We start from the raw sequence: 72,089 nt of genomic DNA on the forward strand, positions 1-72,089 counted from the left end.
TTGAAATGATTTACATTTAGGTTTAAATCAAAGAACCCTTCCAAAAGCCCTTACTTTGACTGCAGTTTTGGCTCTGGAGTCCGGATGTTTCTCCGCTTGTACCTTCATGATCACAATAATAAAGTCAAAATCTGAATAAATTAGTCAAGGGGTTACAAATGTTTGGACGCTTATTTAAATGATGTGATACTGCACTATTGCAGATTTTAGAGTAGTTTTAGTGCCCTCCGCCACCATCATCATCAAAACTGTACAGGGAGCTTGTGGTGACTCCGTACCTTACTAAAACACTTTACATTGGTTTCTTTTAATAAGTCACCCTGTGTGCATCTCTCCTGATGAATGAAGAGATCACAAAGGCAAAGGGAGTCTGACATTGACACAATGACAGCCGTTGTTTGTGTTGTCTTTTTCACGCCCCTTTCAAAGACACGCACCCTCACCAACACATTGACCTCACATCCATTATTGAAGGAGGTGGTTAGTGCAACTAAGGCCCGGTGGATAGGGTGTCGCTGCACAATCATCTTTATGTAATCAGAGGTGATTTCCTGAATACGCTGGGATGAGGTCATGGCCAGTAAACACACATTAATCAGTCACTGTAAAAGGAACCGTTTACAGTGAAGGCTGTGACCCCCACATTACAGTCCACATGTTTGGAGACTATTTGTTGTTGACAAGACATTCATTCTTCAACTATACAACTTTATGTGCATATTTGCATATTTCTACTCCTCGCTTTACTGAACAGGTAAAGGAAGGAGATAAGGTTGGGGTAATCTTGATGAAAAACTGGATTCAAAATGCATTTATGTGCATGTATCCTGTACGTGTGTTTGTGTGTGTATTGTCTGAGAACCCCCGCATGTGTCCATGAAAGTGTATGTGTGCTGTGTATAGCTCCCCCGGTGAGCCAAATGCTCCACTGCTTGACAAAGCAAATCGCAGCTAATCAAATAAGAGCCCTCAGCAGCGCGCAGACGTAGGGAGAAGAATGGAAGAACTGTCAGTCTGTGTGTGTGTGTGTGTGTGTGTGTGTGTGTGTGTGTGTGTGTGTGTGTGTGTGTGTGTGTGTGTGTGTGTTTGTGTGTGTGTGTGTGTGTGTGTGTGTGTGTGTGTGTGTGTGTGTGTGTGTGTGTCTGGAGGAGGGGGTGGTGGAGGCAGTCTAGTGGCTTGAAGAGGTCCTGGATAGTAGGCGGGGGTGGAAGGACACACACCTGCACAACCTTGTACTGCTGTCAAAGACACACAAAACACAGATGGATGCACATACTCATGTATTACACACAGACAGACAGCAGATATATAAATGAAGCATTCAAGTGCAAATACATATCTGGCATATTTTTCTGTTACGCCAGTTCTGTTTCTTTGCTTTTCAGTGAATATCCTTGACTTTCTCCGTCTGTTGTAAGCAGCCTTGTGGGAGAAAAATGAAATGCTAAGGTTGAAATAGTAAAAGACTTTTCAGCGAATCCAAGGTCTAACTGATGGCTGACTGCAGATAGCATTTCAATCTTGTAAAATATATGAAATTTATGTTTTAGAAAAGACAATTCATTTAGATCAGTGAATCCCAACCATGGGGTATTTCTGCAGTCGCCAGGGGTTGCATGGGAAAGATTGTGAGTCGCTCAATTAATTAAACAAACAAAAAGATCGATTGACTGAGTTTTGATTAAACAATACAGATCCATATTTGTTTGTGCGTGGGAAGACAAAAGACAATAAACATCTTCTTCTGATCACAATAACCCCTATAGGTCAACAGCATAGGCCAACTGCAGCTACACACCTATTCAATTCAATTCAATTCAATTTCAATTCAATTCCATTTTATTTATAGTGCCAAATCATAACAAAAGTTAGCTCAGGACACTTTACCGAGTAGGTAAAGACCACACTCTATGACCTATTTAAGATTTACAGAGATACAACAATTCCCCTGTAGAGTACGGTGGAAACGAAAACCTTCCCTATAACAGGCAGGAACGGCCATCTGTCTTGACCGGTTGGGGAGGAAGAAAAGGAGGGAGAAAGAGAGAAAGAAAAAGTACAAGTTTTATAATTTAAGACTAGTGACAGTATATATGACTAATAGTTATAGTAGTAGCAGGAAGCGTCATGCAGGACCACGGCAGCAGGAACCACCACGATCAGCAGAGACCTGCGAGACGACAAAGCACAAACAACTCCGGGGAAGAAGAACCCACCAACCTGAGTCAGTTGTGACACCTTCAAGTCACATGTTGCCAAAAATATTGCATTCAAAAACTAGTAAGCAAGAGAGAAAAAAATTAAAAACTGAGTTAAAAGTAATGTATCAACATTTGAAATAAGCTAACTGTAATAGCTAGCTATGAATAAACTAATGACATAGTTAAAGTTATGGACATAGGATTTAACAAGTAAGCGAAAAGTAATGAAATAATTATTTATGTGTTTGTTATTTAAGAAGAGACAATGCACATACATTAACATGAGCACTTGAGCCAGACATGTAGACTAAATGTGCCAGATTTAGCAGCACAGACTAATTTTCATCTGCAGTCACTGGCAGTATGATAGCAGGTTGAAATAGTTAGCTAAAAGTAATGGATAAATGGGTGAAATAGTTAGCTAAAAGTAATGGATAAATGGGTGAAATAGTTAGCTAAAACTAATGGATAAATGGGTGAAATAGTTAGCTAAAGGTAATGGATAAATGGGTGAAATAGTTAGCTAAAAGTAATGGATAAATGGCTGAAATAGTTAGCTAAAGGTAATGGATAAATGGGTGAAATAGTTAGCTAAAACTAATGGATAAATGGCTGAAATAGTTAGCTAAAGGTAATGGATAAATGGGTGAAATAGTTAGCTAAAGGTAATGGATAAATGGGTGAAATAGTAAGCTAAAAGTAATGGATAAATGGGTGAAATAGTAAGCTAAAAGTAATGGATAAATGGGTGAAATAGTTAGCTAAAAGTAATGGATAAATGGGTGAAATAGTTAGCTAAAAGTAATGGATAAATGGGTGAAATAGTTAGCTAAAACTAATGGATAAATGGGTGAAATAGTTAACTAAAAGTAGTGAATAAATGGGTGAAATAGCTAAAAGTAACACATTTTTTTAAACTGACCAATGAACACTGACAATATAATTGTATAAAAATAAATTGGTATCCATTGATCTAGATCAAGGATAACTGCTGTAGTGCAGTGACTCTGAGAACCCCCCCTGTTGAAGATCTCTGATCTAGATGAACAACTAGTATATGGTAAATGGACTTATACTTATATAGCGGCTTTCTAGTCTTCTGACTACTCAAGGCCCTATCACACTACTTGTCACATTCACCCATTCACACAGATGACAGTGGACATCTACATACCATCTAACCTAATCATTCACACCACATTTACACAACCATGCGCAGCACAAGGAGCAATTTCAGGGTTTAGTATCTTGCGGCATGCGTACCGGGGATGCTGGGGATCGAACAGCCGATCTCTCAAATGGAGGTCGACCTACTCAACTACTGAGCCACAGCCGCCTGCCTTGTCAGACAGGACAGCGCTGATGTTCAGCAGCCTCTGGACAAAAAGTTGTGCATCCTAACTCGAACCTTGCGAGATGCTTTGTGACCATGAATTCTGGAGTTCAACAGAGATCTAACCAGAAGTTTTCTGGCTGGGAATCAGGCAGAGCAGCAGGCCAGATTGAGGACGTTGGTCCAGACTTGTTTTCTGCTCTGCTCCTTGGCACAGAGCTTGACGCTGTGTGAGTGGCAGGGCTCCAGCACTATCCTGGCTTGCGTTCTACACTCTTGCTCATGCTCACCCTCCTGACATGCTGCCCTCTGGCTAGCCCTCTATGTGCGGGCATGAGTGTGTGCAAGCGTTTGACAGTGTGAGGGGTTTGTGCAGTTGTATCTGTGTGCCTGAGTAATCTTTGACTGGCTTGGGTCTGCTTGCGTATTGTCTCTAAACTATGTGTGTTTATGTGTGATTTGTGTATGTGTAGCAGCTGTGTGCCCTCCTCCTGTCTGCCAGTGGGACAATCAGCCACTCCTTGCGACCACAGAGACCGAAGGCACAGGGCAAGAATGTCTTTCAATGACCAAGTGGTGGAAGCCAAGATGCACACATACATGCACAAACAAGCCAAAAGAACACACATGCTGATGCACACAGGTTTCTTTCTTATTTATTCATACAGACTTATTAGGAATATTATTTAATTTTTCAATACACACTACACATACTTATGCGTGTTCTTCATTTGAAAAGCTTAATTTTTCCAAGCAAATGTTAAAGGGCATGCATATTCTTAAAGGAGCTTTACTCAACATACAGAACATTAATATAACAGCAAACTATTTGCCCATATATGTATGCGACCATGAGAAAAATATTGGTATTTCAGGTGGAGGCAATTCAAGACCAGTATTTCGAGTACAGCTCCATTGAGGCCCAAAAGTAAGCTCTTAACAGTTCTTACCTGGAAAAGTAGTGATGCACACTGCTCTACAAACATGATAAGTTGCAGACAGTTGAGACAGGAGTCAATTTAGCTAACTAACAGTTAGCTAGCTAGCTGGTCCTAGCCTTTCCCCACTCTTCAGTAGGCCTAAGGCTGCATTCACACCAGATGTGATTTAATTGCAAGAAACGCCAGTTGATCATATTGGATCATTGCTTCAATCCCTCTGCCCACTGAGCTGCAGCTAGCTAGCTGCAGCTAGCTAGCTGCCGGTTGCGCGTTGGTGGATGGCGCTGTGATAAAACAACTAGGGCCCTGAAATGGAGGTCTCTGGCACTGCAGCTATACCCTACTCTGCTGTTGTTAATTACGCTTAATTATGCTAATTATGCTAGTAATTAGCATAGTAATATTTTCAATGCAATGGATTGGACACATTTTGCATCGAAAACGCAAGATTTGCAGCACTTGACTTGAGATTGCATCTAATCCCTTCCGTACATTGACTTTGTATGAAATCCCTTTGTGTACATCGCGGCCATCACATCCATTCTGAAAGCACTTTAACTTTTTATTGTATAAAATGATACAATGTTGACAATAAAATGCAAGGGGGGCGATTAAACACTCCCATTATCCAGCTGTTAAGACGTAATGTAACGCCCTTTCAAAATATGACTTCCAGGTCCAAGCCGGTCCAAGCCTCGTATTTCTACAATGCCACAGTGACATGTTCCCTGTTGTTTGGACAGATCTGAGTTTATGAAAAACAACGTAATAGTCATTTTACCTCTTCCTTATCGATGACAAAGGTGTCTAAATGACAAAAGAGGTGATCCTAATTGTTCACATTTTCGGCCGTTGTGTCTGTTTTGTTTCAACGGAGCGTTTGGACCCGGAAATCATATTTTGAAAGGGTGTTCCGTCAGACTTAACAGCCGGATAGGCCTGATAAGTCCCGCCCCTGTAATACGGCTTCCGGTTGACCCCATGGGACCTCAGCCTCCGCAAAATTTACATTGGAACCTTTCTGGTCCCAGTAATTATCTGTCCTGGATTTTACACTCAATGTAGTGACTTATTTCAGCCTCTCAGCCAACCACGCCTTATTCCTGGTTTGCCAGGTCCCGTAGTCATTATTTCAACCAGCCTCTTCCACATTCAAACTTCAGACTTTTTCAATTTCTGGTGTAACTTAAACGCTGCCTTAAAGAACTTGCCTTTTGTGCACCATTGCCAACTCTATCATATGCTTGGTATGCTGAGAGGCCAACTATCTTTCTCCTATACAATGAGCAGTTATCACCTCATAGCAAACGTATAGGCTTTGTGTGATACAAAAAAGGCTCTTACTTCTACACTAGAAAGGCGACACTGTGGTGTGCAGGCTATAAGTTGGAAGTGAACTTGAATGAGTATGCATATTTCATAATTTTGAGAGAGAGACAACATCAGTATTAGACTGCATGATGTATATTCAACCATTATTAAACTCAGTTGGAATTGATACGACGCATGCGGTGCAATATGAAGACATATGCCATATTGTACAACACAAAACAGCATAAAACCATGTATTACAATGAAATTAAAAGTAGAAGTACATGTGATGTGATTCCATACGATACAAAACACTCTAGAGCAATATAAAAATAGAAAATACCATATAATAAGAACTAATGGGAAACAATAGGACACATGACACCAATCATCTTCCCAGTGGAAATTCAGTTCATGACGCACACCAGCAGCAGTACACAGGAGTGGCCAACATTCACAGTCAAATGATCCCCATGATTGACTGAGTGATGCCATCGGAGAAGATGCGCGGTGTGCTCTGCAGTGGCACTGAGTGGGTTTTCCACGAGGTTGACCTCACTGGAGCTCCTTATCTTAACCAGCTGCAGCAGCAGCAGCAGCACTGTCACTGAGAGGCAGTTAGTGAAAGTCTATTCTGTGGGGTACAAGAAAAATGTAAAGGTCAAGGTCCTCATGGGAAAGGCACTCTGGGTACTTAGGAACGTAACAGATGTAATGGAAATGGTTTCTGATGTTTTTGCACCCTGCAGCAAATGGCTTATCCTGAGTGTATGTTACCACATGTTCCAGCTACATCTCTGGGAAGAATCATTTCAGAAACAAGGCAAGAAGAAAACCAGCACAAAAAGAGAATATGCACTCCTCACACTCCTATATGTTGAAAGCCCTCAACACTCCTATAAATGTGAATAGAGCATCAATAACCCCATACGTATTCCTAATTGCCATCTCTGTGTATGCAGTGTATTGCACTCGTTTGCACACCTGCATTTGGCCGCACTACACGCACCGCATAAATAAAATTAGCACATCAAAACAAAATCTAGAGGGTTCCTGTGTGGGTTCATGTGGCGTTGGCAAATTGGCAATCCAGTCTTCGTTAGTCGTCACCACATTCAGAAGAATAAAGGCTCTTTTGTACAGAAAACTCCACCGATTAGGCTTTTGGGGATGGATAATGCTAGTAAAAAGATTCAGTTCTTAGAGTAATGATCCTTTTCTTATTGTATGTAAACATGGCCATGTGCACACTTTAACCAATTATGCAAGTAGGTAAAACCCCTATATCTGCAAATGAAAGGAAACCCCCCTCACCACACTACATCTCCTTCTCCGTCCTTTTATTTTAATTTACCATCCGCAATTCCTTTCAAAATGGAACAGGCAATCTAAATGGAAACCTCATTAGCATTTCATACATAAACAACAGGGTTTTGAAAAGACTATTTGGGTGTATTTCCTGCCTAAGTCCCTCCTCTTGTGTCGTGCCAGTCTGGAGAGGCATTAATGGACAGTCAGACTGCTGAATATCATCCCAGTCTTTTTTCCTTCATCAATATGTGATGAGGGGCAAGGAAACCAGAGATGGACGACAATTTCCCGCCAGTTCAGAGAGGTGAAGGTTTCCCCTTGCTGAAAGTCCTTTCCTGATTCATGAGGAAATTGCATGTATCAGTGTGATCGAACACTTATTTGTTCATGTAATCGCTCACTCTCAGGGGTTGCTCTGGGGCTATAAAACAAGTTAAGGGCGTTTTTTCCCACCGCCACTTTATGCTTTGTGCCACAATGAAGGATCTAATTAGTGAGGAACCCCCATCATGTGTCTTCTATTAGCTGTTCCCCTTAAAGAATATCTCTGTGGCTATCCCCAATAAATGCAGAATTGAACCCTGTGTCTATGTCACGCGGGGAGGGGTGCTTCTTTAGCAAAGCTGGTTGACCCTGCTTTTGCTTGACTCTAATCAGGAGCTGTCCAGAGGGTGCCATGATGGCAATAAAACACAAAATACACCCTCTTCTTGTCTCTTGCCCTCCTAAGTGTAACCCTCCCAAGCTCACATACAAACATGATGCAGAGCCCCCCAGAGGGGCACTGAGGAGGAGGTTATAAACCATTATAAGCCAGGTTAGCTCACAGTGACAGCCCAGCTTGTTCCTCCTTCTTTGAGCAGGTCCGCGTGCTGGGCAGTCCCAGCCTCTCATCTGCCGCGCTGAAAAGAACCACAGGGCTCTGGCTCCACAGAGATAGTGTTATCTGGGCCACCACGGGGCTCCGATCGCAGCCGTGTACACACACGCTCAGCGGGCAGCGCACACATCAGGGTGAGCGCAGACAAAGAAGCCTGTGGACCAACACAAACATTATAATGTAACCGCACACAAGCACATGTGCACACGGTCACAGACAAACAGAGACAAATGTGAAAGTTCGCACACATGTGTTTGGGTACAGAGGCTGCTTCTTTAACCTTCAACTTGAGCGCGGTAGTGGCGCTGGTGTCGCTTCCTCAACTTTCCTCACATTTTCGAGTCACCTCTTAGCCTTCAACTGGTATATAATGACCTGCAGCTGACACAGGATCAGCCATTCTGTCAGCTGGACTGATTTTCTCCATGCACGGTGGCCAGTGGTCACACGCCTCAAGCTTCGAATCAGGCTATTAGTCCCTGCTGTTTTAAGGAATCTGAGTTATTCCAGCCGTTCCTGGAGATCTTCACACATGACCCGTCGCCGCTGGGAGCCGCGAGCCGCCAGCCAGAGGGACAGGGATAAGCCGCATTTCTACCCTTTTTTTCCTCCAACAATTTCAATTAAAAAGAGATTTGAGGTGGAAAAGCACATTTTCATACAGGGGCATGCAACTCAAATCCTGGAAAAGGGTAAGATGAGGTTTGGGGGGTGAGTTTTGAGAGCATTTTCAAACAGCTATTAGACATGTCTTTGATACCCCTTTTTGACCAACCCAGACCTAGTTCTAGTGCTGGGATGGTGCTGGTGCTGGTTCACTTTTTGGTCAACTTGGGAACCTTCTCAGAACCTGTTTGGTTTTCCACAGGCTAGAGAGCCCAGAGAACCACGTCATTATGTCACTGTATACGTTTGAGGTTTCATCAGAAATGATAACGCCCAGTTCAAGCACAACAACAACAACAACAACAACAACAATGGACTACAAAACATTTGTACTGCTCGTCTTGAATACAATGGATGATTTTGTTTGAGAAGAAAGGTTATTATCTAACACATTTTGATTCTCATTAACACTGAATGTAGATGTAATGTTAGCTTTGTTTGACGCTAATGTTAGCCCGCTAGCGCTAACATTAGCTAGCCTAAATTAGCACAGACTACCTGCAATTGATCACACTGCATTTAAAATAAATGATCCATTTATGTATTTACGATTCATGTCTTTACAGACATCAGAATCAAGTGACTGCAGCTGTGTTCATTGAAAACTGCCATTACACCAGACACGTACATGGTTATGTTTGCTTTCTGAGTTGTTAATTGTTCTTTGATTTCTGAGAGGAACTGTGTTTATTTATTGTGCATAACTGTGAATAAACATTTTTTAAAAACTTAACTTAAACTGTGTTTCTCTGTTGATAAGCACACTAAAGAAGAAATGTATCTTTAGAAAAGTTGTTAATTTTGACAAAAAACAACAACAACAATGAAATACACAAATTCTAAAATCCCAACATTTTTTAAAGCATGCAAGAAGTGGTGCAGGTTCCAGACCAGCAAAGAGCTGGTGCCGCTCTGAAACCAGTTTTCCTGGCCGAGAGCCGGTTCTTTAGCTGTCGATACAGGAAGAACTGGTTCAAGATTGGGCACCCGCTCGGAACAGGCCCTCAAAATGTCTTAGTCGAAAAGGGGTATGATAGATGCAGGGTCAACGTTGCGGAGCGAGAAAAAGACAGCATTACGTTTTCACTGCACTCACTGGAGTTGACAGAAGTGTTGATGAGAGAGCTGTTTGTCCTCCCATTAAACTGATCCCGAAGCACTCGATCAAAACTTTTAATCTGGTTAAATGGATTGCCATAAAATTTACAGTACATACATTATTTGTTCGTAGGTGCAACGGATAGCGCTCGTACCCAATTGGGGCTAATTAATAAGGGCCACACACTTGGCCTGACTGATCCGTGCCGTGCTTAAGCACAATTGTCCCCCCCTCCCTCTTCCGACTCTTCCTTAATACGACACACGTATTTATTGACGTTTTGAAAAGGAGTCCAGCAGACCTCTGCATCTTTTTGCGTTTTGTCCCACTGCTTTTGAATATTTTCACCTGGCCAAATCAGAAGTAAACATACAACCTCTGCTTCTAACCCTTCGGCGCCATTTTGTCCGTCCAAAAAGTCGCATTTAAATTGACGTCAGGACCGCCTTCTATGCTCGTGCTCATACATGTGCAATTGTGCAGTGGCGAAGCCCACCTCTCAACCGGGCAAGGGTCGGGAAGCGTGTACGGTTGCGTTCACACTGGTCAACTGAATAAGACTTTACTGTAAATCCTGCCTGGATACGGTACCAGTGCAATGAGTGCGCCCTAAATGAGATTGGCAAGAAGCTGTCGTTTAGCTGCCTAGAGCACTATTGTCTTATATTTTGTACATCTGTTGTTCTGCGATCAGTACCATCCCAGATTCCAAGCTGTCCTGCAATCACCTGCCACAAACCGTCTTTAGACTTCGCAACTATGTATCCTTTACTGTGTTTGGGGCACCAAGTGAATCAGATGCCATTTTGGATGATGTAAGCTACTGTGGCTCTGCGTGGTCAAACAACTCTAAAGGCTTGACGGTTGTGAAAAAAACGCAGCAAAATGAAACCAGTCAGAAAACTTAAATGACTGGCCTAAGTTTCGTTGTTGATGTGTAAATGTAATTGATACATGAGATCGTTTTTTATTTTTTAAATATGCAACAATTTCAATTGAAAAATATGAAATGCCGTTGACTTTTTTTATTCTCATACTGAAATGTTTAGTGCTTTAGTGCAACTGTTAGCATGCTAATACGCTAAACTAAAATGGTGAACACGGTAAACATTATACCCACTTGGCACCAGCATGTTGAAATTGTCATTATGAGCATGTTAGCATTGCTGTTAGCAGTTAGCCTCACAGAGCTGCTAGCGTTGTTGTAGCTCTTTGTCATGTTTTTGGTCTTGTTGAAGTGAAGCCCTTTGCGACAAGTTATTGAAAAGTAAGAATTGCTTGTGATGGATTTTCAATAATCAATGCGGTGTGATGCCCTCACATGCTCCACACTGATAGGGGGTCCAAAGAGAGAAGGGGAACGACGTAATAAGCGTCAATAACTGTGCGGCGCTTTTGATTTTAGCGCGGGAATGTCACCACAGACACTTAGATGGTATTTCTCTGCAAAGCAGCGAATACAAGCGCCTCATTAGTGGGTCGTCATATTATCAGTCACCATTGTTTTAACTCACTCTTTGATTGATAGTGACTTAAAAGACAATTAAGAGGAAAATCTTGCGGAGTACAACTTTTTCGTAGATTTTTTAGATTGAATTTTTTTTAATATTATTTGTTATACATATACACATAAATAAATAAATAAAATATATTACATTTATAGTGTATGTGTGTTTGTATTGAAATGAATGTGCCGTCTCATGTATCAGATTGCATTGTGTTGTAGAGGTGTTTACGCTGTTGTATCCATCCCCTATATGTTTCAAACACCAGGCGGGTCCAGACCTGTCTGTGCTCATTAATGATCAACTCTGATGGACCTTTTGTATCTTCATTGCACACACAGCTTTAACTCATTCATCCTGACTGCAGCTCTATACTGCACTCCATCATGTGTGGGTGTTCTGATCTCTGATCTCTCACAATGACCACCAGACAACACATGTTTTTGTTATTGTTCTTTCTTTAATTGACACCATTTATTGCATCAAGGCATGATTGCATTTTTAAACAGCTTAAAAAAGTACAAATGAAAAATAAGATGGTAGGATTAAAGCGCTCGTATCAAACTTGATCAATATGAAAATCTGGCCTTTTTAAGAGTTCAGTTTATGTATCCGCTCACCATTCGTCCCCTCCAACCAACAGAATTATTATATACTCAAACACATTTGGAAATTCATATGTGAAAACAAACCATATATACTGTATATATAAAAACACCAAAGTAATCATAAGGACAAATCCATCACCCAGTGACAGAAAACAGAACTCATTTTTTCTTATTAATCAACACAGAATCACCAATGAACTGCATATTTCGTATCAACAAATTTGGCGAAATATAATCAACAAATGCCCGGTTTTTGTATATATATCGAAAGAAAAACAGCTTATTTAAGCACAAAAAAACATGCCCGGTCGACTTATTGCAGAGTTGAGTTTACTGTTCAAAAACAAACTAGTTACAGCATATCCATCACTTTCATTATGGTCAGTAAACTTTTAGAGAACATCATTTTAATACGATTAAAAAAAAAGAATCAAACTAAACATCCTGGAATTAAAAGCTGTCTTGCTTTGCTAAAAACTGCTGCCTATCAAAGTGCATAATGTTCGATTTTCATCACTCGATTTTCAGGTCTGCTCCTCTCATAACTGTAGACAAATGGCAAATATTCCTGCCCGGCTTCATGCTATATACTTTAGTGAATATATATTAGACTGACTATATAACAAAGTCATAAATGACTGATTTCTAATCTCAGACTATGAATTTAAAGTCTCCATCCTGCTCTGAAAACTTGATGATGAATGTCTGATTTTGCTGCATGTTAGTAAAAAAAAACAAAAAAACAGTTTAATGCTAATGTAGCAAAAATAGAATCATGCACGTCTTCTCAGTCCTTTATAGTGACACTGCTTCTTTGTGGAGGGTTTAGAAGGAGGGTGGTTGGGTTTTTTCTGAACTTTTGTCTTAATTTCATCAAAACTAGCTGCAGTTCAGTTAACTTCAGCACTCGTTTGAACTCATTCTCTTATCGCCGGCTGCCTGGCGTGACATTTTAGCTGTTACGGTTCCAGAAAATCCAACTTAAAAGCAGAAGTTTGTCCTGTTGTCTGCACGCGGCCTCCTCAAGAAAACATTTGCTGCCGTTCGTTCTACGGAGTGCGATAATCCTCGGCGGCCCGCGTGAAACTCTCATTTGTTCTTTTAAAGTTTCTCTGTCCTGTTGTCATTTCATTGTGCGGGAAATATCAGTGTCGTGTCATGTTACCGATGGTGCCGATTGCCTGCGGGAAAAATAATCCCTAATCGCGTTTCCCCGACAAACGTTATAGTCGCATTGATTTCTTTTGTTAAGGGAATATTTGTTAACTGCGTTCACAGTTTAAGTTAAGATTTGACATTATCATGTTTGTATTGTAAAAGAAGGAAAAGTTGCCAAAAATAAATTACAGATTGCAGAATGACTGAATGCGGAAGTATCCGGGATGTAGTTGTAACCAGTGTTGTTCTTTTGGGGGAGTGATATTGGACCAGTAATCAGACATGTTCAGGTCATTGAGTGCTCATTGGGAGTCAATGAGGTTTTTTTGTGGATGGGGGGTCAAAGGTCACAGATAGGCCTCCACTCGTTCCCATGGCTGCATCTCTGTGAAGAAGCCCTCGCACAGGCCGAAGCCCTGATCCAGAGTCAGAGGAATCGCCTGCGCCTCTTCTTTGATCTCCTCCCACGGCTGCAGCACCGCCTCCTCGGGCTGCTCCGGGAACAGCGCGGAGGCCTCGTCAAACTGCTGCAGGTGGTGGTGGTGGTGGTGGTGGCTTTGGAGCAGCTGATCCAGTTGCTGCTGCTGCTGCTGCTGCGGCACGTGGAGCTCTCCCATACTGGCCGAGCAATCCATGTAACCGTAGGATAGCTGCTGGTGGTTCAGGTGCTGGCTCTGACCCATGACATCCCCTGCGCCGCTGCCGCACCACCTCCCCAGCCCCGCCGAGTGCTGCCTCCCCTGCAAGGAAACCTCCAACTCGCAGCCCAGGGAGCTCAGTGCTGTGTTGATGTCCAAATCCTCAAAGGTGCTACAGTTCCCACCGAGAACGTCGTCAAACACGGACGCCAGGTCAAAGTCCCCCCTCAGGATGTCTGCTTTGTGGGCCTCCGTCGCTAAAAGAGGGGACTCGGTGGCCCTCGCCGCCTTGCCGTTGCTCTTAGAGGGCGGGTGCTTCCGTTTTTCGCCCACCCCTTGGTAAGGGCAGCCATTTTGGGTGCTGTGATAACTCTGAAGCAGTTTGCTCTGTCTATTGTTGTTGTTGATGTTGTTGTAGCTGTTAGCGGACATTCTCCTGCGTTTGAAGATGCCATTGACAAACATGTCTGCGTACTGTGGATCGATCTGCCAGAAGCCTCCCTTCCCCGGCTCGTCTTTCTGTCTGGGGACCTTCTTGAAACACTTGTTGAGGGACAGGTTGTGACGAATCGAGTTCTGTGACAAAGGGAAAAATATATATATATATTTAGCATAATCTCATTGGCACTGAGCAAGTTTGAGTTAGTCATGCAAAAACTGAATGTGTCAGTTTGCCTTTATAAGGGAGATGAAAAGGGAGGGGGGGGGGTATTGTTGTTGTTTGTATAGGAAAGCAAATGTACCTAATGAGGCTTTCTAGTAACAGGCAGCTCTGTGCATTTCAAACATGATCAGCTGTGCTTAGCTGCCATCTCTCACAGGAACCCTCATTAACACACACACACACACACACAAACACACACACACACAGACACACACACACACACACACACACACACACACACACACACACACACACACACACACACACACACACATTTAGAGTGCTTTTCTCCACCCCATCATCATTCCCCTCAGACAAAAACCCTGTATGAGTACTCTCTTGGAAGATGGAAATTTCTGAGTCGTACATTAGGGAAACACTTGTCATGGAAATCATCAAAGGGTGAAATTATCAGACTCTTATTCTTCGGAATATTTAAAAGAAAAGCAGTGGATGACAAGCTGGATAATTAAAAATGTTCACTACATCTGACGTTTTTTGGGGTTTCTTTGGCCTTGTCTCAGGTCCTGTAGCATAAAGATGTGGTGTCAGATGGTGACACTGGGATCAATTGCTCACCCTTCTCTCCCTCACCTGCCATTTATCTTACTCATCAATAATAGAGGGGGGAGTTAGCCGGTCTCGGTTACCTGCCAGCTGGGCTCCGCGTGTCTGTAGTAGCAGAAATTCTCCGTTATCCAGTTATAGATAGTGGACAGAGTCACTTTGGGCTGTTTGCTGGCCTGCATGGCCATGCAGATGAGAGAAGCGTAGGAATAGGGCGGTTTGACTTTGGGGTTGGTTTTGTAGTCGACCTCCGCAGGCGGGCTGGCCTGGATGGGGATTTGTGGGTAGCTGTTAACTGGATGTCCACAATTGGAGAACCGGGGAGCCGCTGTGGAGTCGCTGCCGGAGGTAACGGGGCTCCCGAGGTACAGAGGCATCCCGGTGGAGGCGGTGTCCCCGGCAGGCGGGCTAGACGGGGATTCGGTGCCACCTCTGGGGAAGCCAAGCCGCTTGAGATACAGGTGCTGCTGGGAGAAGGGACAGCCCGGTCCGGCTCCGTTGGGCCGCTCCGGGTCCGCGTTGAGGATGGAGAAATTCTGGAGCCAGTGGAGGCTGGTGAGGCTGTCATCTAGGGGGGCAGAGTCGGACCCGGTGACCTGATCCTCCGGGTAAACCGCCAGCCATTTCTCCTTAAACTTGTTGGCAATGTCGGGGCTCGTCAGAACCGGCATCCTGGTTTTTGCGCGCGCGGTTAGGGCTGAAGATGGGCAACAAGAACAAAAAAGGAAAGAAAAGAAATCTTCAAATCGACATGTAAAGTTTTGTTTTTATCTTGAAGTCAAAAAAAGTGAAACACTGTTCACTAAATGAATCTATATTACACTCACACTTACATATATTCCCAAGGATGAAACATTGTTTAAATATATTAATCCCACAAATGATGAGTAGGCTAATTTCCCTACCTCAGACGCAGCCTTTATGGGGAAGATTCTCTGCGTGCACCTGTTACAGTCCGTCCCTGCCTCTCCTCTCCAAGCACTCAGCGGCGCATCTAGTCTCTGCGCAACAAGTGCGGCGAGGGGAGGGCGAGGAGCATCCAGCAGCAGATCATAGGGTGGAAAGGGCAAACAAAAGCCACTCAGGACAGATCCATGCCGAGTCAGGCGAACCGGGCTGTTGCTCATCCAAACGCTCGGTTCTGTTTGAATGTATGTGGGAGGTCAAGACGTGAGAATATGTGGAGGTTGTAAAGAACTAAGTCGCTCATAAAGCCCAAGAGACTGCCCACCATCCCTTTAAACGCCTGAGGGGATTCCTGATTGGCTGGGTATCGTTGCCTTTCTCTCTCTCGCTCTCTCGCACGCATGCACGCACACAAGGGGAAAGGGGGGGTGGCACTCACATGAATGTCGAATGAGTGCACTACAGGTTCGCTGCAGTAAGAACAGTCAGTTTCGCTGACTTTAATCTTTGTCTTCATCCCGGAAACAGGCTGAAACGTGACCTCCGTGGCGCGCGTCACGGCTCTCCCGCTGGCGCTGCGAAAGACGCGCCACGGGTCCCGCTCGGAGCGCACTTTCCTTTACCGTGCCTTTCACTGTGGGTGATAATTGTTTCTTTTCAAACGTGAAAAGGCAAATGTTGATTGAATATTTGCTCGTGACTTTTGCACAATTACATGACAATAATCCAGTTAATGTCATATCATTTGCCCATCGGTGGATTTCAACCCAGACATTTTAGTCCAGATACCTATGGTAAAGTACAATTGTTAGAAAGTTAAGTGGGTCATGATACACTTTATTGGATGCAGTAGCCTATTTTCTTAAGAAGGAATTCATAATTCAGTGGCACTGTTTAAAAAAACGTGTCAGATCAGCAGAGCAAATAATAAAAATGATTAAATAATGCAAATTTCAACAGAACAGATTAATAGTTGCTAGTGCAGCAAAAGCAGCATAAATCAATTTTTAAACAAAGACATTAAAGTAGAATGAGGATTTCATTTATAATCAGAAAATCAAACACTAGTGTGACCTTCTTGGTCGCTCTCTGTAAGACTGACTGTTGGCCAACATTATTCTGTGTAGAAGTGAACGACAGAGGCGTCGTTAATTATGACGAAACACTTCCACCCAGTGGATCAATACTGTGCTGCAGCTACAGCAGAGTGCACAACCACACATGAAGAGAAGATAGAAATTTAGTTATCCAGAAGGAAATCATTGTGCCACAGGTTGCTCATAAATTACAAAGAAACAAAACAATCTGGTATAATGAGTAAGGCTAACACCAGTCCCTAAAGAATCAATAACACAAAGATACATTTTGTAAAAGAAGTAGAAACATATGACAACATTAAATTAAACCAATAAAGTTAATGAAATTGAAATTTAGGGTAAAATTCCGGTTTAATATCATCCCAGGGTATTTTTCGGCAAATTCGGTCATCGAATAAGCCAACCAGATTATTTCTTTCTTGTATTAACTTTTAATTTTTGCCAGATTTTCCGGAGAGACGCTAACAGCCTGCCGTGGCTGAACGTTGAACGCATCAAAACGTCTTTTTTAACCACTGCTCCAAATAACTCCAAAATTCTGCAGTAGCATGATAAAGAGTGTTTTAAAGATTTACCTACTGGCCCCTGTACCAGCTCCTCTCATAGTAAAGTCCATTCAAGTCAATTACTAAATGCAATCCAAAAGGAAGGAGCCCATTGATGATTCAATCCAGCAAAACCCGTAAATGTTGTGGTTTGTGGCAGTTTGGTAAATATCTTTACCTCCAGTCTTTCCGTAGCTAGTTGCTGCACTCCTGAAAGGCACGCCGTTCTTTGGGTCAGAAGCTCTTCTACGAATAATGAAGTCGCCCTTTTCCAAATGCTTGCTGCAGACATGGTAATCCCTCTGCCTAAGACAATCGGTGTCTCAATCTCCAGATTCAAAACAATAAGCCACTGGTTTATCAGAGCAGGGTCATCGTACGCAATGGCAGCCTATGAAAAGTTTTTCTGTTGTAAGCTTTTTAATTTTTGTGCACTCACATATGCTGTGCGTCTTCTGGCAAACACAGGCCCCCTGACCCCTGAGATCTGCGTGATGTTTCGGTGCTGTAGGAAAAGCTGTGTGGGACTTTTCCAAATCTTTTACCATCTATTATTAACTTATTTTTCATCATACTGCCACAAACCACAACGTTTACGTGTTTTGCTGGAATAAATCATCAATGGGCTCTTTCCTTTTGGATTGACTTTGGTAATCCACTTGAATGGACTTTACTACGAGAGGAGCTGGTACCGGGGCCAGTAGATAAGTCTTTAAAACACTCTTTTAATAAACTCTGGGTTATATACTACATTGTTGGTGCTTCGGTTAATGTGTAGGGACTCTTACAGTGCTACTGCAGAGGTTTGCTGTTATTTGGAGCAGTTAAGCTGTTTTAATGCGTTCAACTTGCCGCCCCGAGCTAATCTGCGTCAGCCGCGGCAGGCTGTTAGCGTCTCTCTGTTATCCGTAATCTCCGTTAATAGTTCATACACGAAAAAAATTGTCTCTATGGCTTATTTGATGACCGAATTGGCCAAAAAAGACCCTTGGATGATTTTAAGCCGGAATTTCAATTTAAGTTTAGAAGGAGGAGTAGGGAGTAATGCTATCACCCCTGTGCCAAAAAAGACAAAAAAAGTCAGATAATTTAGTAAAATGAGTAAAAGATATATTGCACCTGATATTGGAAAGTAATATTGCACATGCTATATGGCATTCAAGGGTCCCTGCTGTCTAATATACACGTGGGATACACAAAGCCAACATGGTATTAGTCAAAAATCGTATACTGACACAATGACCACTTAACAACTTATATAGAGGGAGAAAGCCTTTAAAGAAGAAGAGCCGTGGTTCACATGAATTAATGACGCATCTTCCTCCTGAAGGCTGAGGATATTTCCTACAGAATGCAGGGCCAGCAGTCTCTCTCCCTCCCCAAACAGATTTTGTCGACACATCTCCTGAGGTTAAAGATTTGGAGAGTGGAGGCTGACAAGGGCTGGCATTCAGTTTAGGGCACTGAGGATGGATGAGTGGCAAAATCCATGCTGCAACACTTGAAGAACCTGGATATGTCGAGCCAGCTGTTGCATCCCGTCAAGGAGGCGTGGTTTTTAAAATGTCTCCAGGTTTGTTCGGGTTCTTGACAAAGGGCTTACTGGTGGCAAATGTTTGACCAGCTGTTCTTATTGTTGCCAGGCTTTCCACTGTCCTTCAGCTGCAACTAAGCACACATAGCCTACTGTACAGTATGGCTACAGTACATCTAATGGGTTGACAGAGGGTGCTGAGGAGAACTGTTACACCAGTGTGTATTTCTTGTTAATAGCACTGTTAACCTTTGGAGGGGTTTTAATTCTGAAAAATCCAAATAAATAACGACGTCCCTTGAATTTAACCCCTTTGGCTACAATTTACAACTACAGCTTTGGAGAAAGGTACAAAATCAACTGATGAACACAGATTCTACTAGACATTTGTCCCAATTGTAACAATTGCAGAGATTAGAAGTCCTGAATACTCTCCTTGTAAATTAAAGATATTTTTCTTGACACATTTAGTTTGATCTTGGCTTTACCTTACAGCTAAAACGTAGCAGTTGAAATGATGAAGGTAAAGATTAATCCAATACACCCAAATGAAGAGTTCCACACTTTTGTGCTGAGAGTCAGATGAGACAATTAATGCCACTCTCTAAAGAAGAGTAGTATCAATCTTCTCTAACTCGGCAAGAAAGTGAAAAAGCATATTCTCTAAAACGTCAAAAGGCTTTCAGGATTGTGGAGAACCTGCACAGACTACTTTTGGTACACAGTACCTTGTATAAGTTTCAGGATTATACTGCCCACTTGAGCCTCAGTTGTATCAAAATTGGTTTATTTTTGTAACTATGAACAAACCTGTTGGTTAACAGTGGAAATATGAAAAATACAGTTTGTCTCATGGAACTGTAATCTTCAAATGCTTAATATGTGTCTTTCCTCTTTTGGATTCAGTGTTAAAGTGTAATTTCAGTGAAAAATTAAAAAATTATCCCATGGTCTTTTTTTGGCACTTACATGCATCAAATAAGCCATTGAGACAGTTTTTTTTTTATCATGTTTGAACTATTAACGGCGAAATCCAAGTAACAGCTGGACGTGGCTAACACTGATTAGCTCGGGGCAGTATGGTGAAGGCATTAAAACGGGTTTTTTAACCACTAATTCTGCTCAAAATAACACCAAACCTCTGCAGTAGCACGAAAAGAGTCCCTACACATAAAATGAAGCACCAGTTTATTAAAACAGTGTTTTGAAAGACTTACCAACTGGCCCTGGTACCAGCTCCTCTCGTAGTAAAGTCCATTCAAGTGGATTACCAAATGCAACCCAAAAGGAAGGAGCCCATTGCTGCTTTGTTTTATGTGTAGGGATACTTATTGTGCTACTGCAGAGGTTTGGTGTTATTTTGAGCAGAATTAGTGGTTAAAAAAAGCTGTTTTTATGACTTCACCACACTGCCCCAAGCTAATTAGTGTTAGCCACGTCCAGCTGATGTCTCAATGGCTTATTTGATATATGTAAGTGCCAAAAAGACCACGGGATGATTTTTTCACCAGAATCACACTTTAACGGTCTTCCAATGTGCTCCTGGTTTAAGTGAAGTAATGGCAAGTGTGGCAAGTCTGTGGTAGCCAGTGTCCTGTTCTACGCTGTCATGTGCTGGACAGACTGAGGAGATCCTGCCTCCCAAGGGCAATCAGGCTTTACAACACCGCACTGGGAGGAATGTGGAGAACCAACCAGTAATGCACCTTTGGAATCGTTCTGGTGTTAGATCTTGTTTGGTCACTTTATTGCACGTGGCTAAAGTTTTTGGTTTTAGTACACTTTCATGTATAAAAATAATAATAATAATAATAATAATAGTAACAATAATAATAATAATGATGATATACTTGCACTTTTTTATATATAGTTTTATATATTTGGTTTGTAAAATTCCACTTGCCTCACAATTGTATAGTCTCATCACATTTTTCCTCTATATTGTAATTCTGTTATATTTCTTTATTTTATATTATTGTAAATTTCCTGCGTGCCACTTGAGTATAATATTTACAACAGCCGAAATTTCTTTCGGGATTAATAAAGTTGTTAATCGGTCTAATTATCTATCTGCCCATCCATGACACCAAAAAGAGCCATAAGTAACACAGAACTTTAGATTGTTAACCAGAGTTGGCATATCATAGGTCACGCTGGAATATAAATGTGTATTGTGAAACCTCCAAGTAAAAACATGACTTTATTACCATATGTCAATGACCCCAGTAGTACAGTAAATACTGTTTATCCACTTACCTCCTCTCACTAGCAGAGGTCGCTATTTCCAATCTTTTCTCCATCCTCACTCACAGTATAGCAGCTGCAAACATGCCATTGATAAAACAATGTTTACAGTTTACAGTTACCCACAATTCTGAGCGGCTTGTGTTGATATCGGAGGGCTCATTTTACACGGCCTGCACTAAAACGGCTGCTGCTTTAGAAGCCTATACATCTATTCAACTGAACCTAATCCAAACATGAGGCTACTTGTAAATGTTTATTAAATTATTTATTGATGTCTTGCAATATTGTCAAATACAATAAACCAAAGAGGGGGGATTAGAATTAAGAATTACATAAATTCAATGTAGCTCTATTGTATTATATTTTTCATTCCTTATCTTACTTTTGTTAAGTTGCCACATTCACACTTTAATCACATATGCTAGTGACTGCCATTAAAATACAATAAATGGCCCTATTTCGTTTAACGATTCATTATTATATGCTCAGTAATTTCTACTAATAGGGTGATTAAGTCGTTAATATGCGTCCTCATGGCCATCTGGATGAAGATGGGTGATTCAAGGTACCATCCTCTTCATGTTAAGCTATACCCCTGTTTCCAACCCTGTGTTGCCATCCATCACCGACCTGCTGTAGTGTCCTTGAGCAAGCACAGAGCGAAGAAAAATAAAACCATGCTCTCTGCCTCTGTTATTACAACAAAGGAGAAATGGGGGATGCTAGAAAGGTTGTAATACCGCCGCAGTCCGCACTGATGATGTGTGCAGATAAGCTGCGGCACTGATGGGATACACACACACACACACACACACACACACACACACACACACACACACACACACACACACACACACACACACACACACACACACACACACACACACACACACACACACACACACACACACACACACGCACACACACACACACGCACACACACACAAAGTGGGTCCTGAGAAGGAGTGCGCAGAGCAGACTCGACGCTTCTGAATATGCACCCATGACTGTCGGCTGTCCCTAATTTAACTCGGAGCGATGTAATTGGCGATGGTGGATTTGTTTACCATATTTGGCAAGAGAGTGACACAGCGCGCATGGGAATTGGACGAGAGCGGCCGTCATTCACAAAAAGTCTGCCTTCTGGAGCTTTACAAACAAAGCGAGTGCTCACGGGAGCTGTAGTCCAAAACAAACCACGTCTGCGATTACTCGAGTGGGAATTTCCCTCCTCGGCGGCGATTTAAACGCCACGCATGTTCCAAAATATAAAACGCGCTTACTGTGATGACCTGTTGTCCTTTAACGTATCTTTAAGTATGAAAAATAAAGCCGCCACGGACGGTTAAAGGCACGCACGAGCCGAGACTCTCCGTTTACAGCATACAAATCCCACCGGCGACGCTCTCGTTTGATTGGCTGCGCCCTTCTGTCAATCAACGCGAACGCTCCTTCCACTACCGCTCCTACAGTAAATATTTGTGTTTGCTCGACCGGCTGTAATGGTGGACGACTGAGGCAAGAGAAACGGAATACAACTAGAGTGAAGGAAGAGAGTGAAAAAAAGGGTTGAAAGTCTGTTTTCAGAGAACAGCCGCCGAGTTAGGACACCGGGCTTTCGTCGAAAAATGGATGAACTCAAACACCAAGTCATGATAAACCAGTTCGTCCTGACGGCGGGTTGTGCGGCAGACCAGGCGAAGCAGCTTTTGCAGGCGGCACATTGGCAGTTCGAGGTAAAAGGAAAACAGTCAAATGAGAACGACTTCAAACAGCACGGTCGGCCAGGGTATCGTTAGCCACACGGCTAATGTTTATGTCTGACCGACCGTCGGTTCCCACTGAAGCTCGCCTGTCCGCCTCTCGATACTTTTTGGACTCTTGATATTCAAACACAAAACAAAGCGTTAGTGTTTAGCTATGTGTCTGTTTATGTGACCAGAAGTCGACCCACTTTTTTACCAGAACTTTCGCCGTAGCCGGTTTAAAGTAGACATATGTGCGCGTTAGCCGGACTAAACCAGTGGGGAATAGCGTACAGCTAGCATATCCAATTAGACTTTACTCTAGATTAAATACTATAATCCGACACATGACAGCAGTGTACAGGCGAGGCCATGAGTAGTGTTACGCAATAAAGATGACCGCCGTGTGGTATCGACTAGCCTACAAAAGAGTATAATTGTTTAGTCTGCGGTGAACTAGATTTAGCTAGTACATTATTTTGCCTTTGGGTTTTATTTACATCGACGCAGAAATAAAAGGTGTCGATGAATGCTGTTTGTAATGCACACACCTGAAACATTGTCACCAAAATGTCACTCATTTCCTGTGTTTTTATTCTAGACTGCCCTCAGTGCCTTTTTTCAAGAAACAAATATTCCATATGGCCATCATCATCAAATGGTGAGTGTGGTGAAAATCTACTTTTTTTATGATATTTATTGGTTGTGTTAATTTAAATATAACAAGCCGAGTAGTACATCTTAAATGCTACTGTGTTTTGGGTGGGGTGGGGGAGGATAAACAGCCCTTATAGGCCAAGAGGGATGATGTTGTACTAACAATAACAAAGCACATGTCGGCCATGTTGTGAGCTTCCAGAAATAAACACACAGGCAGGCATGCAGCAGCAGCAGCAGCCACACTGAGGGAGGGAGAGAGAGAGAGACAGGCTGTGTATGTCAGAAAGAGAGAGGCAGGAAGGAAGAAAGACAGATATGAAATCCCTCAATTTTCATTGTATCAACTGAGGTGCATAAAGGAAGGACGGCCCCTCTGTTTCTGTGTAAGACAGGGGGAAAAAAAAGTCTTCTTCCAGGAAGAGGACAGCTGCCTCTCACAAATAGAGCAGTTGCATTTGCCTGAGGGTATTCGACTGTTTTCCACGATTGGGTTGTTGCTGCCCCCTGAACACGACACATATTTGGGAACTTTTAGTGGCAGACAAAACGGGGAGAAGTAAAGTGCAAGGTGATAGGCTTGTAGGAGGCACATACACACACACACACACACACACACACACACACACACACACACACACACACACACACACACACACACACACACACACACACACACACACACACACACACACACACACACACACACACACAAAACATTATGAAACACTAGCAGTATTTGGGCTTTTAGCAGCAGTCCACTTTGACTGCATACAAGCCTTTGTTTGCAGCTGCATGCATGGCAGCCTCCAGCAACAGCTGCCCTCTGGAAGAGCCTGACATAGATTGTGATTTTGGATAAAACTCGATTTTTAAGCTGTGGGTGTGTGTGCGTGTGTGTAATTTAGGGGGAGATTGGGATAAAGGAAGATTTTTATTGCATTGTGTGAGTACTTTAATAGCCTCAGAGTAGTGAAATGTCGCCAGTCACACTGAGCTGGATCTTTTTTTTTTATAGCAGCTTTAGAAAGAAAGCCAGTCCTTCTTCTTTATCATCTGATCAGTAAATAAAAGCATCCCAGTCCACTCTATTTAGCTCATGAAATGTCTCACTTTAATTTAGAGAGTAAACAATCTGCCAAGAGCTGTACTGTTATGTGTGCCAAATAGAGCTGAGCTTGATTGCTGCAGACACTGGATAATGAAAGTCAGAAGCACCTACGTGTAATTGCGGTGTTATTGTTATAGACACGTTCTTGCATAATCAAAAGTTCACGTTTCCTTTCTTTGTATATATACCAGCATGTGCATGCGTCTGCGTACTTACCGTGCATGCACAGAGTGGGTGTTTTTGTGTATGTGTGTGAGTCAGAACAGTACTATAGTAGAGCAGCGTGTCCAACCTTTCTGCAGCTTAACAGGCCACAGTGTTCGTTGGTATACAGATCTAATCCACTTTGCTCTTTCTCTCTGTCTCTCTCTTCGGTTTAGAGTGAACATGAACAACTTTAAGTTACATTTGTGTTGCACATGCTGTTGCGTCAATGTTTTGTGTTACAGCACATACTGAACTCATCCTTGAGATTGCTATTTTGGCTAGAAGCCTCCCTCAAACCCCGATGGCCCCAACAGATACCCTGTAGACATGCAGTTCTTGGCAGCATGGCAGGTTAGGAGGTCATGTAGGTCGGTTAGTATATGGTTACTGTTCAGTGAGCTGGTTTATGCTATTGTTTTTTTGGACCCAAAAATGCATGAAGCTGAATGTACTGTACCAAATCACTTTATCATCTAGCTGAATAAACCTGTATTCACTCTCTGTCTGAAATGCTCCGTTTTTGGTATCTGTGTCTTTAAGACCTCCTCCTGAGTCTGCTCTGATTGGTCAGTGTTTCCAGGTCTCTTGCATCTGAGCTTCCTGCATCTCTGCACGGTCACTGCAGTCTGGGAATGACTGTAACGGCACTTATACCTTTTTTTTAATATTGTACTGTTGTGACATCACAACTGTACAGAAGTCCCGACAGCTTGTTTCAAGGCACAGTTTCTGAATACTACTTTATAAACAAAACACAGTATTGGAGCTTTAAGAAATACAGTTATTTCTATACAAAGCTTGTCTGGTGGGGATTAATAGCAGTCAGTAAGATAGCATTCAAATCAAGCCATGTCCAGTCTAATTGTGTTTACCTGTGTTTTGCTAATGAATCATTTGTGTGTTGTACGTCAGAGCTTTATACCCTGTATCAAATATCAAATGGTGAGATGAGCCAGCCTACTCATCAGTAAAGTCTTGTATAACGCTGTGGAGGGTGGAGGATTTAGATAAATCTTTTGTCATTATTTCCCTTCTGTAGCGATCCCAGACCCAGGGGAGTGCCGGGTCTTTGGCACATGATCTAAAAGAGCTGTAATGTCTGCACAGGCACGCATTTAAGACTCTGTCTATGCGTGTATGTAAAGTATGGCTGTTTCAGTGCGAGCAATACAGCCACAAAATGGACCTTTAACAGATTGTCTATTTATCTCTTTGTTTGTACCACGTGGGGTGTAAATCACAAGTTCTGTCACAATAAGATATATAGCTTCTTCAGTAAATGATACAATATAAGTTGATCTCACAACCTTTTTCATAAAAACAATGCATATGAGGTGAGAATTTTTAAATATATAGAGGCATCTTGAAGATGATGTTAAGTATCGATATTGTCACTTTGGAACAATGATATGGATCATTGATCAGTGCGGCATTAATTTAGATGTTTCATTACACCCCCCCAAAGGAAAATTTCATGTTGCTATTATCCTGGCCCAAAATAATTGAGATTTACAACATTATCCTGATGATCATCAAAATGTACTTAAAACTCTTAAGATGGCATTAAAATACACTGGAATCTCTTAACCTTACATTTAGTTTAGAAACAATTATTTTTATTTCATCACAGATAGGACCAGACCATCTTAAATAAGATAATTACAAATCATACCTGATTAAATAAGTCATAGTATTGAATACATTTTTTTTTTGTAAAAGCTCAGTGAACTTGCAGCAATCATGGAGAGCCTATGAAATTATCAAACTTCCTTTTGTTGTGGTTGATAAATATACAGCAATGTTAATTAACAAAAAAGTAACAATCACTTTGTACTTCTTCTGTCAGTGGGCTACATCAAACTAATAGATTTGAACTGTAACATGTGGGCTGTGGCCAAATTAATGTTACTTTTAGAGGAAAAACTAGTAAACTGCCAATTGCCTGTCAGTTCACTATCAAGTCACCGCGATCAACTTCAGCGATTAAAAGAGATTGTTTTCCCATCCCTAGTTCCGCGATGGACCTTCAAACACCTAAGCTGCTCTGGGTTTTGTGCAACCCTTCCCAGTCTACTCCCTGTTTTCTCCTCTACACACACCCTGCCTTTACTAACAACCGCAACGCATTCCTACAGGATGCAATGCTCACACCGACCCCAAAATGGACCCTTTCACAGCAGAGGGTACCGCTGTAACTAAAAAACACAGCACCTTCTTAAATGTATACACTGACACACTATTCTTGCCTCTCTCCCTCGCAGACTCTGTCTTCATCTGATTACAGACGCAAAACATAAAGCACTAGAATTCAATTAGCTGTTTATGTTCGCTGGGAATTTTGTAATCTTGCCTGACCTCACCATCTTGTTTTAGCATAACTCTCAAAGCAGTTGCCAACCAGCAGAGCCATGTTCGTGCGCACAATTGCAGTGCTTGAGTTGTATTTGTGTTGCTTCTGGCTGTTTGATGCTAGTCCCTTTTAGCAAATGTCCTGCACATATTCTTTGACCGCTGCCTTTTTAGTTTTCATACATATTCTAGGAATGTGCCAAGCTCATTTTAAGGCTTTGCAAAATGAACTGTCCATATAAAGCCTGAGCTATTTCTGATTCTTGTTACACAGTCAGAAGACCAGTTGTCAAAAATGCTCGTCCACATTGTCACCTGGATGCATAAAAATAATAATAGACGGAGAATACGTGGTCATTTCTAAGCAAAACCACGTAGAAATGGTTTCCTGGAACTAGATGCACATGAGCAATAATCTTGTAGTCATCATAGTTTTTGGATGATCAGGTCTGGACAAAGAACTAATTGTTTGTGAGATGTTCACTATGTATCTCTATGAATGAATGGAAGGGAAAAACACGGACACTACAATATCAGTGTTTCCATGATTAATATCTCTCCATATGGGGCACATACAGCCACAAAGTGAATGAATCCTCATGTGACCACAGAGCAGGAAGTAGCCTTGCTAGATGACTTCCTCTGCTGTCTGGAAACATGTGACCCCATCATGTGACTAAGCAGGGAAACGACCTTACTAAACCACAAAGCCTGCTTCACATGTGTGTAATTTCTGCCAGAGTTATGGCTATTACAAACTCAGTGAGGTCCTCATGTGGCAGCCCTGCAGTAAAGTCAGGACTGTGGTGTTATGTTAAAGTATTTAAGTAGGTTAGGGTAATAAAAAATAATCTTCTAAGGAAATATTTCACATTCTCCTTTTCTTGTTGAATCATAGATGCTCTTGTACAATACATGTACCGCATGTTCTCACTCTGATATGCTTTAACATCACCCCCAGCACTTGGGGTTTACGCTGGCTGAAGTACAGTTGCTAGCTAGGGTGTGCTAGCTAGCGGATTCTTGTCTCATTTGTGGTCTGATAAACAATAAATTATTCTCATTCAGTGCCCCATATCGCTATTTACCGAGCTACTGTAGCTGCCATACTTTGCAGGACCCGTGTGAGAGCAGTTTACATGGAAATGCAGCAGTCAAGGTTCTTGCCCTGTTTGTCACTCACAAAACCCTGCAATTGCGCTGTTGTATTTTAGGGTGTCATGACTTTGCGAGTGATGGCCTCCTGTCACTGTTCCAGTTGCTCATCCTCAAAATGGAGAGAGAGGACGACTGTTCATTTTTGTTGTTCTTTAACTGGACTGCATTGAATTGAATTAGCGGGCCACAGGTGAAAGGTATATTGATGTAAAAGGAAAGAAAAGACACACTTCTATTTCTTGTTCCCTTTTATTTTTCCTTTCTTAACCATCTCTTGAAGTCCTACTACACTGTAAAATATTGCCTGGGTTCTGTGAATCTGGCCTTCTTTTTTAATTACTTAAATGAGCATATTAGAAATATAAGCAGTAAGTCATCTTCAACTGTATACATTTGAAGAACCTATACTGTTTCTTCCTGTTGCTGATCACAACCAAGCCTGGCCTACATACTGCAAGTCTGTAGCCCACAGAGTCATGAAAAATAAACAGCTCCATGCTGTGAATAATCACCTTTTTTATTGTGCTGTATTTGTCACTGGCATCATGCACAAGTTGAATGAAACTAGGACTTTATGGAGGGCAATGTTCAGTACTAAGTCACTGGGTGCAGTGACATCACAGAATTGTATTTGGCACTGCAGGGTATTGATAAAAGTGGGCGTGAGGTTGTTTAAAGGCTGTTTCCTGGCAATATAAACTCACAGCAGGGGAAAGGAAGAGGGTGTGTGTTTTGAGGGGGTGTTTTTGGTAACTACAAACATTAGGTTTTGGTGTCCGGGTGTGGCCTTTAAAGAAGGATTTCTAGAAATCCTAACTTTTCTCATTAATGTAAGGTCTCACTGAGATTTGATGCGTGTGGTGTACCCTTGCCCATAAATCATGACGTGACAACATGGATGATTGTCCGTCTCGGCCTCAACTATTCATCATCACACTGCAAGAGATGGAGAAAGGCTAACTAAAGTATATAAAAGGATTCTTGGATTGTTTTTAAATAGCAGCAAGAATCAATAGAAACAAGTGAGGAAGGGTGCTTGGCCTGTACTTAAGATGAAATAGGTTAATAGCAAGGCAATGCCAGGTATTTTGGTAGAAATTGCAGTAACACAGTGCTGTTTTGTGTCTCTGCCACAGAAGGAACTCTGTGTGCTTGCAGCAATGTGTCTCAAATGTAATCATGTCTGGATCTGTTAATATTAATCGGCATGCATGAATCTGTGCGTGTGTGTGTCTGTCTGTGTGTCTGGAGGAGGGGGTGTAGGAGGCAGTCTAGTGGCTTGAAGAGGTCCTGGATAGTAGGCGGGGGTGGAAGGACACACCTGCACAACCTTGTACTGCTGTCAAAGACACACAAAACACAGATGGATGCACATACTCATGTATTACACACAGACAGACAGCAAATACAGTGTGTATGTGTGTGTGTCTTTACCCGAGTGTCTTACAGCTACGCCAAGCCTTTAGCCACAACTGAAAAGGCTTGGCCTGTGCACTGCGTGTTCCAACATGTTGCCCTGCATGTTTCCAGGAGCATGGCTTCCCAGAACCCAAACACACACACACACACACACACACACACACACACACACACACACACACACACAGGAACTTTGGCTCAAGGGACTCGGGGAATGGGGATCCATGTGGGATGACTGCGAGGACCAGATGTGTTTATGAGCACTGGAGTTAGATTGAGTTTCACACTGATTCTTGGAGTCACTGAGGACACACACACACACACACACACACACACACACACACACACACACACACACACACACACACACACACACACACACACACGGGTGTGTTAGGCCGACGGAGGAATGACAGCACATGGTCATCTTACTGCTCCTACCTAGTGCTGGTACAGTGCAGTATTTCTTGATGAAGCGATATACCAGTTTTGATTTACTTTATGATATGAATTGTTCATATACTGCAAACAATTGCTGTAACTCTTCAATAGGCAAAAAATCCAATATTGTTTGGTGTGAAGAGCTGTGATTGTAATAGGGAACAACTATTAACTACATACCCTTCTTACTAACAGTAATTAATGCACAACTAATAAATGTTTGGTCCTGCCTTCCTGACTCCACTTCATGATCTGTGACTCATCACCAGTCCCTGTTTGATCCTTCCTCCTCATAGCTCTGCTCTTCAACGCCTATGTTTAAATCTCTAAAGTTTAATCAAAGTTTTCAAATATGAAAGTGAAAGTGTTAAACGGATCTGACACTGATATAGCTATAGAAAGAAAAACACTTTTTGACACTGTATGCGTAGCCTTAAGAAATATCTTTTGGCAAGCTGAACTTGGGATGTTTGCACTGTACTCGTGTTTTGTTTTCCCTCACAGTGACCTTTGGCCTAGTAGTTTCTGTGGCCAGACTGTTGCACCAGTTGACAGGCCAAACTCCCCTTTCTAGACATGAGGCCACTGAACACCTATTGTTAGCGTGTTAGCCTTTGTTGTGAGCAGTGCAGTGTGTGCAGTTGGTTGAACAGAAAAGACGCTCCACTCCCAGTTCTCCTATTTTCTGTCAAGTACTGCTTTCTTTCTGTCTTTTTCTGTCATCGCTCCTATCTTTTTCTTCATTCTCCTTCCTATAATACAGTGTGAAAATACACGAAAACAGAGCACAACCTGGCTAATGATCAACTGAGTCCCTCGTGAGCACAAACCCAACCGTGTCCCTGTTTGTATAAAATATTAACTCACACATAGACATACACCGACTCGGGGCTCAGCTGTTGGAAGCCGGGCTAGGTCGAAGGGGTGAGGGGTCATGGGTGAAGGAGGGGGACAGTCGCATGAAAAAATAAGCAGCACCTGTCAACCTCCTTTATTTAGTTTGGTAAAGAAACGTATAGTTTGGACACCCAGCCACTCCCATAAAAACCTGTTGGTGAGCCATGTCATGGGACAATAAAAACAGAGACACACGGTTGCATGTCTGGTTTAGATATGATGTGATTGTGTTGATGTGGTGACACTAACTAGCTTCCACTATCTACTGATGTGTAAAGGAATGGCAGTTTCCCAAGCACAGCTCGGAGAGGATGAAGGTCCTCTTGGTGTTTTGCTTTTCTCACAATCAGTACTCAAAGTTCGGCACGGGGTATCTCTTAAATATTTAGTTTAATTTAATATTGTTTAAATTTTTGTGGCATTTGAAGTATTATCAATTTGTTTACATATTAAGATAGCAGTTCTTTTGTTTCTCGTTTTGTATCAGCAGTTGTTGTCGTAAGAACAGCTGATGCTGACTTTATTCCAGATGGTCAAATCATTTGTTGTGGCTACAATCTTTTTGATAAGTGTATTAAATAGCCATGTGAAAATAATATGACCATGTGAAAGGGGTTGCAGCGATGGTCCTGTGGAGAATTTTCATGATTCTGCTGCTCCCCTTGGCTTTACAGAGCTTTTCACTCTTTTCAGCTCATTGTTTAATGTTTTTTTTCCCTTGTTGGTACAGACTAATGCAAAGCAGGCATATTCTGCCTTTTTTATTTAATTGTTTGATTTAAATAGGTCTCAAATTAAATTTTAAGTATCATTAAAAACATCAGTTATGTATATCTAATTACTCATTTTCCTTATTATGGTTAGCATTGTTGGCATACTTGGTAGTTGGTCATGGTTGCATTGGGATGCAGAGCTGCATCTCCAAAACAAAAACAGCAGTGCTAGGCTACACACACACCCTATTGAAACATTTAGCAGGCAGGCAGATTCATGTACAGTTAATCCAGTAATAGTTTATTCAGCCTGCCTTCTAACTTTTATTCCATCTTTTTCTTTCTGCGCTCTGTTTTGCCAATAGCACCCCCCATTCTCCCATTGGGCTTCCTGCTGGTTTCACCTATTACTTAATTCACCTATTAACTTTAATCTGTTGTGCCCTTCCATTTAGTCCTCATTCCCACAGTCCTCACAGGGCATCAGTCAGAATCAGCCATACCATTACATTAATGACTGTACAGCCGCAGTAGCATTAGACTGCAGCCACATCTACAGTAGGCCTTTTTGTATAATCCGTAAACGGAAAAGTTTTACTGTTGCCTCCTTGATTGTGGTTTATTGAGATTTTCACTGTCAGGTTATGACTAAATCAGGCCTCGAATGCCACACAGACTCATAAGTTGCTTGTTTATTGGGTTAAGTCTTGATAAACTGTCATCTGTTGAGATTACATGTTTGGGGAGCAAGACATCTAATTCCAGTTCCCATGAATCTTAGCTAAACATGATGGACTTTTCTGTGCTCTTTGCCAGTTATTAGATATATTGAGGAGGCCTTTTTATATCATCAGAGGACAAGTTTGAGTCAGTCCAACTCATTTATCTTGTTAATCTTGGTTTGGTAAACAGTCAACCTATTTTTTTATTCTTAGGGTTTATGTCAGTTGTCCTGCATCGTCAGTGCTGCCACATTTTTGGCATTGTTCCTCTATGCCCAAACAAAAGGAGTGAATATTTGCTTATTAATTGCATGACGTAACTGCACGCAACACTTCCTCCCACTTAACCAGCACTTACCACCAGTTAAAAGATCTCCTGCCGTAATGGATTTAGATTGGCCTTCTAAACTAAAAACGAATTAATAATAATTATAGATCAGTATAATATAGCGCTTTTCTCAGTACTCAAAGACACTTTACAGAAAATACACATTACAGAGGGCTGGAAATCAGCAAACAAGGTCACATGTTCCCTGACATTAGCATGTAGCTACACATAACGGTGTATGTAATGTAAACATTGCAATAGCGGGTCTGGAGCAGATAACCACATAAAGAAATCTGCCACGAGTTGACGTAAGCTTGATCGGAGAGTAGAACATTTGTTGGAAGTGGAGATCTGATATCTGAGGTTTTGTGTCACAAAATAAGAAAAAAACTAAATAGATCCCCTTTAATAGTCAATGTGGAGCTTTGACTCCAGGTTATCATACACATTTCTCTCTAATAATAATTCAAAACTATTGCCTCGTGATCAGCATAGGTTAATATTAAACAACAAACAAAATACAAAATTCCTCAAACCATACATTATTTTGAGGTTTACCAGATGACCAAATGAAGATTTTGAAGTCTGCATGCCTGGTGGCTCAGCCACAGCAGCCAGGCTAATGCAAACACCTCGTCTTGTTTTTGCGGTTGTACATAATGTATTATTTTCCACCATCAGCACGTGTTATTTTCAGTAATACCTAATCTTAAAAAGTGTTTGAACTGGCTCAAACTGATATGCACATTTGTTTTTGGTGTAAGATGAGTTTCATGTAGTCAGACTTATGGAGAAGAGTGTTCTTATGGCCAAAATAAGTATATCCTGCTCACTCTCATTTTTTCCAGATGCTATATATTATAATGAACAGCAAATTAAGGACTGCATGGTTCGCTTCACCATGATTCTCGTGTCTCACATATCTCTCGGCACAGTTTGCTGCAAGTGCTGACTTACAGCTTGTGAAGCCACAGACTGGAGGGAGACAAGGAGTGGGTAGTGAGAGAAAGATAGAGAAGGGGGAGAAAAGAGACATGTTATTGGTTCATACTAATGTAAAATGCAGGCAGGATGACGGCGTAAAAGATGTTTGAATTCCATCATAAGTATTGTTTTGAAAATATTGATGAATAGAAGTAATAATCTTGAATATGTACAGGCAAAAACAAGCTAAGCAAAGAGACAAATAAACTATTGATCTAGGTTTGACCTGGACCAGATTTGGCTTTGGGCATTGTGAAAAATGAAGACAACAATAACATAAAAATGTCCAACATTGGCTGCAACTTCACAACAATAACTTGCTCAGTAGTACTTGAATTTGGCATTTTTGTCATAATGGAAAGTTAATGGAATCAAGCGGATCACATTTTGTTTAGAATTCCTGTGACAGCTGGACTAAAACATCCAGAGTGACTGAAGAGAGACGAATAAGAGTGTGAGTGTTTGGTGTCTGTGGGGTAGAAGCACTGAAGTAAATGTTACATGGAGGAGGTCAGTTGGGATCACGAGACGTAACTAGACCCTCTGCGCAAGTATGCAGGAGGACAGAGAGCTTCTCTTTTCTGCCTGGCACATGCACACACTTGATATTTCTGTGGAATGTGGTCGGTAAGACTGGAAATAACTCCAGCTCATCCGTGTTTGTGGACAAACACACAAACGGAGGAGTGTTTAAGGTTTTTGGAGCCTCACCGCAGGCCCGGGCCAGGCATGTTTAGAGTGGTCGCCGCCTGTCAGCCTTGCCTTCTTTATGCTGGGCTCAGCAAACAGACTTAAAGAGAGGGTGGACAGGGCCGGGCCGCTGCGACCACAGAGCCAGTCCCGCCTCAGCCCCATCCCGCCAACAGGAGATCTGTACTGCTTCCTCATAACAACAGTCTCCATGGCAACCCCTCTCTGTCGGCTCTGTTTTGAACACAAACTCTCCTCTCACTGTCTGTTATTCCCCCGATCTCTCCATCTGTACATCTTGAATAAATGGCTAGACCTCCCTAGCTACATGCAGCACATACACAGGCACGCACGCACGCACGCACACACACAATCTGTCGTATTGAAGGACCTCAACAACAACAGTTTTTAACATCTGCATGCATTTCTGAACGTGCAGGTTTGGAACAACATGGCAGTAAATTTCTGTGCTGCTCTGAATGGAGTTGATGCGTTCATTTGTTTTTGTTTTAACTTTTGATTACTTTCTAAATGATCCAGCTGGATTGTTGTTAACTAACTAACATATCCTACAGTCAGCCATGTGTTTGGGTGAACTGAGATGACGCCTCAAATTACAACTCATTTGGAGACCATTAACTGTGTCACAATAAGCTCAATTTGCACACAAGTTTACCTCACCAGTCCTCTCACATTGTCTCTTAACAGTACTAAACTCTCATACACCCACAATAGTTAAATATACTGCTATGTGTTTTTTCTTGCCCAGTTGCTGTATAATTAGCCAATTTCCACATAGTTAATTCACTGCTTATTTCACAATTTTATAGTTATCTAATATCCCTCCCTCATGAGATTTCAACACACTGCTATATATCAAATCTCACAAAATATATAGCATGCACCTCAAATGTCAGTTGCATTATATTTACTTTTAAACAACATATTCATAAGAAAAATGCCCAAGTATATTGCACATTGAATAGCCAAAGAAAGATAACAAATACAAGGTTTTAAGTTTATGCTCATCGCCTGTCTTTCTCCAACTAAGTGGCTAATTTAAATTATTTTGTTATGTGCATTGTTACAACGACCGAGCAGCCATATTTATAAAACCAGTGTCTGTTTATATCTTACTTAACAATACATTGTTTGTTTCCCAGTAAAGAGGACAATAGTAAACAGAAAAATGGACGTTCTTATACATTTCAAGCAAATCCACTTTTCTACTTTCACACTGCCATACAGCCCACTTTAAACATTAGGTGGTTGAATAAAAATCTTAACTGGGCACATACATCTTTATTTCTTTGATAATGTACCATATCCATCTTATCCTAAATGTACAGTTTTGATCATTAGCCCACAGCTAACATAAAATCTCTTAAAAGACAAAAAAAAGCCTCACCAAACCAACAGTTGTAGAACAATGCACACTCGTCTTTTGACCAACATCCAGTTATTAATTTGAAATGGGAATCCCAAATAAATATCCTTTTTGTCAACCTGTCTTCTTACACATCGAGTTACCCGTTCCATACTAAGCTACACATATCTTCCAGTGAACCTCACATAGTTCACATCCCATAGTGCTGGTATGTGTGTGATGTAAGTGCAAACCTTCTGTAGACGCTCTTAACTTCAACATGTGTGTGTGTGTGTGTGTGTGTGTGTGTTTGTACATGAGCACACAGATTGTGATTTCCTCAAATGAAATATTAACCTTCCGGTTGAAGCCCACATGCCTGTCAGTTGTCCAACAGACAGGATAGTTAGATGGATGGTTGGTGCACCTGTGCTGCACTTAGGCACAGGGTTGGATTAGAGAGAATGCATTATTATAGGTGGGTGCATTAAAGGCTGTGACTGTTATGGCCAATCATATTCAGTATATTTAGCGAGCTCTCCCCGTCATGACGCACAACAGTTTGGGTAATCCTATGCAGCGTTTTCTTTTTTTTTTGTGGAACATTGGACATAAATTATTTTGAAAGATTTGAAGTTTTGGTTGTTTTGAGCTGTTTTGAATCTGAACACTCCCTGTCACATCACCTTGCTCACCCCATTCACACATCTGCCTGTACTATAATGAAAAATGTGGAGCAGTTGATCTGCTGTGCATCATTTTGGCTTGACAGTGCACAACACCTCTCCAGTCTAGAGACTGCAGAGAGTCACCATTAAAAGAAAAGGTCCGCAGTGTAGTAATTCTAACTGTGACGACAGAGCTTTATGCCATAACCTGTGGTTGAAAAATCAGTATCCCTTTATAGAATAACTACAGATATTACCAAACTAATTACCCAAATAGGACAATAAGATTTTAGATCAGTAATTCACAACAAAAAATTGCTGAAAAACATGATTATATTGCTACATTTATTAATTAAAGCAGTCCTCAATGATTTGCCTCAAGCTTGGCTAGCTTAACCCAGTCATATCAATTCACATGATAGACACCACTGACTATCTGTATAATAATTTGGCCACAATTCAGCACATTGACCATACACGGTCCAGCCATATAATAGGTTTCCACCCAGTCCTGTTCTGTCATTGCCTCACTGCAGCGAGAGTTAATCTGCTACTAGGCTGCTTAGTACGCACACAAGGAAGACACACAGTAACCTGCTTCCTCAGTATGCTGCACCAGAGCAACGGTTTTAATCTGTTGAGGAATCCATGTGGAGTTTTTACCTCTGATGCCATTTTCTCTGCTTCGACAGTACACAGGCCATGTGCTTTAAAACGCTACATTTGAAACGCGACACTTGTGATTTGGTGATAGCAGCACGTGTAATGCATATCCCGTATTTTGTCTAATTTGTTTGGGAAGTGGAAGATATGATTTTTCTTTGTATGTGGACCTTTATTAAAGGCATGCTGACAGGTTTGATGTCTGCTGAAGCTTTTATCAGTGAGAAAGTGTCTGATGAGGACTCAGATCCAAACCCAGACAGCCCAATAGAGAAGAACGTCAATGTGTCTTCCTCTTCCCTGTGGGTCGATACCGTCTGCGTCTCTGACTCTTTCCAAGGTCTCCTGCAAACACAGACGCACACACTCGCCTGCCGACACTTGGATAGGTGTTGCGTTGGAGGAGTGAGAGGGGCATTAGTGAGACGTGTTTGAAGTTGGTTTTGTTACCTCCCTCTCCCATCTTTTCCGTTGTAAGCCGTTTTCTCATATGAACTCCAGACAATGTCCGACGAATCCGGTCCGGACTTTTCACACATGTAGCACACAAAAGGAAGACTGTCCATGTCTGAAGTATTCCCACTTTCTGGATATGCGCTGTTGGGTTTTGGAGAGGGGTGGCGTCTGGGTAAGAGCGCACAGGAGGCAGGACATGACGCGCTCACATAAGCAGTTTGTAGTTTGGTTATAAACAACAGCGTCTCCAAAACCATAGTTTCGTCTAGTTTTCGTCTAGTTTCTCACAGGCCGCATTATAGAAACGTCATCAACACTCCCAATCACTCACTTTGACTTCTCCTGACAGTGAGCTGCTTTGTTTACACATTGGCTCAATCAACACCGACTTTTTACTACAGAGCTGGCAGGGAAAACTTTGTTTGATGTCCGATCCGGCTGGTTTGGACATTCACGTTCTCACATACAACTCGGCTGGGTAGTGTCTAGATCATTCAGGTTTGCAGTGCATGCGTGAAAGGGGCTTTAGTATACTGTTTAATATGAAGCAAAAGCCAAAAAAACAAGAATGTACACGTCAAGGGAACTGCAGGTGTATATTTATACCTGCTCATTTGTTCATGAGTTTATAGATGAGTAAGTGAGATGTAAAGGTCCCAGTGGACAACCTCAAAGGTTATGTGTCAGCAGATCCCATTCCTGGCCAGTAAGCAATGAGACATGAGGCCTCATTTATTGTTTTGTACCTGAGTACCAGTCACACAGACCCTTGACTGATCAGGGGGTTTAAGAAACCCAACCAGCAGCTTCCACCGCTGCCCGCCATGAACAGGAAAGACCACAGAGGTCACTTCAGCGTTCCAGGGTGTCTCTTTACCGCAGGAAACAGCCTCAGAGACATGAGCCAGCGTTTCCTGTCAGAGTGCACAGTGGACACGCTCACCTTTCAAAACAGCATGCCACTCTGAGAACCTCTAACTGGGCCTGGCCCAGACCGGCCTGGCCCCTCACTGTGTATTCGTAGAACTAGCCTGCAAGCCGCAGCACTTTTAGGGGGCAAAGTGGTCCGGTTACACCCCCAAGGGAGGAATGGCTCCTGTCATGCTGTTTTTCGGAAGGCGGCTCGCACCCTAAGGCTGTGTCACAATCTGAGTATCCTGGGTGATGGAGCCAAGTGTAGATTAGATATCAAGGGTCAGCCTAAGTTCTGGTATCAGTAAAGTGAATTGTGTTTCACAGCCCCCCCCCCCCCCCCTCTTTTCAGCACATTAACATTTTTTTGTCCAGTACTCATGTGTGATCGCAGCTGCTGTTCTCCAGAGTTGATTCATGGAGCCTATGACTATGATTCCAGAAAATGCCCCCCCTTAAACAAACAACCTAGCGTTTAACCCAAATGTTATGTGAATATTGTTACTCGGGGCATAAACACAGATCTATAAAGTCACAGCTTGTAATTTTGAACACACGAACGGCACGGTCGATTTAATGAATGTGATTCAATTTGAATCAGATTCTGTCACACCGGTTTTACTTCTACCATCTCATATATACTATATACTACCAGTTGACAAGCTGTTTTCTTCCATTGTTGTAGCCTGGTAGTGATTTAGGGTTATTTTTCATGTAGGTACCTGCCCCGTTAACCTCTCTGCCCAGGCTTTTATTATTAGAAAACAAGCCTCCTGGTTAAAACGTGGCTCCACCACCGCTTCCCTGTGGAATACAGTAGTTTGTTGTTTTCCTGGTCACAAATGGACGGGGAAACTAGAGGAAGCAGGTCATGGAGCAGTGTGCGAGAAGCTGTGTTAGTGAGGATGAGGATGAAGGTTTACTATTTCTGAGCAGCCAAACGCGTTGTTCACATGGTCTGTTAGCTGCAAGCTGGTAGGTTGAGTGTTGTTTTTGGCACACAGGTGTGTTGTGTGTGCTCGGGGTGCGCCACTAAAGGCACTCCTGGCAGCAGAAGGATAACAATGCTGACACAAAGGAGGTTCGGAGCAGGTTAGAGCACAGGGGATATATTAATGCCAAGGAGACTTTGGGTGTGTCTGCATTATTTATTTATTTTTGCATTGTGCGTGTGCGTACGTGTGTGGAAAGCAAGATAAGCTGTTATTCTCAGTGTGGCCAAGTTAAGTCTACTAAATCCGATCGGACACCATATTATAGACGGAACAGGAAGTGGACGTAAACAAGGGACTTAAATGTCATCATCAGGACCCTCTGGGGAAGCAAAGAGTACACGGGATTCCCCTAAACTCCCCTTCTGTTATACAAAACGGATTGCTTCCTTTAAAGCGCTGTCTGTTTTTAAACACTGCTTAAAACTACCCTTTGTGCTGCTGTACCCTCTGGTGAAGGAAAATGGACACATACCAACAAACGTGATTACTTCTACAAGAAAACAAGACAGGACAAGATGAATTTTGCACTACAGCAGCTTTGGAGTTTGATCAACCAGGTTTTGATGTTATAATAAAACCCCCAAACCCCTTTAATGCCGCACTATTTTTCAGTGGAAGTCAACAGTAATACTGTAAGAAATCCATTTTAGCAGACACCAATTTCTCCACTGATAATATTATCGATAAAACAGAATGTGCTGCTGCTACAAGACAAGTTGCATTTTGCGTTGTCATCATACATTCAGCAGCAAGTTCTCTACATGTCGGCCATCAAAAGGCATACTCCTAATCCTGTTAATGTACCTATATGCTTTCATGTCATAGTATAAGACTTTCACCTTTTTTATTATTGTTTTTCTTTCTTCGTCTGCTGTTTGGGGATTGTATTGTTGGTTTGTTAGTGATGCGGTTTTGTGTTGCTGAAAAATTGGAAATTCTACATGAAAAAGGTTACTCTCAAAACTAACAACTCATTTAATTCTTGATTCACCTGCTGATCATTTCCTCAATTATTTTTCTGACGTTATACTGATCAAACAGTTGCAAACAGTGAATTAATGAATTTTAAGGGAAAAAATGTGAATGCATTTCCCCAGAGCCTAAGGTGACATTGTCCATCCAGTTATTATCATATATGACCAAGAAAACTAGCAGTAGATACATTTGAGAAGCCGGCACCTGTAAACTGTTTGGTATTTTTTGGTTGCAGAATCGATTCACATTATTTCCTTTTGATCAACCACTTGATGAATGGACTTCTTAGCTCTTCTACTATGAAGAGGTGCTATCTGAAGTAGAAGTGGCCTAGACACCTACGTCTTGCTAATATCTCACTGAGACTCATATTTCTCCATTTGTGTTTGTTTTGCTTTTTTGTATTTTATATTTCTCTTTCTTATAATTCTGGACACGCATTAATCATTCTCTTCCAATCTTTTTTCAGATGTGCACCCCAGCCAACACACCAGCCACGCCCCCAAACTTCCCGGACGCATTGACCATGTTCTCCAGGCTGAAGGCGTCTGAGAGCTTCAACAGCAGCAGCGGCGGCAGTCCCATGGCCGCCTCCATGGCCACCTCCCCTCCGCCCATCCAGGTCGGTGGCTGGGGGGTCTCACCAAACATACCTAATGTGCCGCAACCTCCACAAGGACTCTGGACTCAGGGGCCGCCCCCCACGCAGCCCTGCCCCGGCTGGCCCACGGGCGTGAACCCCCACGCGGGTGCTGAGCAGAAGGCTAGTGTTGCGATGGAGGCTGAGAGATGAAGGGCAGCACGGGACTGAAAAGCATCCCCCTGCCCCCCTTTTCCACCCCAGGGAGGGAGGGAAACAGGGGGAATGAATGCAGGGAGGTCGGGAGGATGAGTAGAAATGGGTTTTGGTCTTTTTCCCAAAAGGCGGATGGCTATGGAAAGAGACGGAAACTACGCAAACCAAGAAAAACTCAACGTGGACAATTTAAGAGGAGGAGAAAACCAATGCAAATGTCAATACAAAAATAGAAGAAAAAAAAAAAGATACGCACACACATAGTAATAAGAGAGCAACTGAAATCTTTGTTAGTTTTTCCTAAGTAAATGCATAGATAAGAGAGATATTATTGAACTAAAAAACAGATTTTTTTAAAAAAAAGAATTGTCATGCCCAAGGATTCTATGTGATGTTCAAGGACATTCAAGGCAGCAAACGTAATTTTCAGTTTTTTGTTTAGGGTTTTTTTTTTCATCTTTTCAGCCAGTGTTTTTTTTTTTTGCCACTGGTGTTTATGTGTTTCTGCATCTGTCTGTGCGGCATGAGGAGAGAGGAACTTGCAATGCAGTGTTTGAGACTCAAAAATCAACACGCACCTGAGTGTGAGTGTGTACGCATGTGAGTGGGTGGTCAGTTTGTAATCAAAAGTGTATACACACACATATATATATATATATATGTATATATATATTCACACACACACACACACACAAATACACACACATTAGCATTTAGAGGAAACACCTCCATACTGTCATCCCCATCGTCAAAGGTGGGACTTTTCTTACCTCACCTGGTGGTCACCTGACTTCTTTCAGCCAATCAGGGATTCTTCTTAAACCAACCGTTGCCACCCCAGGACATGTTTTTAAAGGTTTTTTTTCTTAAAGGCAGCAGCCACTCTGGTTTATGCTAACTGATCCTTGCTTCAATGGCTTTTCCTGACACAGTTTTAAACTTGGACTCAGACTACAACTGTCAACTGTATACTTTGTTTTTCTTCTGGAGATTTGGGTTATTACAAGAAAAAATGAGAAATCATGGTTTTAATATAATATTGTTTATAATGCTAACTGTTCTGTTTTTGTTGAAAAGTTAAGGGCGGCGTCTTTGAAAATGGGAGGGACTTCAGGTTGATCTTTTTTTTTTTTAAAGAGTGAATCAAACGCAGCTAAAATAGCTATAGATTTAAAAAGGAAAAAAAAAACACGACTACTCCATCTTTGTAAAACAGAATTGCCACTTTGCATGACGTGTTCATAATGTGTAACATCTTTTGTAGCAAACATACATGAGATCGAGACCATACACTGCAAATAAAGATGGAACAAAATAAAGACAGAACATCCCGAATACGGGCACTGCAATCTTGTAATGTTGGAGCCAGAGTGTGTGCAGTACAGTGCGGGGGAGCTGCGGGATCGTAGCCCCGCCCATGCACCCGCCCAACCAATGACTGACAGTAAATTATAGCTGTCAATCATGAAGTTTCACTGTTTTTATAGCATCAAATAACTAATAAAAAGCAAACATATTGTAAAAATACATACTTGAACTTGATAAAAACTACCTAAAATGACAGAAACCCTTTGTATCTCATGTATTTGTATAGATTATTTTTTAGTTTGGCCCATGTCCCATCCGCTAACACGGGAGGGGGCGGGGTTTATGACCTATACTGCAGCCAGGGGGGGTCAAGATGTTTTGGCTTCACTTTTCAGGAGCTGTCAAGCCGTCCATCTTTGTATACAGTGTATGGTCGAGACATTGGGGTTGGGGGGTGAAATTTCAGAAGAGGGAGGGGGTGGTGGGTCTCATCCCCAAAGCTAATATAGATGCAATAGATGAGCGTTTCTCTACAAAGAGTCAGGTCAGCAGTGTCCCACTGTAAAGGCAAAATTGGACAATTGGACATTGGTCTTGCTGATATGAGAAACAAAGAAGAAAATGGTTGTGGGGCAGCTCCGGGAAGCCCACCACGGGCTATTTGGGGACACTACAGACTAATTTCAGATAACACAGTGTTTATGTGTGTGTGTGTGTATATATATACACACACACATACACACACACCCTCAGATACTGTACTACAGAGGGTTTTTTACAACATTTAGGTTTCTAGTTTCGACCGGTCCCTGGTCCATTGATACTGCTGGGAGACAATTCAGGGATGATCCTGATATACGCAATATTTTAAATACAGGGTCTGCCCCTTTTTTTTCCCCCTTAGTTTCTCCCATTTGGATTATTTTTTCATTTGATATAAGAAGAAAGATTTTTTTTGAATAGCTTAGGGGCTTTTTTTTCTTTCAGAGAAAAAAAAGAAGTGGGAAATCATGGATATAATAATGAATAAATAAGCAACTTCCTTTTATATTATTTAGACTAAACTAATGTTTGAGTTCCTCCTTTTCTATGCTTCATACTTTATTTGGTTAAATCAGAGCGTTTCTGGGTGGGCCTGTTCCTAAATGGTTTCTCATGTATGTTTTCCCACTTGTATGACTGTATGAGACCATTCCCACAATATTTGTGGACTACCTGATAATTAACTTATCATTTTTGTGAACCTAAATAAATATTGTATGTCAACCTAATCAGCATGGTTTACTGCAGCGTGGGAATATTGGCTCTACAGTTTCATTTCATTTTTTTCAAGGGAAGAAAACAACATAAACTGTAATTTGGCCTCCTGATCAAGACGTGTAGTGTGTGTGTGTGTGTGTGTGTGAGAGAGAGAGAGGGAGAGAGAGTGTGTGAACTAGAGACGCCAGAGCAGTGTGTTAAATAATGACATTGGGAAGATAGATGCATCATAATCTCACGCTTGGCTACCTCTCAGCCAAGCAGATTTAATACAGTCACCCAGCCAGACTCTAAAGTCAGGTTCTGCAAACCTCTGTCTTTCTCTGTCCCTCTCTTTCTCTCCCCCTCTCTCAACCTGTCTCTCTGTCTGAAAACCAAGAAGTCTGTCTGATGTTGTGGAGTGAAAAGGGTCGGAGATGAAAGCCAAAATGGAAGAGAGGAAAGAGGAAAGCTTTTTTTAAAAAGAGGGAGTTCACCTCTGTGGCCGTCGCTATCTTCGCCTCCCTGAATGCTCTCCTCTTCAGATGTAAACAAACAATCTCCAGCTGTCCACATGAATGCAATCGACAAACACCAACCACACACACACACACACATGCCAGTGTTGAAATGGTGGTGGTGCTAAAAGAGGGGGTCACAGAGTTCCCGATGTCCTCGGCTCACCTCCTGGCTGCTTCCTTCCTCCTCAGGGAATAAAGCAGATTCCCTTTGCTGATTGTGTTTACAGCTTTGCCAATCTCTGAGCGCTTGTGAGTGTGTCAGCACGGTCGGGTGAATGCAGACAACTTGGCATCGGGGTACTGCGGTTCATTGGGGTATGTGGGAACAGGAATAGCAATCAGTAATTGTCCAAGAGCAGCAGAGCATGGCCCAGTATGATATGATGGCAGTAAACGACGTCACCAGGCCACCACTGCTTGTTTACGACTTACTTTCCCTGTCTTCGTTCATCATAACCTCACTCATAAGAGGGCTGTAAATTGAGCTTTGCTTTTGTTTTGTTTGTACAGAAATCACTTATTTGTATTGCTATTGTGGTTATTGTTGTGTAACTCTGGCTTAAAACGAACCCATGGTCTTTTTTGGCATGAATATAGTACATCAAATAAGCCATCCAGACAAGTTTTTTTCTCAAATATAGCAGCAACAACTTAGTTTGCGAATGCGGAGTTTGTTAAAAGAAAAAGACTGTTCTAGCAGCCGAGTATGTCCATATTGAGAGGCAGCCCAATTGAAGTTCAATAGAACTGAACTTGATCATTTACTGTCTTTTTTAATAAACTCCAGGTTTGCCTACTATGTTGTTGGTGCTTTGTTTTAAGTGTAGGGACTGTTATCATGCTACTGCAGAGGTTTGGTGCTATTTTGAGCTAGCCTCGCGAAACCATCCTGATCTTGCGAGCTCCATTGTATTTTGCTTGCAGATCAATCTGGTAACTTGCGGCAGAGAACATTTTTCATTGGTTTTGAGGCGGGTCGAAGTGTGACGCAACGAGAACCGACCGTTCAGTGTCAACAACATGGCGGCTTCCGCGGATGAGATTTGCACAGCTATGGAGCAAACCGCTCGCTAACACTTTTTTCTCTTGGATCCAAATGTTTGATGGACCGGGCACCTGAAATTGTGCCTTTTATCCGTAAATTCACGTTACACAAACGGCAAATATCCTTTACCAACATGTTGTTCACTTTCTAAACTCTGTCTCAACCCTGTTAGTTCGTTGCTTTGTTGATCTGATCGGTTGATTTGGCCCGTCTATCACCAAGAGACAGATGATTTATCCAGTCAGCAACCAGTAATTTTGCCTCTTCCCAAAAGATCTCCAAACAAGAGTTCCCAGATGGATACTCAGAGCAAATGCAAATTATGCGTATCAATACATCTAGCGGAATCAGGTTCATTTTGAGCAGTGTTTGAGGTTAAAAGAAGCTGTTGGGATGTTTTAGCGTAGTAGTTAGCCATGTCTGGCTGTTAGCAGATGTCCGGGATTTCTCTTTTAATAGGCGTTAACCCAAAAAACTTGTCTCGATGGCTTATTTGATGTATATTCATGCCGAAAAACACTTTAATGACAAGTACCCAGTTCTTTTAACTACCCCTTAACAAACTGCTGATGTAAACAAAACCTTAATTGCTGGGAAGACACCACCATCAGACGTCTTCCCATCTGTCTACAGACAGATTTAATTGCTCCAATTACATGATAGAACCTTCTTGTGTTAAAAGAGGATGAAAAAATGTTACCTGTCAAGCTGTTGTACTGTGGAGAGATGCTGCTGTGTTCAGTTTATCTATCCTTCACACAACAGCGTGACATTGTTTTCTGGGTCAGCGGATGGTGTGGACACAACACAGCCTCACAGATGGCTCGCCATCAGCACACCTGTCTCGCTTCATGTGTAAACATTGCTATATTAGCTAGCCGTTGTTGGGTTTGCCACTGGTAAATTTGTTTGACCTTAATTTAGATCAACTGTTTTTTCTGTCAACAAAGGAGACGACACTTGAGAAGAATACCGGACTATTTTAGCCTACAGTGTGCAACTCATTTTAAGATATCAAATCAGCTCAGGTGCTCCACAGCAAAAATAATATTACTTTATAAAACGTAAAAAGTTTGAGTTTCATTTCACTACAGTAGCGCTATCGAGAGATGTTTTTGTGAGCGGGCCCTTGTTTTATTTGTATGAAGCGTCAGGACGCACACGGGAGCCCCAATTCACATTCTGCCACGCTTATACGTGCTTTTCTGTCAGTCGATGTTGGTGGCAGCAGTGTGACAACAAAATCAGTGACGAGGAAGACTTGATTAAAATATTTTTAAATATTCACATAATGCGTTTTGGTGAGAAACACTGAACATTAACAGTCCCTGTTTTTTGTCCACAGGACGCCTTTAACTTTAAAAACGACAGTCCAGTTTCACGTTCCTTTACATGGACACACATTGGTTATTACCAAGGGCTTGTTTTTATCAAATACATATTTAATATACTGGCTACATGTAGCCTGTAAAAGTAGTTACTGGAGCTTGAATCCCAATCATCAGCAAGTAGAACTTCAGTTTGGCAAAATAGTTTCTAATGATAATACACATATTTTCACTCTATAAAAACATGGTCGGTGAGCTCAGAAGACGTTCGTGTAGTCGTGTTCTTGGTGAATGCTAACTGATTTTTAGCTTTGTTCGATCTTTAAAACATATCTGCATCTGAATGCAGAATCTATAGGCAACGCGACAAAATTTTGGTATCAGAAGCATTCTGGTTTCTATTTGTGCTCCAAATAGTACTGACCAATCGCATTTGAGTGGGCTTTCCATGTAGGTAAACAGTCAACGTGGAGAGCAAAATAGTGGGAGCGCAATGGCCAAAATGCAGTCTCAGAACCAATTTGTGTTTTTATTTCATATATATATACATTCATATGTAGATAGCTGTTTATAGAGATCAGCCGAAATATTGTATGGACCTAAAACACCAACAAAAAGTTTCAAATTGGACTGTAAACAATGGCTGGTGCACAAAAGTAGAAGTCTTATCCACTGGCTACACTGGAACCCCAGAAATTTTGTCTGTTACCCCTGTGGCTGCCCGGGAGCCTCATTCGTTTAACAAATGTGCTTATGTGGTTAAGCGTTGACACATTGGTAGCCACAGAGGCTAAATTGTCATTAGACAAATTGATATTTCCTAAAAATGATGAGGTGCTCAAATGTGGCTATCAAGCAGATGAGAAGATATGACCAGAAAAGCCCAGCATCAGATGAGGCAGATGAAGAAAATACGAGGTAAAGCTGAGGCTGAAGGAGCAGAAGCTAGCTTCAAAAGGACCAGTGAACACCATGTTAAATATACAATGTGTACATGTATACGATATATATTTATAAGCCATTAGAGCCTGCAAGTTGAAATGGAGGGTTTTGTTTGTACCTATTTAGCTTTTTCATCTATTAAAAACCAGGCTTGCAAGTAGGTATCACCAGCATGAGGCCACATAATGCTTCTAGGGATTAGGGATTAGATCAACTGTTCAAGACCACTGTAGAAATGGACAGGGTAATGGTAAGGTATGCACGGAAGGGGGAAGACAGTGGACGCTGCACACTGTGTGGAGGTGGGCAGGAGAGCAGAACGGACAGAGTGACATTGGGTGCCTTTGTAACCTGGCACCTGACCTTCCCCCTGTTCTCTCCACCGGTGGTGACTCCAGCTCTGCACCTGACAAGCTGCAGCTAGCAGCAGGAACATACTGAGAAAAAGTTAGGCAGGAATGAAACAATAGCAAGACTTAATGTCAGAGCATGCCCTAAGAAGTCAGCCAAATAAACCAAACCAAGGGTTTCGTGTCGTGAGGAAACAACGTAAACTGAAAATCGTCAGCCGACATTTTCAAAGTGATTTTGCTTTCTAAAACGTGATGAAATAATGAAAGAATACTGACATTATAGAGGTAAAATAATTAGCTTTTTCCTGTCAGTCGTGTTGGACATGACTTGGGAGACAAGAACAAATAAGAAAGACCCAAGATTTATCCAGACAACAATGCATCATGTCCGGTCAGCAGCAATCAAAGTTCAGAGCTCGTAGAAATGACTCGGAAAATGAGCAGCTGTGTGCCTTAATGAGGCTGCATCAATCAATCGCACACTGTGTGTTGGCTTGTTTTTGGATCCTTGTTCCATCTGAGACAAATAGATCGACTTTGGATTTGAAGGTCACTTTTAAACTGCTTATGTGATAATACTGTCGTGAAATTGTGCTTAAATATGCTGCATGTAGCATTTTTTGAACACTGAGATAATGCTATAAACTCAAACATGATGAACAGATAACTCTGGTTGATTAACATCAATGTATTATTTGTATCAGTTGTTTTGTTAGTGTTTGTATTTTAAATGTACGACATTTCACGTAAACCTAGCATCTTCCTGTCTAAATAGACTAACTTAAAATAAAAAACCACAACCGCATCCTGGTTAGCTTGTTTCACTAGCTTACATAGCTCTTTCTGAAAAGATGGGTGGTAAAATAGGTTCAATAATTACTGTTTAGTAAAATTAGGAAGCTTTATTTGTTAACAAAGTTTAAAGACTAGTTATTTTGTTAGCATTCAACAACAACTTAAACAAAAGACGGCACTTTTGTAGCTACGGTAAGACTCAAAGGTTTTGTTCATTGAATGCTATATCACTGCTTTGTCTTTGTTCAAAATATCCTGTGTAGTAGATACCTAATTAATGCTAATTGAACTTAAACCTAAGTGCAATACTTCAAATTTTAAGAAAGACCACTGAAAGAAACCCTCCATGAGAAGGGTGCCTGGTTGAAGCTAATGGGGCAGAGAGGCTAGCTTAAAAAGGGTGTCAGGACTTTGGATTAGCCTACAATTTCTCCCTCTTTCTGTCTTTGAACTCACCTCACAATGATTTTCACTTAGGAAGAAAAACAACTTGAAAAGAGACTTTTCACACATTCTGCCATCTGTAAAAAAGATTTTTTTATAGATTGTTTTACACTCACAATAAATAAATAAGGCTAGCTACTTGAAGGGGTCATCCCGGTCGGGAAACATCGGGCCCCTTTTCCCGAAAAGGAATGAATTTAAAGAGGAAAAGAAGGATTAATGCAGCTTTGAGCATCATTCTCTCTAGAAGAACAGCGGCCTTTTGTATTACCATGCAGTCTTCCGCGTTTCCTGTTAAATCTGCTTCAGTGGCCCAGTCGCACAATGCAAAAGAAGCCATTAGAGCCTGCCAGTCAGCTGGGATGAATGGCGTTGTATGTTTACACTAATTATATCAATGTCTCAAAGTAATATGGCAATTGTACCTTTTATATCTGTGGTTTCAACCAGTGCTGGTGTCACTAGCTGTGTATGTGTGTGTGTGTGTGTGTGTGTGTGTGTGTGTGTGTGTGTGTGTGTGTGTGTGTGTGTGTGTGTGTGTGTGTGTGTGTGTGTGTGTGTGTGTGTGTGTGTGTGTGTGTGTGTGTGTGTGTGTGCATGACCGCGGTGAACCTGTGACAATGGCTGTGTGCCATTTCAGCCGAGATCCTGAGTTGGACACAAAGCCGGCTTTATCTCTGCTCTCACTGTTGTATCAGTGCTGCCTGGCTGGAGGCATTAGCACCGGACTTAGCAGCCACACACACACAGACACACACAGACACACACAGACACACACACACAGACACACGCACACGCACGCACACACAACTTCCCCTCCTTCCAAGTGTAATGTATTGTTTTAGTACTGGTGTGTGTGTGTACGTGTGTGTGTGTGTGTGTGTGTGTGTGTGTGTGTGTGTGTGTGTGTGTGTGTGTGTGTGTGTGTGTGTGTGAGTGTGTGCATGTATGACCCATGTCTCTTTATGGTGAATGTGTGACCATAAAGAGACCACTGACCACTGGGGGAAGTGACAGAGACAGACACAAGCTGTTTCCTGTTCCTATGTCATGTGGTGCTGTTGGGATGAAAGTCATATAAATGACGTGATGCATGGTCTGTCTGTATGTGTGGACACCATGCACATATCAATATAACGTCACTGAGTCTTGTAGGTGTGTGTGTGTGTGTGTGTGTGTGTGTGTGTGTGTGGTCAGACGGGCCTTATAAAAACCGTATGCATCAAAGTGCTCCCCTCTGTTTCTTTTGTTCTTTTTCACTTCCCTCTATCATTCCTCTCAAAATCACCCCTTCCTCCTTCCTTGCAGACATTCCTCCAGCACAGAGCACATGATCTCTCTCCTTTTCACTTTCTGTCTGCCTCTAACTCTTTCACTCCCTCAAAGAGAACCAGGAATGTGGAGAAACAAGATTTCTTTTAAACGACACAGAGGGAAAAAATGGGCCATAAAGCACGTTTACAGGTGAATTAACAGGTTGTTACACAGCGGGAGATCACAGACACAGATGTTCACACAGGAACAGTGAATGTGGCCGTTAACCCTTTGTTCCACAGTTCTATTCCAGCATTTATGCACAGAAAACCCTTAAATCATCAGCTGTTCTACTGCTCGTAAATGGACATATTTGTCATATTTCCATGCCCCTCCCTTAATTTTCATTTGTATGACCCAGTATGAGCTTATCGCCGCCTGCTTTACTTCAAACATGTTTATTCTTTTGTTACAACCCTGCTCTACGGCTCTGCGCTGGTGTCTTGAATGTGAGGCGGCTCTGTGGTGACAGCAGGGGTTCGATTAGATTAGATGAAACATTAATGATCCCCGGGGAATCAGGCCGTTTCAGCAAGCAAGCGCTGACAGTGTACATCAAAGAAAAATAGGATGTAAAGAAGACAGCCTAAGGGGTGTATGCAAACATGCAGCTAACAACCCTAACACTTAGCTATATAAATATAGGAATAACAATGTATAAATTATCAGCGGCAGCGAGCAGGCGTTTCCCACCTTTCATGATGGACCAATCTTTATTCCACGTTGTGTGTGCCATCACGTGTGCTACTCCCTGGAGTTGTTTGATGTTAACACTCATTTTTAACACAAGGCTTTTTCTTTGGCGTTAAATGTCTTGTGCATTATTTGATACACATTTTCCCAAACTTCAGGGACAGATTCACATTTTAACACTCCTGTTATCCTCAGATTGCTAACATTTGACCCCAGCAATTTAAATATCCAGAAAATAATTGTAAGTAAAATTATGACCCATTTTTTTTTATCAGGTACCTCCGGCTGGTTTAGTTGTTTTTATCAAATGGCTTTTTTGTATCCACATCAAGGACAAATCATTTTGTATCTAAAATGCACACTCTCGCTGGTTTGTGGTTCCCCTGGTGAGTGTTTTTGTGTGCAGTTTTTCTCTGCAGGTTGTTTTATCTTTCACAGGATTATCACGGCCCTCATCACATGAAATTTCTGATATCCTGTTATTCAATATTTGGCACTGGTTTCCCTTTCTAGTTCATTTGGGCTGATTTTACAGCAATGCGGCAGCTAAATGAGGTTTTTAGTCTTCTGTGACCAATAAGATGCATGAGGATTATCTGACAAAGCGTTTAACATTTGGACAAAGGGTTTGTTGTCTTTAAAATCGGTCTCAAGATTAAACTCACATGCCAAGGCTATTACAAGGGCTTTAGTAGTCTGTAGTAGCAAAATCATGTGGGTATATTCAAAACTAGTTAAAAAATAGAACCTATATGTTTGTGATTCATTTTACACAGCATCTTCCTGGCTGAAAAGTGAAACCACTGCGGAAGTGCAAAACCGGAATCTTTTTATTGTCCCGGAGGGAGCGACACCCTTGGCTGCAAAAAGAAACCTAATTGTACAGAAGTCAATGAGAAAATAACCCTACTTCTCATTTGATTCTCCATTCTCCTAATGAGTTTATGGACTCAATCACTGGTTTCAAGTCTTCTTCAATACATCATGATGTTGAAAATGATATGCCCATTTACAGTAAAATAGCTGATAAAGCAGGGTATGCTTTAGGGTGTGGCTACCTTGTGATTGGCACAGTATTGACCGTGTTTTCGTCTTAGAACTTGGACCCTCTCACAGTGTGTTCTCATGAAAGTTAGTTGTAACATTTTAGTTGCCTAAAAATGTCTTGTTCAGTGTTCAGTTGTACTGACAGACACTATGGAGTCAGCTGTTCATTTTTGCACCTTGCTTACAAAGTTAGCTAGCTACCCTCTCCTAACTACCCAAATATGATCACTTCTGAAACACAAAAAACAAAACAAGATGGCAACGGCTCCCAGATGGAGACGGCCAAAATGCCAAACTCAAGGCTTCAAAACAGTAGTCCGCAAATGGGTGACATCTGGTGGCTTTGTCCACTTATATACAGTCTATGATCTTACATCAGAAGGAAAAATGGGCTTGGGGCTGAGTGCCACTGACAGGTAAGGAAAATTACTGAGAAATGGTCATTGTTGGTTTTGATCTTTTAATGGAGGTTGTTTATCAGAACAAGACTAAGAGTCTACATGCTAGCGGCTTTGTAAGACTTGTAATAATAGACCTGAATGCTAATGCAATGCTCACTATGACAGTGCTAAAAATTTGCAGGTAGGCCTATTTGTTCATAAACCAAAGTGCTGTACAATTTTGACCTGAAATATTAAAGATCACCAAATTGTTTACAATTCATCGTGAGAGGGAAATGAATGTTTGTGCCATACTTCATGGTAATCCATGCAATAGTTGCTGGGACATTTAAAAAACCCAAAAGTCGCGTACCGTATCACCAAAGTCGTTAGGATTCATCATGTAGGAACAATAAATATCTGCAGAAAATGTTGTGCCAATCCATTTTCTATATGATGATATATTCCAATGAGAGCGATCAATTGCCGCCCCTAGAGCAATGCTGATAGAGCATGGCTAAAGATAAATTTATCCCTGAAGCCAAAAGACTGACATTTAGCCTACATTGGAAGAACAAAACCCTCTAGCTGTTTTTTGCCACAGTGCAATCAATGTAGATGTGTGAATCTCAGGATCACCATGTCAGTGAGCATCAGGTGTAAAAAGGCTCCATGTATCTTGTTCAACAGTGTCATAACAGACGATCATGTGAGCACAAGTGGGTTCAGATATGTTGACAAGTCAATCCACTTGAGGCAAATGAGTCTGCGCCCTGCAGGGAGGCACACTATGGTAACACACCAGGAAACTCTTGGGATTTGTCATCGTGATTTATCTTTGTTGTAATGCATTTCAGACACAACAACGAGGCTCCATAGGGTTTTAATCTCTGATTTTTTTATTTTTTACAGCTGAAGCTTTTAAAGGAGGCTCCATTACATAACCTTCTTGTTGCAACAGATGATTTACAGCGGCGATAAGTGTGTGAACATAACTCGTGTGCAGATAGGCGTCTGTGGGGAATTTGATGTAGTGTCTCTGATGCAGACCTGGATCCATCCTCCCTGGTCTGTCACTGCAGCTGCAGACATCGTTTTTCATATTAGACCTGCATGCTGGCAGTGTGCCTGACACCCTCTCCCGTCCTCTTTTCTCCCTCTTCTCCTGCTCCTCTCTTCACCACCTCTCCCCATCTCTGTAATATTTCTCTCCTCTCTCACTTACTTGTCCTCTTACACAAACACACCTCTCCTCCTCCCTCTCCTTGCCTATGATCAGCCTGAGTGGTGCAGTGATCTCGGCTGTCTGCCCTGACTGGCAAAAAAAAAAAAATACAACAACTAAAAACTGTCCCAGTTTGATGACATCATTGCTGCTACTCATGTTGAGCCAACATTTTTGAGACCATGAGTGGAACCAACTGGTGCTGGTGGTGTGAAAGTGTGTGTGTCTATTCAAATTCTCCTCCTATTAGTCAGTATGAGAGTCCAGCTGCACAGGAAGTGGTTCTAACAATGGTTTTGTTCAGACATGAGAACAGGAACATCAACTCACACTGTCATACCACACCCGTGAGTGTCTGCAACGATGACATTCATCACAGGCACCCTTATCTGTAGCCGATGCTAATCTTCAGTCCAAACACTAGTCATAACTCTAAACTAATGTGCTGCTGTGATCAATGAAGATCTAATAAACAAATCAAATTTGCCCTTGGGTAGATTGTTAATGTAAGACAAAGAATACAATTAAAAAGTAGGCTGAAAAAACAAAAAATAAATAAAACAAAAAAAAAGAATTAATTTGTGATAAATAAATAAAATAATCTTAAAATTAGACTTTTTTTTAATTAGAATTAAAATTCTGATTAAGATTTGATGGAGAACATGGTAAAAATATGTTTAACTTTATAATTGAAAATACTTCCCTGATTGACATGAATTATAGTTCGGTCCTCATAAATATAAAATTACATGAACACAGCTACACACACACACACACAAACAACCCCCACCCCCACCCCCACATACAAACACACACACACACACACACACACACACATTAATCCCGGCATGATGACGCAACCCTTTCAGCAACTGTATGTCATCATCAGCCAGACGTCCTCTGAGAGGGAGCGACCCAGGACGACATGCTTCCTAATGGACACACTGTCTCTTTTACTATACAGTAACATTACAGCTAGTAAACACAGACTGACCTATATCACTGCATTGAGGTACTACAGTATTGTTATGGTTAAGTCGTTCGATTGACCTCCTCTGAGTATTAGTTACGTAACATCCCGATATTGTGTCAGGAAACTGTAGAGGGCTGTATTAAAGCACTAAGCTCCAAGAAGCTGTGGTTAGCAGTGGTTTTTTAGAATATTTTTTATTGTGAACAGCTAAGGGGCGTTGTTACAACCTGTTCTCATCCCAACTTGTTTTTTCAGCACCTTTGGCTGCACACTTGGTAGCCCTGCGCATCTAGCATGATGCTAACACGCGATTTAACACGAGAAACGATTTTGAATTCAAACCAAACTACGTGGTTAGGTTTAGGCAACAATTTTTAGTTATTATTATTATTATTATTATTATTATTATTTATTGGCACGGTGCATGACGCTTTTAGAAAAACGTTCCTGCATATACCTCGCAATGTTTCATTAAGTTAACACACCAACAAAAAATGCAATAATTTACTAATTTATTTCTTCAGCCAAGAAATGTAGTTATTCACTGACATTTAGCAGAATGATTGCTAACTTGCCAAGCAACACAGAGGCGCAGTGGAAAGCATGCTATCAGGCAGGCTAGCCAAGCTGTGTCTCAGTGCTGGCTGCTTTACAAATGCTTTGCAACATAGAGCCAATGATGTTCACCCCCATGGACCCCCTAGTATACCTGACATGATATACCTAAGCAGTGATACTGAAATTGTGATGCGGTCAAAACTGTGTGTTTATAGAGTATTTTACAACAGTTTCAAAAGCGGCTCAGCTAATCACATTTAAGAACAAACTAACCGTTTTATAGAAGTGTTTCAGTATGTTTCAGTGTTTCCAATTTCAGTCATTTACTAATTTCAGTCACTGATTTACTTTGACTACATTTTCCTGTTTACAAGCTCAATACTACTGCTACAGCTTAAAAACATTAATATGCTAGCTCATAGGCTAACTTCTGCCAGTTAGCTTAGTAGCCGACTGACCTGGCTGTTCTTTTGTCAAAACAAATGGACTAACTTATAAAGTTAATGTATTGAACCTGATAGTGACAAACTTTTAGCTCGGTTTTGGTGGCCTCCAAATCTTGAGAAATATATCTGGCTTCTTTAGCTAAATGCTACACTATATTTACTAGCTACTTGCTATATTATTTTTCCTGTTAAGTGCTGGACAGGTAGAATAATTATTTTTGGGGTAAACCCCTGCATGGGGGGATGGTGGGGTCGAGTCTTAAACTGGCCCTGTGAATAGCAATTTAAAGGCTTATTTTATCCAAGCATTTAAACAATTATTCTTTTACAGAAACACTATTGTCTGAAGATACGTGAGCACTTCTTGTTGCTTAATAATGAAGCTCATTGACCAGTGTATCCTTCCCTGTGTGACTAATACCCTGACAGGTGGCACACACACTGTAATTTGATATGTGCGCAATTCACACACACACACACACACACACACACACACACACACACACACACACACACACACACACACACGCAGTGTCACATAAGTAACTGAGAAATCTGTGAGTATGAATGTATTGTATGTGTGTGTATTGCAATGCGTAGAGAGGAAGAATAGACTGGGTCTTAAAACTGGAAGGAGAGACAACAAGAAAACGTGAAGCTTGTGCATAGCTCCTTAATATTTAAGGCTTGTACACGAACAGATGAAGGGATAAATGATAGAATAGATGGGCTGATGGATGGAGATGTGCCACTGCAGGACTGGTGACGTCAGCCCTGTAAACTAACAACATAATCCTCTGTAGGCCTGACCTGCTCCTTTAGTGTACGTGACTGACATCTAGTGGTCAGATATATAACAAACACATTTTAAGTTTTGCTCTCATCTTTTATACTTGCAAAGCAAAAATCGAAACGTATAATCCCGATTTGTTGTCCGCCTCTTTGTGTTACATGTGTTTACTTGCATGAGCGCACTGACCCACCTGGTCATGGAAAAGCCAAGAAACATTTATGACAACACCTTATCAAACTGTTAAGTGATATAAAAAGACATTGGATTGAAAAGAGGTCACAGATAAGGCTTATGAAATACTATCCTTATCTGTATGCACATGTAATTACAGTCTGTTGGTCGTTATTTTCACTGAGACCCATGTAGATATATGGAGTGATTTTGTGTGTGCAATATAGGTCAGACATCATCTGCTCTGTGGACGTAACAAACTGGCTCCAGGCTTTATTGATGCTACGGTGGCTGGCTTCTGTCATATGGGTCCAACTGCCACATTTCACAGTTGAACAAGCCAGTACTCTGTTTGCAACCAAACACCACAAGGGCTAAGTTATATTTAGACCAATAATCGACTAAGACATAAGTACTTATGTTTAGAGTGTGGCCATGACCTTTGAACTCTCAACTTTATCAGCATAACATGTATCCAAACTCTTCAAATGGTTTTCCAATGACTGAAATAGAAAAAAAAAAGACCAAAACAGAGCTACAAGGGGAGCGAGTATCCGACTTTCTTCATCAGATAGCCACCAACAAATAAATGCAAATGTTACTGTGTCTGCTGGGAATAACAGCATGTTCCTCTGACCTTTAAAAAAAACCCATTTAAGTATAGTAACTAAATATCAACATTAAAGTTCAGAATAAAAATACTTAGGTTTCAAATATATAATATGTTACACCCAAGTCCCCACCGAAGCGACTTCCTGGTTGATCCAATAAGGAAGTGCCAAAAAATGCAATTCTACGAATGGCCAGTAGGAGCAGCTTGCACAATAGATCAGTTTCTCATTGACCCCCATGTTTAACAGGCCGCTTTCACAGCATAATTAAACCTACTTCGGGCTTGTTTACAAAAACATTCTAGTCTGTATGTTTAAGTCATATCTCCATGACAACACTTAGATGGGTGGATATTTTTGTAACAGTCTAGTTTTTATTTTATTGGAGGTTAAAGTTTATGAATATTTAGGCCTCTTGAGTGACAGTTAGCCTCTGGCCCTCACTTCTCCTCAAAGGCTAGTTGTCAGGATTAGCTGCTAACTCCGTCATCTCGACCTTGACTGTGGTCATTCGTGTGGTGGTGTTACTTTAAGTGACAAGATGGTTTGGTCTTCGATCAACTGTACAAACAGATGGTTTAGGAACACACCGTGTTAACGTTAGCTCTGTTATGCTAATTAAATAGCTGCAATTGCACCATCACTTGAAATTCAGCCTACTATCTATGACACATACACTAGATACTTATCTGGAGCACCGGGAGGATTCGGGCCATGAGGGTCAGTGTTTCACAGTCTATAAGCATGGTGCTGTGTTGAATATCAGTTTAAATCATATATCATAAACACTGGCCTGCATTTTACTCCCTGAGCCGGTAAAATCTCTGTTAGAGACACAGGAGTGTCTGCACTCGACTCGACGAGTTCCCCCAAACTTTATTTCATATCATAGCCGGTGTAATCTCCACTACAGACACAGGACTCCCACTCCCGTTTATCTAGTAAACGTGTTCTGTTAGCCTAGCTCCCGGGCACTGGAGCTAATGTGGTTAATTCTGTAAATGTCACCCAGACGGACGTATCTCCCTCCCCCAACGTCACATCAAAGCTCTTCTTTGGTAAGAGGAAATGAGGAGGAGTCAAAGTCTGACAAGTGGGTGACTCCCAGAGGCGAATATGATTGGATCAAGTAGAAAGAACGGGAGAGGCCACGTCCATTTTTTATACAGTCTACGGTAACACCCCCAAACTCAGATAATTAGCTAACCACACAACTGTCATCACATTGTAATGCAAACATTGCTTAATCTTTACTGGTGCTCGTAGGAAGGTGACATCATGTTTTTATGATTAACTGACAGAAAATCTACCCTGTGAAATAACCAAATCTGTTCAACAATGGCAGAAAGTTATATGGTCATGCAGGACTATATTGCTCAGATTAAGAAGCTAAATTGGTTGAGATCTAAATAGTAAAGCTACCAGGAGATGCAGAAAATGGCATCAGCTGTATCTATAAAAGCAATCTTTTGAGTGGGATTTAATTTCTTTAGCAGACACTAACGTAGGTGAAATGAGGGTGTAATAAAACTGCTCTGTCTCGGCCCAAGTGCAGAGGGGACACACCTTTTGCGGTGCACACAAAACACACAGACGAAGCCGTGCCACATCGCTTTGTCTTAGTGAATTTCATGTTTAGTGTGCACAAAGAATGAAAAGACGAGTACTGTCATCGCCTCAGTTATGTTTAAATTCTAATAGCCTTTGTACCTTTTACTTTAAGTTTCTATCGTTTCCAAAGGCTGTGGTCCACGTTTGGTATTCAGTCCATTATTGGTTTGTGTTGTCTGTGTGCTGGCTGTTTGTCTGGATTGCAGGGACCTTTGCCGTTATTATTGATTAATATGGCTACACTGGCATTCTAGCAGTGAAATTATTAGTTCAATTAATCCCCCTTTTATTGATATAATTAACGCCTTATTTATTGTCTTTCATTTATTTAAGCATTACCCTCCTATACCCTCAACTGCCCTCCGGTATCACATCCTCCTCATCCTTTCCAGTTACTCCCAGAAGTCCACTAACTTCATTCATATAATACAGTCGTAACTTCATTATTATACAACCAAAACTCATCCAATCCAATAAATAGTCTGGAGTTGAACTAAGCTTGATTCTGACCTTTTCATTGAGGTCAACTTCCCCTTTTGTTTTTTACTTTTATCAACACAGTGGGACAGCAGCCTGTCTAACCGAAACATTCGATCAGCTATGCCAAAAATACAAGAGGGATATGTCAACCTTGTCCTCACCTAGTGAAATAGGTTACACCATGACTGCAGTCTTCCCGTAAGCCTGTTAATGGCATCTTCTGTCCATTGTCCTGAATAGGATTCAGGCCAACAGCATTTGCATGTTTTACGGTCTTATTTGTTTGTGCACACGTTCTACATAATTTCAAATATAAGGTGAGGTGACAAAGCTACTTTCAATGTTATGAGCCAGGGCTGGACAGATGATGGAAGCAGATCTTTTGGATGAGTCTATTTGACAATGCTTCGTAATATATATATTTTTTTCATAGAATAATTTCGAGAGAAGAAGTTTGACGTCGTGCAACTTTCCATTTCTTTGGACTGCATTTAATAATAATACTAATATAACGGAGCCTCGAAAACCCTAACTTGGCCCAGAAGGTCTTGAACCCGGATTCAGATTCCTGTTTTAAACTGTTTTTAAGCTCGTTTTGCTTCATGGTTTTACGGATTCAGTTAGGTTAAAATTACTTCCAAACTACTTTGATTGTGGTCATTGAACCACAATGTCCCAGGACCAGGTGCTCCTTCAGGCTTTCAGTCGGATAAAGAGCATAGGAATGAAAACGGAGGTCAGTTTAGGCCCAGAACAAGAGCAGCAAGGGGACTCGGAACCCGATGCCCAACCTGAATCCAACCAGGAGACACCTGAGCCGAGGGATGGAACCCTACCGCAGGCCCGCATCGAGTTGCGCATAAAGCAGCTTCACAACAGGCGTTTCCTTCTGCTGAAGATGCAACGTTTCAGGAAGAGTTCAGAGGACAAGGATGTCGGGACCTCCAAGGAGAGTGAGTCAATGAATCAGTCCGCTCAAATAAGCATGTCATTAAGTGGTTCCCAATGATCCTGTTCACCACAGATGATTGACAGCAGTGAAATTGTTTTCAATAATGTTGTCAGTAGGAGATTCATTGTATTCAATTAATTAAAGTGACTACGTACAAGTGGTGAAAAAACATTTTAAAAAACAAAAACTGACCCCGGATTTAGGCCTTTTTGAAATTTCCAGGTTGAGAACTATAGAGCCCTAAATGCATTGATAAGTAAGCTAATATTTGATAATGGGACAAGGAAGGCCTGGTTCTGAAGGCTGGTCAGACAGGTGCTCTTTGGTGTGGCAGGTAAAACTACATAGGCAGAAAAAATTGTAGTAAACAACCATGAGGAAAAATCAAGGCAATCTGTTTGTAAATGAGATGTTCTAATTGAGATTGAGATGTTTTTATTTCGAGCATGTAGGCAACACATTAGACTAGTCCAATCAGTTTATACAATCAAATACAACTTTTTTTTTAATTAAACCAACAAAGTTAGCTAACTTAAATAACTTCTGGCTACATTTTCAGTCAGTTTTGGGGTTCCATGGAGAACTTCTGGAATAGTTAAAAATGGCGGGTACAGTAGCATGCTAAACTTCCTCTACCCTGTGTGGTGTGGTCAGTGATCTGTGACAAAAATGACCAACTGTGTGAGCTGGAGGCCGTCCAGAAGGAGCTTGAGGAGCTGCTCGTTCAAAAGGAGGAGTTGGAGAAACAGGGAAATCGTTCCAAACTCAGAAGATATGAAGGTATGTTTTTCTTCACTTTTTTCTCCCTCTTTTTATAAACAGTAAAGAGTTTAAAATGATGACTTTCTATCACTGTAAAATATACTTGAACAATGGCTAATGAGCAATGTAACATGTCAGTTTACACACAACAAAGATGTTGCTTAATGCATCTGTAATGTCACTTCACATATTTAAATCAGGTCAACAGGATGTGTGTCCCACTTATATTAAAACTGGGATACCATGTGGGGGGATCTACACGCTGCCGCCTCCCCAACTGACACAGGAGGACGTTACACCGGAGCAGGGAGTAAAAACTAGGCCTGTGGCAGAAAGATCATCAGGCCCAGTCGTTCCAGGCAGGTTATACACATGCAGTACAACTCACAGACTATATCATCTCTTTTTCTGATAGTTTAGAGTACACCTATCAGCCAAAAAGCCATTGGAATATATAGGAGAGTATACCCATTTCCTCCTCAGTAATCTACCCATCTACCAAGTACTGCAGCCCCCTCATCAATTACCACTACACCACTGCACACAAGTACACATGTAGTGGGCTCAGTCATGCAGTTTCCTATTTAACATTATGCGGGGATAATTATCGATGCACACCTTCTTCAACCTTGACCATTGACCTCCAGGATGCACTTTGAGAAATTATGTACTCACTCAGTGACACCCAGTTGCAGATATAGCGCTGGCCTGCATTCATATGTGTACAGCCAAAAAGTCATTGTATATTGTAATAAGTCATAATATGCATGTTGAAAAATAATTATAAAAAGTAATAGTATAGTATGTTGAAATATCTCATAGTATTGTATTTCATAAAATTCAGAAAAGTAAATGAAAAAGTCATAGTATAGTTTGGGAAAATAGTGCTAAAAGTCGATATTTGTCAAAATGAAACACGTCCAAAAATGCTTAAATCAGTCATATGATAGCCTGTCTAAAACAGTCATAGCATTGTTTGTTGAAAAAAGGCAAGAAAAGTCATAATATAGTGTCCAAAATATGAGCAAAAAATGTCAAAATATAATGCTTGAAACAGTCATATAATAGTGTTTCTAAAGCAGTTGTAGCATAGTTTGTTTAAAAAAAAGTAAAGAAAAGTCATAAAGTGTGTCAGAAAATAAGCCAAAAAAGTCATAGTATAGTATGTAGAAAAACGTCCAAATATGTCAAAATATAATATGTCCAAAAAATGCTTAAATCAGTCGTATAATAGTGTTTCTAAAGCAGGTGTAACATAGTTTGTTGAACAAAAGTCAAGAAAAGTCATATTATAGTGTGTCCAAAATATGAGAAAAAAAAGTCAGTGTATATATGTCAAAAAAAAGTGAAAAAAGTAAAAGTACACATAGTATGTCAATAAAGTGAAAAAAAGTAGTACTATAGTATGGGAAAAAGTGATAAAAGTCATAGTATAGTATGGGAAAAAGTGATAAAAGTCATAGTATAGTATAGGGAAAAAGTGATAAAAGTCATAGTATAGTATGGGAAAAAGTGATAAAAGTCAGAGTATAGTATGGGAAAAAGGTGATAAAAGTCAGAGTATAGTATGGGGAAAAGTGATAAAAGTCATGGTATAGTATGGGAAAAAGTGATAAAAGTCATAGTATAGTATGGGGAAAAGTGATGAAAGTCATAGTATAGTATGGGGAAAAGTGATAAAAGTCATAGTATAGTATAGGGAAAAAGTGATAAAAGTCATAGTATAGTATGGGAAAAAGTGATAAAAGTCAGAGTATAGTATGGGAAAAAGTGATAAAAGTCATAGTATAGTATGGGGAAAAGTGATAAAAGTCATAGTATAGTATGGGGAAAAGTGATAAAAGTCATAGTATAGTATGGGAAAAAGTGATAAAAGTCATAGTATAGTATGGGAAAAAGTGATAAAAGTCAGAGTATAGTATGGGAAAAAGTGATAAAAGTCATGGTATAGTATGGGAAAAAGTGATAAAAGTCATAGTATAGTATGGGGAAAAGTGATGAAAGTCATAGTATAGTATGGGGAAAAGTGATAAAAGTCATAGTATAGTATGGGGAAAAGTGATAAAAGTCATAGTATAGTATGGGAAAAAGTGATAAAAGTCATAGTATAGTATGGGGAAAAAGTGATAAAAGTCATAGTATAGTATAGGGAAAAAGTGATAAAAGTCATAGTATAGTATGGGAAAAAGTGATAAAAGTCATAGTATAGTATGGGAAAAAGTGATAAAAGTCATAGTATAGTATAGGGAAAAAGTGATAAAAGTCATAGTATAGTATGGGGAAAAGTGATAAAAGTCATAGTATAGTATGGGGAAAAGTGATAAAAGTCAGAGTATAGTATAGGGAAAAAGTGATAAAAGTCATAGTATAGTATGGGAAAAAGTGATAAAAGTCATAGTATAGTATGGGGAAAAGTGATAAAAGTCATAGTATAGTATAGGGAAAAAGTGATAAAAGTCATAGTATAGTATGGGGAGAAAGTAATAAAAGTCATAGTATAGTATGGGGGAAAAAGTGATAAAAGTCATAGTATAGTATGGGGAAAAAGTGATAAAAGTCATAGTATAGTATGGGGAAAAAGTGATAAAAGTCATAGTATAGTATGGGGAAAAAGTGATAAAAGTCATAGTATAGTATGGGAAAAAGGTGATAAAAGTCATAATATAGTATGGGGGAAAAAGTGATAAAAGTCATAGTATAGTATGGGGAAAAAGTGATAAAAGTCAGAGTATAGTATGGGAAAAAGTGATAAAAGTCATAGTATAGTATGGGGAAAAGTGATAAAAGTCATAGTATAGTATGGGGAAAAGTGATAAAAGTCAGAGTATAGTATAGGGAAAAAGTGATAAAAGTCATAGTATAGTATAGGGAAAAAGTGATAAAAGTCATAGTATAGTATGGGGAAAAGGTGATAAAAGTCATAGTATAGTATGGGGAAAAAGTGATAAAAGTCATAGTATAGTATAGGGAAAAAGTGATAAAAGTCATAGTATAGTATGGGGAAAAGGTGATAAAAGTCATAGTATAGTATGGGGAAAAAGTGATAAAAGTCATAGTATAGTATGGGGGAAAGTGATAAAAGTCATAGTATAGTATGGGGAAAAGGTGATAAAAGTCATAGTATAGTATGGGGAAAAAGTGATAAAAGTCATAGTATAGTATGGGGAAAAGTGATAAAAGTCATAGTATAGTATGGGGAAAAAGGTGATAAAAGTCAGAGTATAGTATGGGGAAAAAGGTGATAAAAGTCAGAGTATAGTATGGGGAAAAAGTGATAAAAGTCATAGTATAGTATGGGGAAAAGTGATAAAAGTCATAGTATAGTATGGGAAAAAAGTGATAAAAGTCATAGTATAGTATGGGGAAAAAGTGATAAAAGTCATAGTATAGTATGGGGAAAAGTGATAAAAGTCATAGTATAGTATGGGGAAAAAGTGATCAAAGTCAGAGTATAGTATGGGGGAAAAAGTGATAAAAGTCATAGTATAGTATGGGAAAAGTGATAAAAGTCAGAGTATAGTATAGGGAAAAAGTGATAAAAGTCAGAGTATAGTATAGGGAAAAAGTGATAAAAGTCATAGTATAGTATGGGAAAAAGTGATAAAAGTCATAGTATAGTATAGGGAAAAAGTGATAAAAGTCATAGTATAGTATAGGGAAAAAGTGATAAAAGTCATAGTATAGTATGGGAAAAAGTGATAAAAGTCATAGTATAGTATGGGGAAAAAGTGATAAAAGTCAGAGTATAGTATGGGGAAAAGTGATAAAAGTCATAGTATAGTATGGGGAAAAGTGATAAAAGTCATAGTATAGTATGGGAAAAAGTGATACAAGTCATAGTATAGTATGGGAAAAAAAGTGATAAAAGTCATAGTATAGTATGGGAAAAAGTGATAAAAGTCATAGTATAGTATGGGGAAAAGGTGATAAAAGTCATAGTATAGTATGTGGAAAAAGTGATAAAAGTCATAGTATAGTATAGGGAAAAAGTGATAAAAGTCATAGTATAGTATGGGGAAAAGTGATAAAAGTCATAGTATAGTATGGGGAAAAAGTGATAAAAGTCAGAGTATAGTATAGGAAAAAGTGATAAAAGTCATAGTATAGTATGGGGAAAAGTGATAAAAGTCATAGTATAGTATGGGGAAAAAGTGATAAAAGTCAGAGTATAGTATGGGAAAAAGTGATAAAAGTCATAGTATAGTATGGGGAAAAGTGATAAAAGTCATAGTATGGGGAAAAGTGATAAAAGTCATAGTATAGTATGGGGAAAAAGTGATAAAAGTCATAGTATAGTATAGGGAAAAATTGATAAAAGTCATAGTATAGTATGGGGAAAAAGTGATAAAAGTCAGAGTATAGTATGGGAAAAAGTGATAAAAGTCATAGTATATTATGGGGAAAAGTGATAAAAGTCATAGTATAGTATGGGAAAAAGTGATAAAAGTCATAGTATAGTATGGGAAAAAAAGTGATAAAAGTCATAGTATAGTATGGGAAAAAGTGATAAAAGTCATAGTATAGTATGGGGAAAAGGTGATAAAAGTCATAGTATAGTATGGGGAAAAAGTGATAAAAGTCATAGTATAGTATAGGGAAAAAGTGATAAAAGTCATAGTATAGTATGGGGAAAAGTGATAAAAGTCCTAGTATAGTATGGGGAAAAAGTGATAAAAGTCAGAGTATAGTATGGGAAAAAGTGATAAAAGTCATAGTATAGTATGGGGAAAAGTGATAAAAGTCATAGTATAGTATGGGGAAAAAGTGATAAAAGTCAGAGTATAGTATGGGAAAAAGTGATAAAAGTCATAGTATAGTATGGGGAAAAGGTGATAAAGGTCATAGTATAGTATGGGAAAAAAAGTGATAAAAGTCATAGTATAGTATGGGAAAAAGTGATAAAAGTCATAGTATAGTATGGGGAAAAGTGATAAAAGTCATAGTATAGTATGGGGAAAAAGTGATAAAAGTCAAAGTATAGTATGGGAAAAAGTGATAAAAGTCATAGTATAGTATGGGGAAAAAGTGATAAAAGTCAAAGTATAGTATAGGGAAAAAGTGATAAAAGTCATAGTATAGTATGGGGAAAAAGTGATAAAAGTCAGAGTATAGTATGGGAAAAAGTGATAAAAGTCATAGTATAGTATGGGGAAAAGTGATAAAAGTCATAGTATAGTATGGGAAAAAGTGATAAAAGTCATAGTATAGTATGGGAAAAAAAGTGATAAAAGTCATAGTATAGTATGGGAAAAAGTGATAAAAGTCATAGTATAGTATGGGGAAAAGGTGATAAAAGTCATAGTATAGTATGGGGAAAAAGTGATAAAAGTCATAGTATAGTATGGGAAAAAGTGATAAAAGTCATAGTATAGTATGGGAAATAGTCATAGTATAGTATGGGAAAAAGTGATAAAAGTCATAGTATAGTATGGGGAAAAGTGATAAAAGTCATAGTATAGTATGGGAAAAAGTGATAAAAGTCAGAGTATAGTATGGGAAAAAGTGATAAAAGTCATAGTATAGTATGGGAAAAAGTGATAAAAGTCAGAGTATAGTATGGGAAAAAGTGATAAAAGTCATAGTATAGTATGGGGAAAAAGTGATAAAAGTCATAGTATAGTATGGGGAAAAGTGATAAAAGTCATAGTATAGTATGGGGAAAAGTGATAAAAGTCATAGTATAGTATGGGGAAAAGTGATAAAAGTCATAGTATAGTATGGGGAAAAAGTGATAAAAGTCAGAGTATAGTATGGGGAAAAGTGATAAAAGTCATAGTATAGTATGGGGAAAAAGTGATAAAAGTCAGAGTATAGTATGGGAAAAAGTGATAAAAGTCATAGTATAGTATGGGGAAAAGGTGATAAAGGTCATAGTATAGTATGGGAAAAAGTAATAAAAGTCATAGTATAGTATAGGGAAAAAGTGATAAAAGTCATAGTATAGTATGGGGAAAAAGTGATAAAAGTCAGAGTATAGTATGGGAAAAAGTGAAAAAAGTCAGAGTATAGTATGGGAAAAAGTGATGAAAGTCATAGTATAGTATGGGGAAAAGTGATAAAAGTCATAGTATAGTATGGGGAAAAGTGATAAAAGTCATAGTATAGTATGGGAAAAAGTGATAAAAGTCATAGTATAGTATGGGGAAAAAGTGATAAAAGTCAGAGTATAGTATGGGAAAAAGTGAAAAAAGTCAGAGTATAGTATGGGAAAAAGTGATGAAAGTCATAGTATAGTATGGGGAAAAGTGATAAAAGTCATAGTATAGTATGGGAAAAAGTGATAAAAGTCATAGTATAGTATGGGGAAAAGGTGATAAAAGTCATAGTATAGTATGGGGAAAAAGTGATAAAAGTCAGAGTATAGTATAGGGAAAAAGTGATAAAAGTCAGAGTATAGTATAGGGAAAAAGTGATAAAAGTCATAGTATAGTATGGGAAAAAGTGATAAAAGTCATAGTATAGTATAGGGAAAAAGTGATAAAAGTCAGAGTATAGTATGGGAAAAAGTGATAAAAGTCATAGTATAGTATGGGGAAAAGTGATAAAAGTCATAGTATAGTATGGGGAAAAGTGATTAAAGTCATAGTATAGTATGGGAAAAAGTGATAAAAGTCAGAGTATAGTATGGGGAAAAGTGATAAAAGTCAGAGTATAGTATGGGGAAAAGGTGATAAAAGTCATAGTATGGGGAAAAAGTGATAAAAGTCATAGTATGGGGAAAAGTGATAAAAGTCATAGTATAGTATGGGAAAAAGTGATAAAAGTCATAGTATAGTATGGGGAAAAGTGATAAAAGTCATAGTATAGTATGGGGGAAAAGTGATAAAAGACAAAGTATAGTATGGGGAAAAAGTGATAAAAGTCATAGTATAGTATGGGGAAAAAGTGATAAAAGTCATAGTATAGTATGGGGAAAAAGTGATAAAAGTCATAGTATAGTATGGGGAAAAGTGATAAAAGTCATAGTATGGGGAAAAGTGATAAAAGTCATAGTATAGTATGGGAAAAAGTGATAAAAGTCATAGTATGGGGAAAAGTGATAAAAGTCATAGTATAGTATGGGGAAAAAGTGATAAAAGTCAGAGTATAGTATGGGAAAAAGTGATAAAAGTCATAGTATAGTATGGGGAAAAAGTGATAAAAGTCATAGTATAGTATGGGAAAAAGTGATAAAAGTCATAGTATAGTATGGGAAAAAGTGATAAAAGTCAGAGTATAGTATGGGAAAAAGTGATAAAAGTCATAGTATAGTATGGGAAATAGTCATAGTATGGTATAGGGAAAAAGTGATAAAAGTCATAGTATAGTATGGGGAAAAAGTGATAAAAGTCATAGTATAGTATGGGGAAAAAGTGATAAAAGTCATTGTATAGTATGGGGAAAAGTGATAAAAGTCATAGTATAGTATGGGGAAAAAGTGATAAAAGTCAGAGTATAGTATGGGAAAAAGTGATAAAAGTCATAGTATAGTATGGGGAAAAAGTGATAAAAGTCATAGTATAGTATGGGGAAAAAGTGATAAAAGTCATAGTATAGTATGGGGAAAAAGTGATAAAAGTCATAGTATAGTATAGGGAAAAAGTGATAAAAGTCATAGTATAGTATGGGAAAAAGTGATAAAAGTCAGAGTATAGTATGGGGAAAAAGTGATAAAAGTCATAGTATAGTATGGGAAAAGTGATAAAAGTCAGAGTATAGTATGGGAAAAAGTGATAAAAGTCAGAGTATAGTATGGGGAAAAAGTGATAAAAGTCAGAGTATAGTATGGGAAAAAGTGATAAAAGTCATAGTAATATACTATGGGGGAAAAGTGATAAAAGTCATAGTATAGTATGGGAAAAAGTGATAAAAGTCAGAGTTTAGTATGGGGAAAAAGTGATAAAAGTCATAGTATAGTATGGGGAAAAAGTGATAAAAGTCATAGTATAGTATGGGGAAAAGTGATAAAAGTCATAGTATAGTATGGGGAAAAAGTGATAAAAGTCATGGTATAGTATGGGAAAAAGTGATAAAAGTCAGAGTATAGTATGGGGAAAAAGTGATAAAAGTCAGAGTATAGTATGTGGAAAAAGTGATAAAAGTCATAGTATAGTATGGGGAAAAAGTGATAAAAGTCAGAGTATAGTATGGGAAAAAGTGATAAAAGTCATAGTATAGTATGGGGAAAAAGTGATAAAAGTCATAGTATAGTATGGGAAAAAGTGATAAAAGTCATAGTATAGTATGGGAAAAAGTGATAAAAGTCATAGTATAGTATGGGAAAAAGTGATAAAAGTCATAGTATAGTATGGGGAAAAAGTGATAAAAGTCATAGTATAGTATGGGGAAAAGTGATAAAAGTCAGAGTATAGTATGGGGAAAAAGTGATAAAAGTCAGAGTATAGTATGGGGAAAAGTGATAAAAGTCATAGTATAGTATGGGGAAAAAGTGATAAAAGTCAGAGTATAGTATGGGGAAAAAGTGATAAAAGTCATAGTATAGTATGGGGAAAAGGTGATAAAAGTCATAGTATAGTATGGGGAAAAGTGATAAAAGTCATAGTATAGTATGGGAAAAAGTGATAAAAGTCATAGTATAGTATGGGGAAAAGGTGATAAAAGTCATAGTATAGTATGGGAAAAAGTGATAAAAGTCATAGTATAGTATGGGAAAAAGTGCTAAAAGTCATAGTATAGTATGGGGAAAAAGGTGATAAAAGTCATAGTATAGTATGGGGAAAAAGTGATAAAAGTCATAGTATAGTATGGGGAAAAGTGATAAAAGTCATAGTATAGTATGGGAAAAAGTGATAAAAGTCATAGTATAGTATGGGGAAAAAGGTGATAAAAGTCATAGTATAGTATGGGGAAAAGAGATAAAAGTCATAGTATAGTATGGGAAAAAGTGATAAAAGTCATAGTATAGTATGGGAAAAAGTGATAAAAGTCATAGTATAGTATGGGAAAAAGTGATAAAAGTCATAGTATAGTATGGGGAAAAAGGTGATAAAAGTCATAGTATAGTATGGGGAAAAAGTGATAAAAGTCATAGTATAGTATAGGGAAAAAGTGATAAAAGTCATAGTATAGTATGGGAAAAAGTGATAAAAGTCAGAGTATAGTATGGGGAAAAAGTGATAAAAGTCATAGTATAGTATGGGAAAAAGTGATAAAAGTCAGAGTATAGTATAGGGAAAAAGTGATAAAAGTCAGAGTATAGTATGGGGAAAAAGTGATAAAAGTCATAGTATAGTATGGGGAAAAAGTGATAAAAGTCATAGTATAGTATGGGAAAAAGTGATAAAAGTCATAGTATAGTATGGGGAAAAAGTGATAAAAGTCATAGTATAGTATGGGGAAAAAGTGATAAAAGTCATAGTATAGTATGGGAAAAAGTGATAAAAGTCATAGTATAGTATGGGGGAAAAGTGATAAAAGTCATGGTATAGTATAGGGAAAAAGTGATAAAAGTCAGAGTATAGTATGTGGAAAAAGTGATAAAAGTCATAGTATAGTATGGGAAAAAAGTGATAAAAGTCAGAGTATAGTATGGGAAAAAGTGATAAAAGTCATAGTATAGTATGGGGAAAAAGTGATAAAAGTCATAGTATAGTATGGGAAAAAGTGATAAAAGTCATAGTATAGTATGGGAAAAAGTGATAAAAGTCATAGTATAGTATGGGAAAAAGTGATAAAAGTCATAGTATAGTATGGGGAAAAAGTGATAAAAGTCATAGTATAGTATGGGGAAAAGTGATAAAAGTCAGAGTATAGTATGGGGAAAAAGTGATAAAAGTCAGAGTATAGTATGGGGAAAAGTGATAAAAGTCATAGTATAGTATGGGGAAAAGGTGATAAAAGTCAGAGTATAGTATGGGAAAAAGTGATAAAAGTCATAGTATAGTATAGGGAAAAAGTGATAAAAGTCAGAGTATAGTATGGGGAAAAAGTGATAAAAGTCATAGTATAGTATGGGGAAAAAGTGATAAAAGTCAGAGTATAGTATGGGAAAAAGTGATAAAAGTCATAGTATAGTATGGGGAAAAGTGATAAAAGTCATAGTATAGTATGGGAAAAAGTGATAAAAGTCATAGTATAGTATGGGGAAAAGGTGATAAAAGTCATAGTATAGTATGGGAAAAAGTGATAAAAGTCATAGTATAGTATGGGAAAAAGTGATAAAAGTCATAGTATAGTATGGGGAAAAAGGTGATAAAAGTCATAGTATAGTATGGGGAAAAAGTGATAAAAGTCATAGTATAGTATGGGAAAAAGTGATAAAAGTCATAGTATAGTATGGGAAAAAGTGATAAAAGTCATAGTATAGTATGGGGAAAAAGGTGATAAAAGTCATAGTATAGTATGGGGAAAAGTGATAAAAGTCATAGTATAGTATGGGGAAAAGTGATAAAAGTCATAGTATAGTATGGGAAAAAGTGATAAAAGTCATAGTATAGTATGGGAAAAAGTGATAAAAGTCATAGTATAGTATGGGAAATAGTGATAAAAGTCATAGTATAGTATGGGGAAAAAGGTGATAAAAGTCATAGTATAGTATGGGGAAAAGTGATAAAAGTCATAGTATAGTATGGGGAAAAGTGATAAAAGTCATAGTATAGTATAGGGAAAAAGTGATAAAAGTCATAGTATAGTATA

At 40.0% G+C, this 72,089-nt stretch overlaps 2 protein-coding genes across 2 annotated transcripts; one reads left to right on the forward strand and one right to left on the reverse strand.

Moving 5' to 3' along the window:
* Positions 1–13,360: 13,360 nt before the first annotated feature.
* Positions 13,361–15,553, reverse strand: foxj1b (forkhead box J1b; the record flags this gene model as incomplete). The annotated part of the gene is made up of 2 exons (XM_083933145.1): positions 13,361–14,227; positions 14,966–15,553. 2 exons carry the CDS (start codon positions 15,551–15,553, stop codon positions 13,361–13,363), a joined length of 1,455 nt encoding a protein of 484 aa, XP_083789271.1.
* A 7,154-nt stretch (positions 15,554–22,707) lies between these two features.
* On the forward strand, positions 22,708–44,036 carry ubald1a (UBA-like domain containing 1a). Its single transcript, XM_083932217.1, has 3 exons — positions 22,708–22,947; positions 23,558–23,617; positions 41,137–44,036. Exons 1-3 carry the CDS (start codon positions 22,840–22,842, stop codon positions 41,458–41,460), a joined length of 492 nt encoding a protein of 163 aa, XP_083788343.1. The 5' UTR covers positions 22,708–22,839; the 3' UTR covers positions 41,461–44,036.
* The last annotated feature ends 28,053 nt before the right edge of the window (positions 44,037–72,089 follow it).

This window comes from Echiichthys vipera (genome assembly GCF_963691815.1).
Source record: "Echiichthys vipera genome assembly, chromosome: 18".
In the NCBI taxonomy this organism is placed as follows: domain Eukaryota; kingdom Metazoa; phylum Chordata; class Actinopteri; order Perciformes; family Trachinidae; genus Echiichthys; species Echiichthys vipera.

Excerpts from the sequence above, each read along its gene's own strand:
- ubald1a (XM_083932217.1), top strand. The coding sequence starts at position 22,840 with ATGGATGAACTCAAACACCAAGTCATGATAAACCAGTTCGTCCTGACG. Across the intron at positions 22,948-23,557 it reads CGGCACATTGGCAGTTCGAG|ACTGCCCTCAGTGCCTTTTT; the intron begins GTAAAAGGAAAA and ends TTTTTATTCTAG. Across the intron at positions 23,618-41,136 it reads ATGGCCATCATCATCAAATG|ATGTGCACCCCAGCCAACAC; the intron begins GTGAGTGTGGTG and ends ATCTTTTTTCAG.